This window comes from Brassica napus, chromosome A4 (assembly GCF_020379485.1).
Source record: "Brassica napus cultivar Da-Ae chromosome A4, Da-Ae, whole genome shotgun sequence".
Lineage (NCBI taxonomy): Eukaryota > Viridiplantae > Streptophyta > Magnoliopsida > Brassicales > Brassicaceae > Brassica > Brassica napus.
The window spans coordinates 8,799,771-8,870,062 of NC_063437.1; the positions used below are offsets into that span (position 1 = coordinate 8,799,771).

Consider the following 70,292-nt stretch of genomic DNA (forward strand, 5'->3'; position numbering starts at 1 on the left):
TGTTGTACAATGACTGTCATAAGGTGCTCATTTATATTTATACAGAAAACCAAGTGTAAAATAAACAAACCATTTACATTTTTTGATGTAAACAAACCTAACGATAATAAGATAATTCATGATGTACACTGCAAGAAATATAGGTACTAATTTTTATCTCTGTAACACTTATGAGCGCCAAATACTTGGTGAAAATATTTGGTTTTTTTTTTTACGTATGTGTTGCTAACGTGATTTGGGTTCTCAAATTAAGATTGAAGAGTATTAGTGGAGGAGAAGACGAAGCCACGAAGGAGCTTCTGTCGGAGTTGCAGTGACGGTAACATCGTCGCTCGTCACCACCACCACGATTGCCATCTCTCCCATCTGCCATAGCTTGTCACCACCTCCACCACCATTGCTTCTCAAATCCGTCTTCGCCTATCTCAGTCTTCATCGGAGTCGTGACCACCACCGTCATGCTCGCAACAATCATCTCTTTCTTCGATTCAACCCTTCAGTCGTGATAATTCATAAGATCTACATACAGAGCTTGACTCAAATCAACCTATGTTACGATTCAACCTCTCTGGATTCAACCCCCTCTATGTCTCTCAATCTCTTTCTCTTTCGGCCATGATGAAAGCTCTCGATTCAGCCCTTGATTTTTTTTTGTGCTCCTGTTACGGGAAGCTTTTTCGTGAGGTTGTTTCTGTTCTGTTCGGATTCTTATTTTTATGGAGATATTTTTATTTGAAGAGGGGGATGTGTGAGTAATGAAGGTAATTTGAAGAGACATAGCTATTGTCGATTGAGAGAGAGAGGATGCGGAGAGGTGCTCCAAGTTTTGTCTGGATGATTAATTAAGGAGCTTTGAAGATGCATTGTTAATTGGATTCTAACAAAATATGAATTATATTGTGGACTGTCGTATATGTAAAATGGGTATAGCTGAAAAGAAATCTGGGAAGAGGCTGACATGTAAACTTGATTGGTCGGGAATATTTTAGCTGACGTGGCACCCTTTAGAAGCTCCAAAAATAGCTTCTATTATATAATAGGATTAATGGTTTAATAGCTTATATAGAGGTTGTAACATTGACTTTGATTGGTAACCTTCGAAATATGAGTAAATCTATGATTCAATCAAAACAAAATTAATAGAATATAAGAAAAGCGCAAAAATATAATTCTTTGTTTTGTTAATAAATACAAAGAACAGTCATTAAGCAAAAATGAATATTCAGTAGATTATTTACAAAATTAAGATTTTTATATTATTTAATTATACAGTAATAATATTTGAACATTTAAATAAATACCGATAACTTTTAAATAAGAGATAGTTATGCATTAAATAAAATTACACTATAATTTGGTTTTACAATATTATAAAATATTTATCTATCACTACTTTTTTTTTGTCATCAACTTTACAGACTCATATTGACTCTGTGAACCACATTGGGAGATCTTGATCCATGTGAACTATAAAAGACGTTTCCTTCCTAGCACTACGGGCTAAGCTATCCGCCTTCTTGTTCTACGTTCTTGGTACATAGATAATCTCTGCTCGGAAAAAACTCTCTTTCAGACTGTTTATATCTTCTAAATAACTTGCAAACGCTGATCATTCTTCTGGTTCTGAAACCATCTTCATCAATTGAGAACAATCCGTTGCAAACCTAACCTGAAATTATCGTAAGTTTTTTATGCATTTCATTGCCCATAGTAACATTTCCATCTCTGCATAAAGAGGAAAAAGGGAAGTCCGGACATTCTTTGCCCCCATCAAACCCTCAAATCCTTCTAAGGTACTATACCATCCTTGACCTGAAAAATATCATTCTCTTTCCAGGAACCATCCGTATAACACCATCTTGACCTGAAAAAATATCATTCTCTTTCTAGGAACCATTCGTAAAACACCATCTTCCTGGAATTGACGGGAGAATCGATCACTACAGTAGTACAATTATTGAAAAAGTAAAGTCATTTTTGTAAATTTTATTTGATTTCATATCTTGTAATAATCAATTTAGTTATTAATATTTTGCAATAAATAGTATAGAAAATATTTTATATAATTAGTACTCCCCAGTTTACATCATTTTATTTAATAGTACAAAAAATCATCTCGCAGTTTTATTCTACAGAAATTTCTTTTCTGTAACTTAATTATTTTATGTTATTCTGCAATTCAATAAATTGCAATTGTTTACAGTTTTATTTGCAATTGTTTTACAATGTCTTCGTCTTTTGATAATTCGTAAAAGACAAACGAGCAGCTAGATACTATTATTGGCCACAGATCTGCTATTTTGGATTTTGGTGGTTGAGTTTTAAATGAACATTAATGCCGCAATATCATCAACATCACGAAGAGGGTAAATATTGAACCGTAATAGGAGTATCTTACTACCAAAATAAAGTAAACTGTTTTATGGAAGCTTTTTCAAAAATTGGTTTTCTGAATTTAGTAAAGGAAAAGAGAAGAATTACAGGAGAAGAAAGAAGACTATATGAAGAAGAAAGTACGTGTTCTCGTTCAAAGAGATGAATGTTCAACCGGGGTGATCTGATAAACTTTCTACCAGCCGTGCTGTAGTTTTCTTTCCTAAAGTTACAGCAGACCAACGAATATCATTAACAGATATATTTGGCTATAAAATCTGTGATTGAGAATGTCACACCAATATTAAATAAACTTTGTTTTTTTAGAGAAATTGCAATGTATAACCATAAAAAAATATAATTCAACATATACCCATAGCAAGCACATGGCTAGAATATGCAATGTATATTTGTGTAATATTATTCATTTTATCCGTCTTGTTTTAATACTGCGAAAGATAATAAGAACAAGAAAATCAAAAAAGAGAATAAGGAAGAAGAGATATAACAGGAAAATGTAGAAAAAAAAAGAAATAGAAAGAGAATGGAAAGGAGAAAAAAAAAAGAAAAAAAAAAGAGGATAAAGTGAATAAATAAACGGGAAGATGGCGAGAGGGTAAGAGGAAGAAGTATGAGGAGGAGAAAGAGGGAAAAAAAAAAGAAGAAGATGAAATCAAAGAGAAGAAAAAAAATGTTATAATATACTATACTATTTTTATAAAAAAATAGTATACAATACACATCTCTATAATATTATTTGAGAAATCAGTTTTTATGTGTCGTATTCACGTTAATTTTCATAGTGGTTTATTACACAAATATTCTTAATGAACTAAAAAAAATTATTTCCGATTGCCATTAATAACAATTATTTATGTTTCTTTTTTTCTTAATAAAAATTATAATTAACTTTTTAATATAATTTCCTTTTCTACTAAAGCACATAAATAATAAAAAGAAAAGATTTGTAAGATATTAACATATATTTTATATAAAACGAATTTACTTTTATTATCCTTTATATGTTTCCTACAACAACAAAAATAAAAAAATATCTCTAAATTTTTAAAATATATACCTATTAATATACATAAATTGAAACTTCACAAAACAAACATTAAAATGGAATAATTCAGATATCTTTTTCTACAAGATAATATCCCTTTTGATCGAATAATTAATAAGAAAATAATCTAAATAACATAAATGATTATTTGATATCTTATTTTTCAAAAAATGATTATATCTTATGATCATTTTAAAACCAAATAAATATTTAAAACTATGAGGCTTCAACAAAATAAATAATATTTCTATCTATCAATATATTTTTGATTGAATGATTACAATTTTTATACAAAATTTATCAACACTTTAGTTTTTTTTTATTTTATCCAAAACAGCATATATCAAATTATACATAATCTTACAAAATATATTTTCATCCTAAGATAAAAGTAAACAAAAACTAACTTAACAAGTATTTATTTTAGTATAATTATGGCAAAAGAAAATTGTGATAAAAAATTTGATAAATCCAGTATATTAAAATATTAATATCCAACCATTCTTAATATGAAAATCAAATAAAAAAATATTGTGAATTAGTGTGTAAGTGTTCAAAAAAATGTGCATTAATTTTCAAAATATTACAAGTTATGTTTATTAATGCAACTCAGATTTAATATTTATGTTTCCTATTTTTTCTACAACAATATATACTAATTTATACAAAAATTTACAAATATAAGAGGATGAACTGGACTACATGAAATTAAGAAAATTATAGTCCAATTTAAACATAATTAGAAATAACATATATAATTTAACAGATCAAAAATAAATATTTGAAATAATACAAAATACTATATGTGAAATCACATATCCAATTAAGATGGAAAATAACATTTTTATTATACATATAAATTAAAAAATAGTTTAAAATTTATAAAAAAATATTTTTTTATTAATTATTACATAAGTATTTGTATCTGTGCATGAGCACGGGAAAGTCTCCTAGTGTGTAATAAAGAAGATGATAAACAAACAAAAATAGTATTACAAATACAAATAGACAAAATAGTGTAATATATAGATGAAATATTGTGCAAATTTAGACCCAAAAAAATTGGTGCAAATTCTTTAGCAACAATATAGTTCTGAAAATACAATTACACATGTCCAAGACTATTAGATCACTATCCTCTACCCAAAATAATATTAGACACACATAAGAAAACTATACTATTCTATAACACAAATAGTATAAAATTTCTTTTCATTTAAGTGATGTCAAAACAAAACAAAAAAAACCAAAGTAAAGAAAAAGATGTAAAAGACAAAAGAAGATGAAACAAATTAGTATTCTTTTTTTTTTTTGAGCAACAACAAATTAGTATTCAAATAGTGAGATGTAGTTGGGTGCCGGGAAGTCTTCTTTAAATGCCCCACCGTTCTATGAAATTTTCTCTCACTCTCATAGTCTTCACAGCTCAAGATTTTCTTTCTTTTCTTTTGAAACTGATAAGAGTTGCAAGAAATGGCCGCTCAATTGCTTCTGCCTCCAAACCCATTCACCAAGTCAGCCTCAGCTAAACTTTTCTTCACAGGTAATTGTACATTTGTACGTTTAATATGAACTCGTTTGTCAAAAGGATTTCTTGTTGTTTTTATGGGACTAGATTGTTGTTGAATCTCAACTTCAAAGTTCATCTTCTGATATATAGAGATATTTTGATTTGATTTGATTAGGTGATGACTCAACTCTGAAAAGAAAGTCAAAACACCCAACAAGAGTTTCAAATGGATTTAGCTTAAGAGCAAACGCAGCTTTGAGATCTAACCATAGCTCATCTGTTGAAATTCCAAGTCGATGGTACAATATTGTTGCTGATCTCTCTGTTAAGCCTCCTCCACCATTGCACCCCAAGACTTACGAACCCATCAAACCCGAAGATTTAGCTCATCTTTTCCCTAATGAGATAATAAAACAAGAAGCAACACTAGAGAGGTTTATCGATATTCCTGAGGAAGTTCTTGAAATCTATAAGCTTTGGCGCCCAACTCCTTTAATCAGGTTCTTGATCCCTTTTTCTTCTTCTTTTGTTTATGATTGTACTTGAATGTCATGAAAGAATAAATTAGAATAGTATAAGGATGAAAACAAATACAGAGGATTTATTCCTCTTTTTTTATAATTTAAAAAATCTGAGTCTATCAGTTTAGATGACGTTACTTGCTTTGATTTTAGAGCAAAGAGATTGGAGAAGCTTCTTCAGACACCTGCAAGGATTTACTTCAAGTATGAAGGTGGTAGCCCAGCTGGTTCACACAAACCAAACTCAGCAGTTCCACAAGCTTATTACAATGCTAAAGAAGGTGTCAAGAACCTTGTAACGGAAACCGGTGCTGGCCAATGGGGCAGTTCTTTAGCCTTTGCTTCTAGTCTATTTGGACTTAATTGTGAAGTTAGAAAAATATTTGATTCTTGCCGTGATATCTTGAAAATTTAGTCCTTCTTGTTAAGTACTTGTTTCTTTTACGCTATAGGTGTGGCAAGTGGCCAATTCATACCATCAAAAGCCATATCGCAGGCTAATGATGCAAACTTGGGGGGCAAAGGTTCATCCGTCACCATCGGATCTCACTGAAGCAGGTAGAAGAATCCTTCAGGTCGATCCATCAAGCCCGGGAAGTTTAGGCATTGCAATATCAGAAGCTGTTGAAGTGGCAGCAAGAAACGAGGATACAAAATACTGCTTAGGGAGTGTATTGAACCATGTGTTGTTACACCAGACGGTTATTGGAGAAGAATGCATAAAGCAGATGGAAGCTTTTGGCGAAACGCCTGATGTGATCATAGGATGTACTGGTGGAGGATCAAATTTTGCTGGTTTGAGTTTTCCTTATATCCGGGAGAAACTCAAAGGCAAAATCAACCCTGTTATAAGAGCTGTTGAGCCCTCGGCCTGTCCTTCCCTGACCAAAGGAGTTTATGCTTATGATTTTGGCGATACTGCTGGATTGACTCCTTTGATGAAGATGCATACTTTAGGGCATGACTTCATTCCTGATCCTATCCATTCTGGTAACAAATAAACCTTAAAATCCAAAAACTTAGACATACTGAAGTGGAAGGCTTCTCCATCTCACTGATTCTTGATTTCTTGAATTCTAGATTCTTGATTTCTTGAATTCTTGATTCTTGATTTCTTGGGTTTTACTTTCGGCTAATTTGTTATCTATGGTTTTTAACAGGTGGATTACGGTACCATGGGATGGCCCCATTGATCTCACATGTTTATGAACAAGGTTTCATGGAAGCAATCTCAATTCCCCAAACTGAGTGTTTCCAAGGTAGTTCTTAGTCTAACCACAATTTCTCAATTTAGGTTTACTAACTTACTCCCTTTTATATTTTGCAATGAAATGTAAATCCCAACTTTACCGTTGAATTTTCTTGCAGGGGCTATTCAGTTCGCGAGAACAGAAGGGATAATACCTGCGCCAGAACCGACTCATGCCATTGCTGCAACCATAAGAGAAGCTCTCCGATGCAAAGAAACAGGAGAAGCAAAAGTGATACTAATGGCGATGTGTGGACATGGCCACTTTGACCTTTCCTCTTACGACAAGTATTTAAGAGGCGAATTGATAGATTTATCATTTAGTGAAGAGAGGATTCGAGAGTCTTTGTCTAAGGTTCCTCATGTTGTTTAGCTCCAAATTATGCCCCATGTTCCAAAACAGACGTGAAATAAGTTGGGCCAATTTCATGGCCTTTCGAATAAAGAGGAAACATGAATTTAAATAATGAACACAATGTCTTTTCTTTTCTTTTTCATCACCTGACATACGGCAAATTAGACACATTCCACTTGCCATACACTTTTAAGATGATGATTGTGCAATATACCTTTGAGTCACTACACTTTTGATGAAGATTTTGGAGCACCATGGCTTGTTTTCAGGCTGGTCTTAATAGAGACATTCAAGATCGTCTAGAAATGCAGGATTATGATGACATGGATGAATTGCTACACAAAAATATCCTTATTGATCAGCAGAACAAGAGAAAAATGTTTCCTAGAAACCCATACATTCATCTTCTAAGCCATCCTACGCAAAAGAAGAAAGTAACTTTGCCAAACCGAAAGAAGAACCAAAAACTCATGGAGTTGGCAGAGATGAAAAAGGCTAGGACCAGTGAATCGGTCTAGAGATATGAAGTGTTTTGAGTGTCACAGAATTGGCCGCTATGCCAATGTATGTTCGAACAAGAAGGTGATGATCTTGCTTGAGAATTTGGAGATAGAATCAGAAGAAGAACGGCCATTAGCAGAAACATATAAGGAAGATATGGACAATCCGGTTCATGGAGAGTTACTTGTTGCTAGGAGGTTGTTAAGTTTTCAATCCAAACCAGAGGAGCAAGATCATCGTGTGAATCTATTCCACACATGATGTCAAATGCATGATAAGTTTTGTAGTTTGATTATTAATGGAGGGAGTTGTACCAATATGGCGAGTATGTCATTGGTCGAAAAACTCAACCTTAAGGTCCTGAAACACCTAAAGCCATATTCTCTTCAGTGGAGGAGAAATAAGAATCAATGATCAAGTAAGGGTTCCTATCACGATTGGAAGATACAATGATGAAGTCTTTTGTGATGTTCTATCCAGGGGCGGATCTAGAAATGTATTTTATATGGGGCACAAATATATATTTTATTTAAAATAATTTGACAGTTTTATGAAATTATAAAATATTATATTTTTACAGTAAATATTTTAACTAATTAAATATTCATTATTTTCCAAAATTGTTTACAAAAGTTAGAAAGTTATTTTTAAAAGATATATAATTTTAAGCTTTCAATACATTTTATATGAGTTAATAATAGCAAATTATAAACTCTTAGATAATTAATTGTATCACTGAATAGTTAATCAAATATAATAATATATTTATTATCAGATTTTAATGTTTTTAATATGTATAAACCAGAAAATATTTATCTTCTAGAAATAGAAGGAGTGCAAAATAAGTAATTGGAAATTCAAAATTGATATTTACAGTGCAAAGCTGAAAAAATTAGACACATAAAACTACTTTAATAAAATTTAAGAAACAAACGAGAAAAGTTGAAATATGAAATTAAACATTTGACAAAGAAAGAGTAACTGCACACGCTAAATTTGACAACAACAAATAAATAAGATAAAAGATGGGTGAAAAATATGGTCAAGCGTGAAGTGTGTGGCACCATTTACCTCATTTAACCAAATATGCTAGTTTTAAGTACTCAAAATTATGTTACAAACAAAATTTAAAAAATTTAGTATGGGACACGTGCCCCACCTTCTATACAACTAGATCCGCCCCTGGTTCTACCAATGGAAGTTGGAAACATTATGTTGGGTCGACATTGGCAATTGGACCGTAAGCTGATATATGATAGGTTTACAAACAAACACTAGTTTGAGCACCAAGGAAAGAAGATCACTCTCATACCTTTGTCTCCACATGAGGTACATCTCGACCAGGTTCACCACATGAGGTACACCTCAATTTTGGTCGAAGTCTAACGATGCAACCGTGGTCGAACCAGATGATTATACAACCTTGGATGAGCCATTCAATGTCTTGTTTGAACTAGCCGTTAATGCCAACATGGACGATCCACTTGGCGATGGAGCATTGGACGAGATGGGCAAGCCCTGATGGACGAAAGAAGGAGTTGGACAAGGGACAAGTGGATACAATTTTAAAATGGACATAAATAGACCTAATGCTCAAGCAAACATGCATAAGGAACATTTCAAACAAGTTGGAAGTGATGTGGATCGGGTCAAAAACAAAGATGGTCGATTCAACCCAATATCAGCCCCAAAAAAATCATTGATCAGATTGAAAAACCATTTGTTTTCTCTAATGGGCCAATGACAAGAGAAAAGATCAAATAGGTTAAGGAAGCTATTTTATGACTGATCTATTCGGTTGAAGGCGAGGAGATGTTCTTTGGTCGAAATAAAGAAACCAAGTCAATCTTCAACATCTCGGTCTACTAACTTGTCTAGTTTTTAGCTTAAGTCTTTGCCTAGTTTTCTACAATTCTTCTAAGCGTTTGCATGTGTTTTTTTTCTTCTACATATACTTTTGTACGAATTCAGTTTAAATATAATCATCACTTTTATCAATCTTTCTCTTAACCAATTTGGTGATTCATTTTTTCTTTTTGCGAACAACTTGACTGTGAACATATATGAATCCGGAAAAATCAACAATCACTCAAGTCGGCTTGGTGTGTCATATCCAGGGACAAGAAAGTTGGTGAAACAAGGACAATCCACAATCTTTGTGTGACCTAATCGATCAATCTATAAACCCAGAAGCTAGTAGCTATCCGGCCATATATCTATAATCATTCGACCATCAGTCTATCAGACCATTTATCTATTTTGAATTAACCAAAAATAGAATAGCCTTTTCTAGAGAGGACTGCATCAGTGGTAGGGCTGGTAAAAAAAATTTGAATCCTAAGAACCGAACAAAACCAGATCCTAAAAAATAGTATCGAATCCGAACCAAAATTGATTAAATATCCGAGTGGGTTCAAAATTTTGGTATCTAGAGAACTGAAACCAAACCCGACCCGTACCGAAATATATCGGATATCCGAATGTATACGAAATAGATTTATATACCTAAATATTTTAATTACTTTTTAGATTTAATGTATATTAAAAACATCCAAAATATATAAAATACTTTTAAGTTATCCAAAATACTTGAAAATATATATAAATAGACAAAATAAATGTGTAAAATAGCTAAAATATACTCAAAATACCAAAAATACTTGAAATATCTATTGATTCTCTATCCAAATATTCAAACCAAACTGATTTATATGTTAATTTTAGGTATTTTGACATATGTTATTCAGATTTATATGTAATACTCCCTTTGTTTTATATTAAATGTCATTTTAACATTTTGTTTTTGTTACAAAAAGAGTGTCATTTTAGAATTTCAATGCAATTTTCAGCTTAATGTTAATTACAAATGCATTGATTTTATAAATAGTTTCATTTATCTCAAATACTATTGGTTGAATATGTGTAATTAATAATAATTTAAATGCATTTCAATCATTTTCTTAATTTGTGTGAAAAATGTTAAAGTGATATTATTTATGAAACAGAGGAAATATATTATTTTGTTTATAAATTTTTAAAATTTTAAAGTATATAATGAATTTTAAAATTTTAAAAATAATTTAAATGGATTATCCAATAAATATCAATAAAAAAATGTAAGAACCAATACTGATGCGCAGACCAATTTTTAGTTTTTAATTAAAACTAGATTTTCTACCGTACTTCAAAACCTTATAGTTGTCTAACTAAAAATAAAATAAAATCAATCATCATCGAAACTTTTGATTTGGAAAATGAATACCGTTCTTTCATTAGAAGAGCCGTGTGCCACGTCATTGTTATCCAGTAAAAAATACAGTATATCAAGAATTATAAACAGAGAGCAAATTTAGGAGCAAACATGCGCACAAAGTTTCAAATATCACCCTGATTAGCGTGCAGAGCACATGTACACCACCATTCACAGTATTAGAACTTTACCATGATTTTTTCACCTTTTTATAACAATATAAAAATTGTTAAAGAGTTCGGATAACTGATCTGGTAATTCAGAATCTATACAAATAAAATATAATAATTATATATAAGCATTTCTTATCAGTTCATATTGCTCTTACATTGTTTTTTTTTTTTTTTTGCATAGAACCAAGAAGATATTTTTTTAGTTTATTGTTCCTTTTCTACCCAACTACTTTTCTAGACTTCTACTGTTGAAGTTATTCTTCTCGAAAATAGTAACTCTTTTATTCAAACTTTGTTCTTTTTTCAAAATAAACTTTCTTCTTTTAAATACTGTAAACTTTTTCTAGGAAATAAAAATTTAAAATAAGAGAATGTAATACGCGTCATATTTAGTGGCTATGATGTGGGAATAATTTGGTTAAATGAGATTTGGAGGAAAAATATCTAAAGTCAATGAGGAAAAAGACGAACAAAAAATGCTATGATGAGATGAAAGAAAAGCCCTTAAAGAAAAAAAAAACACCTATTACGCACATGTCAGGCCCTCTCTCTCTGACCACTCTGTCAAAATAAACGGAGCGGAGACAGAGTTGCCTCCACGTTTGTCCAGCCAAGAATCACGCTCCTTCGCTTTCACCACATTCCTTTCTGTCTTGCCCACATTCTTCACTACCTTTCCTTTCCTTTCTTCTTCTCGATTCGTCCTCCACTGTTTGCTCTGAATTTTGCTTTTAGCTTCGTCTGGATGGATGCCTTTGGGCTCATTTTTTGTTCGAATATCTAGGGCAAATCAAGGGTTCCACTGCTCTGAATTACCATTCATCTGGGATCAAAATTTGGTTCAAAGCTTGGTTGTGAAATTCTAGGGCAGATCATTGTAGATTGGGATTTTATAGATTTATTTTTAGCAGGTTGACTTGAAGTAGATCAAAAATGATTGGGTAAGAAAGAAAGTTAATTGTTTTCCGATTCGTATTGGGAGCGTGTGAGAATGAGTTTGGTTCCTCCTTTGCCGATTCTAACTCCTCCACCCTCCTCAAACTCTTCAACCACATCATCACCTCCTCCCTCATCCTCCCCTCCCACTACTCCCTTAGTTCCACCTCCCGTCACTCCACCTCCTTCTCCGCCTGTACCATCATCATCACCACCACCACCTGTTATCTCCTCCCCTCCACCGTCTTCTTCTCCTCCACCACCAGTCGTCTCCTCCCCTCCTCCCGCCGCAGCTTCTTCTCCTCCTCCACCTCCTGTGGTGGTTGCTTCCCCTCCTCCCTCAACACCACCACCAGCTCCTCCTCAAGATTCCTCTCCCCCTCCGCCTCCCGAATCTTCTCCTTCACCTCCTGCACCAACAACAACAACAACCTCCCCTCCTCCGCCGCCATCAAACACACCTTCTCCCCCTAAACCATCTCCTTCTCCGCCTTCAGATACACGTTCTCCTCCACCACCTCCGCCGTCAGACAAACCATCCCCGCCTCCTCCTCCGGGATCCACCTCTACTCCTCCTCCGGCTTCACATCCCACAGATCCGGCTGCTTTAGCTCCTCCTCCAACTCCATTACCTCTTGTTCCAAGAGAGAAACCAACTCCACCAGCTTCCCCCAATGCAAACGGAAACAACACTTCCTCCTCCTCTCCCTCTCCCAGTGGTGTTGGCGCTGGAGGTATCGCAGCTATTGGAGTGATCGTTGGATTGCTTCTCCTCAGCCTCTTTGTCTTGGCTCTGTGGCTCACTCGTAAACGCAAGCGAAAGGACCCTGGAGCCTTTGTTGGTTACACTATGCCTCCTTCCGGTTACTCCTCCCCTCAAGGCTCCGACGCAGTTCTCTTCAACACCAATTCTTCTGCTCCTAATAATAAGATGAGAAGCCACTCTGGTAACGACTACATGTACGCCTCCTCTGATTCAGGGATGGTCAGCAACCAGAGATCATGGTTTTCCTACGATGAGTTAGCTCAAGTCACCAACGGCTTCTCCCAAAAGAATCTCCTCGGCGAAGGAGGCTTTGGCTGTGTTTACAAAGGCGTTCTTTCCGACGGCAGAGAAATTGCGGTTAAACAGTTGAAGATCGGTGGAAGCCAAGGAGAAAGAGAGTTCAAAGCTGAGGTTGAAATCATCTCCCGTGTTCATCACCGACATTTGGTTACGCTTGTTGGTTATTGCATCTCGGAGCAGCATAGGCTGCTTGTGTATGATTATGTTCCAAACAACACTCTCCATTTCCATCTCCATGGTACGTTTACATTCTTTAAAACCATTAAGTTATCCCTTTTTATGACTACGTAAGCTTCAAACCATTGTGTCTTTGCAGCTCCGGGAAGACCGGTTATGACGTGGGAAACTCGGGTTAAGGTTGCTGCTGGTGCAGCTCGTGGAATTGCCTACTTACATGAAGACTGTAAGTTAACTGCTGCTTTGTTGGTTTCGTTTACGACAATGTAGCTTCCTTCTTATGTTATGTTTGTGCAGGTCATCCCCGGATTATTCACCGTGACATTAAATCTTCAAACATACTCTTAGACAACAGCTTTGAAGCCTTGGTAACATCATATTAACTTTACTCCTAGTCATTGTAATGGTTATTGATTCAACAACACTGAACTCTTTAAGAAAGTTGTTTCCATAGGTTGCGGATTTCGGGCTAGCTAAAATTGCGCAGGAACTGGATTTGAACACACACGTCTCGACCCGTGTGATGGGAACCTTTGGGTATAAGCTCTTTGCTGTAATTGTGTGCCTTACAGAAGGAGGAATCGATTATTAACTGTCATCTTTTGGTTAGGTACATGGCTCCTGAGTATGCAACTAGTGGAAAGCTGTCTGAAAAAGCAGATGTTTATTCGTATGGTGTAATACTCTTGGAGCTTATAACTGGTCGGAAACCTGTAGATACGTCTCAGCCACTTGGGGACGAAAGCCTTGTTGAATGGGTAAGTGCGAGTAGTTTGCGTTAAAATTGGTTTCTTGAAAGTCGTCGAGTGTTCTTTGACCTCCTTTGATTTTAAACTCTTTTCAGGCAAAGCCCTTGTTGAGTCAAGCAATCGAAAATGAAGAGTTCGGCGAGCTAGTTGATCCGAGGTTAGGGGTCAACTTCGTCGCTGCGGAGATGTTTCGAATGGTAGAAGCTGCGGCTGCATGCGTGCGCCACTCAGCTGCAAGAAGACCAAAGATGAGCCAAGTGGTGAGAGCACTGGACACGCTTGAAGAAGCTTCGGATATTACAAACGGAATGAGACCAGGACAGAGCCAAGTGTACGACTCGAGACAACAATCTGCTCAGATAAGGATGTTTCAGAGAATGGCGTTTGGGAGTCAAGATTATAGTTCTGACTTCTTTGATCGGTCACAGTCACATAGTAGCTGGGGAAGTCGTGACACTCGTGACCAGTCCAAATTTGTACCTTAGTAGTTTTTTTTTTACTACCTTAGTAGTTAATACTGTTTTTTGCCACTCTCTTCTTTCCCTTAAACATATTTATTTTGTATATTGTTTGCATGATTTTAAAGTTTACATACTTATAAATTGGGAAAATCGCATTTTAAATCCTGAAGGTGACACATTCTAGCAGTTTAAACACTCAACCTTTTTCACTAGCATTTTAATACCTCAAACTAGAAAAATTGTCGAAACAAACCCCGAAGTCGTATCCCGCGTTTTTCGCGTAACCCTACTTAACGGCTTAATTAAAGACATTGACCTGGGCTAATTGCATGTTGTTTTGTTGATTAAAAACGACACGTTTAAAAAACACAACATTAATTTTATCTCCAAATCGATTTGGGGATTAGGGTTATAACTAAAACGAGAAAGACGATTCTCGTCGAGAAGAACCCAAAAATGGCGTAAGTTTGTATTGATTCTTCACTTTCTCTATCTCGTTCTTGTCTCTTAGAAAGTTTTAAAGACTTAATTTTTATAACAGTGAATCGCAGGAAATCGAATTGAAGATTCATTTTGGTGGTTCAGTGAAGAAGATTGGAAAGGAAGATTATGAGTACTTAGGTGAATTAGGGAGCAAAAATGTGGAATGGAAGATCGATGAGATAGTGTGGGATAGGTTTGTCGATTTTTGCAAAGAAGAAGCGCTAATTATAGCACCAGTTGGCTTGATTTGGTTTAAATCAGAAAAAGAGGAGATGAAGCAACTGTGGTATGTATATGATAGGTACGATGAGGAGATGTTGATGCTACGATCTGTGAGCAAGCTAGGGATAGATGTTGTAGAAGTGTTTGTTGAACACGATTGCTCAGAACACATACCCGGTGTGATTCAGCTTCCAGATGGAGAACACATTGAAGACGAAGAACACAGTGAGAATGATGAGGTCGATAGACCTAAAGAAGATGATGAGCCAGAAGGATCAGAAGATGAGAATCCGGCTGAAAAAGAAGATAACTCGACTGTGAATCCGGCTGAAAAGGAAGACAATGAAGATGGTGGTAATGAAGTTGTCGCTTATCTAACAGATGGTACTAGCGATGTAAGGTTTCAGACTGTCTTTGAGGAAGGAGAAAAAGCTGTACCAGATAAAGAAGCATATGGAAATGATATAGAGTTGGAAGACAAAGACGATGACAGTGAAGATGAGAGGGCGCCAGTAGATGTTGAATATCCAGACACACCAGTAGAGTCAGAAGGAAAAAGGGAAGAATGGAATCGAGAGCGTAAAGGAAAAGGGAAGGTCAAAGGGAGTGATAAATACCATGGTGACTATGAAAAACCACCTTACATTTGGTTATTTCAAAAGTTTAACAGTGGGTTAGAGTTTAAAGACCAGCTCTTGAAGTATTCCATGAATACTCAATACGATGTGAAGATGGCAAGGTCGGAGTCATTCAGGATTGGTGTGATTTGTTGCAAAGCGAAATGTCCTTTCCGAGTTTATTGTTCAGTGGAGAAGCCGATTAACAAGTGGATGGTGAAAGTGTGTCACATGAAGCACAACCATGGTAAATCAAGCAGGATCTCAATGTTGAAGCAAGGTGTGATTGCTGGCCTTTTTAGAGAAGAATTACGCAGAAATGTCAACCTACAAGCTTCAGCGATCAAAGATGCTATAAAGGTAAGGTATGACATTGTTGTACCTATATCTAAATGCTACAGAGGAAGACACATTGCATTGGGGACGATTCTTGAAGCTCAAACAACACAGTTTGGGAAACTATGGGATTATGAAGAAGAGTTGCGTAGATCAAACCAGGGTATAAGCACTGATTTATGCACAAGAGAGGTTAATGGTGTTCAGATGTTTGACTGCTTCTACATTTGCTTTAAAGAATTGCGGACTGCTTGGAAGAGTTGTTGTAGACCTGTTATCGGACTTGATGGATGCTTTTTGAAGTGGGATTTAAACGGAGATTTGCTTGCAGCAGTTGGGAGAGATGCCGATAACAGGATGTACCCTATTGCTTGGGCAGTTGTGAGAGGAGAAAACAAAGATACTTAGGGGATGGTTTGTGAGAAAGCTGAAGCATGATCTCGGCTTGGAATTTGGGAAGGATCTTACTGTAATCTCGGATAAACAAAAAGGACTTGTTCACGCTATCGAGTTAGAACTTCCTGAGGCAGAACATCGCATGTGTGCTAGGCACATTTATGCTAATTGGAAGAAGCTTGGTTTCTCAAGGTCAGAGTTTAAGTCATTGTTTTGGGGAGTCGCATACAGCTACACCGAGGGAGAGTACAAAGAGAAGATGTGTTTGGTAGAGGCTTACGATGTCGTGGCACACAATGAATTACTCAAAACAGACCCAGAGCGCTGGTGTAGAGCATTCTTCAATGTGGAGTCTCATTGTCCTGATGTGCACAATAATTTATCAGAAAGTTTCAACCGAACCATAAAGATGGCGAGGGCAAAACCAGTGATCAACATGTTGGAGGACATACGCAGACAAGCAATGAAAAGGATATCAAGGCGCTTCTTTATGGCAGATAGGTGGGGAACCATTGTAACACCTATTACAATGGCTTTGTTGGAGAAAGCGAGATGTGCAAAAAAACATTGTTCAACTATACGCAGCGGTTTCAGCTTGTACGAGGTGAATGGGTGGACTTGGCTACACATCAGTGTGCTTGCAGGCGATGGGATCTCACAGGTATTCCTTGTAAACATGCTGTGTGTGTGCTTGATGACAACCAGGAGGATCCTGTGAAGTATACTGCAGAATATTACTACACACATGTGATGAAAAGAACTTACTCCGACAACATCAAACCTGTCAATGGCGAAAACTTGTGGAAGATGACAGGCAAGCCACCTATTGGGATACCAGAGATAAGGAAACCAAGAGGGAGACCAAGGACACGGGAGAGGAAGAAAGAGCCATTTGAAGCGCTTGAAACTGCTGGAAAATCGTCAAGGCATGGACGCATACCCACGTGTAGCAACTGTCATCAGTCTGGACACATTAAAACTGGATGCAAAAACCAAACTGTGGTTTATGAGGGACCAAAAAATAAGCGTGGTCGACCTCGTAAAAATCTAGAAGAGGTAATTTTTTAATTATAAATATACAATGTTTCTTTCTTAATTGTATCTAACTCATTTCTTTACACAGGGCGCTCCTAAGCCTCCATCTACAATAAGAAAAAAAACTCAAAATACTGGGTCTTCTTCTCAGCCAGTTCACGCCACTGGATCATCCTCTCAGCCTGTTCACGCCACTGGATCATCATCTCAGCCTGTTCACGTCACTGGATCATCCTCTCAGCCTGTGGAAGCCACTGGATCCTCATCTGACCCCAAGCCTCATGCTAAGAAACCTTCACGAGGACCTTTGAAGGTAAGGAAGACAGCCAACATTCCTCATGGTGTTGGGACTTTATGGAGTCCATTCACAAATCGTCCTTTTGAAGTGTTTGGAGATCGAGTATAGGATAGGTCTGATCTTAATCCACAGCCTCCACAAGAGTGATCTCATGTCTTTGTTTTGTTTTTGTTGGTTCAATGACTTGATGTAGTTTGTCTTTATTTCTTCAAAACGTTATGAAGCTTGTCTTTTGTTGTTTCAAAATCTGATTTGGAGTTTCTTTAGCACCTTTGAACTGTGTCTTTTATTTTTCTATTATTTTCAGTGTCATATATGGGTATTAGATCATGAGACAAAGCTAAATAGTCTTAAATATTAATAAGAAAACATGAAAGAAGCTTACATAGACAATACATAAACTGAAAAGGTCTTAACAACATCAAATACATAACCTAAACTGTCTTAGCAAGCTTACATAAAGTCTTAACAAGATGAAAGAAGCTTAACCAGTCTTAACAATAGTCTTCTACCACTTCAAGATACCCATGAACACACAAATGACCACAGTAAATCCAATTGCCAGCGTGATAAGAACATTACGATACACCATGCTCCTCTCGTTTAGAACCAATATTTCTCCTCTAAGCGCTTCACATGCTTCACAGTTGAGGTCTGAATCAGGTGGAGTTTGGCCACTGCTTTCATTCTCAAGCCTAACTGCTCCGCCATTTCTTACATTCTCAAGGATAAGTTCTCTTACTTGGTTTTGCAGGTTACTAATCTCTTCTCTCTGTTGGCGCATAACATTTCTAGCACCCAACAATGCAGTATATTGCCACCCGTGTGGCTTCTCAACATCATACCATCGAAAGAAGTTGCAGGTTTGGTATCCATTAGAAACTCTACGCCCTTCGCAGGTATAAAACCTCCTTCCAGGGTTGTCAACAGTCCAAGCTTGAAGCACCTTTGCTTCAATGTTACAGTTACAAACCACAACTTTTGCCTTCTTTTTGTCAATGGTAGAGGAACTTGAACTTTCAGCCATCTACAAGATATATAACACCAAGTACAGACATGAATCTCTAACTAATACCGCTAACATTAGCTTCACAAACACACTTTGAGCCATCTTAAGAGTTTATGATATCAAAAGTTCTAGAATTTAGATACTTTACAAGATTACAGAAACGACTTACTGTTTTGGAGTTGAGACTGAATCAAGGCAGAGAATCGTCTTTCACTTCTTCTGGTTTCGTAAATTTATGAAACCCTAGATCCCCAATTCGATTTGTATCATAAGAAGACTTATTAAAATCTTTTACGGTTCCCGTTTTTTTAATCAACAAAACGGCACAGCGTTTTAAACAGTAAACGTCGTGAACAGTGCCGTCAAGTAAGGTAACGCGAAAAACACGGAGATACGACTTCAGGGTTTGTTTCGCCAATTTTTCTAGTTTGAGGTATTAAAATGCTAGTGAAAAAGGTTGAGTGTTTAAACTGCTAGAATGTGTCACCTTCAGGGTTTAAAATGCGATTTTCCCCTTATAAATTTGGTAGCTTTTGGGAGAAAAAAATACACAAAATTGTTCCTAGGTATATATGGTAAACTAAGTAATGATTCCATAAGACCTGCACCATTATCATAAAAATTATATAATTTATTCTATATTGTTGTGCATATGTTGCCTAATCGAACATTGAAAACATGGTAATTATCATATGTGATAATAAAAAAATACAAATATAAAATTGGCTGATCAACAAAGACTTAAATTAGTAAGACCCTAAATTTTAATCTTGCGGATTCCAGGATCAAATATAAGTGTTATTGATCATGAGAGCTGAGACTACAACATGTTGGTTATGAAACTCTTGTTCTAGCCGTCTAACTCTATAATCGAAACTTTGAATACTCGATCTCTTGTTATAGGGTATGGACCCCTTTTTTAGGTTATTGTGTTTAGTCCAGAGTTAGATTAGATCATCCAATATCTTGAAATATAGAAAGATCCCCTTTTATTATAAATTATCTATTTTACCCGGGTATATAAGGAAAACTAGCCCTTAAAGCTGAAAATCGTCTAGGTAAAAGAAGCATCCTGCTCATAAGCAGGAGGAATAACTTTTTAGATTAATTATCCCCAGCAATCTTAGTACCTAAAATTAAAAAAAAATACTCATTATTTTGTGTATTTATAGATAAAATTGGATAGTTTGGATACAATTTACCAAACCAAATTGGATATAAAATACCGAACCCAGTTGGGTAGTTTAGTTACTTGATAAAAATACCTGAACCAGCATCAGATGTAACGGTTATCCTGTTAATGTCTGATTTCTATACATCAAACTCGAACCCCACCTAGACATATATTTGACTCTAATGTTGATCCGAATTTTTGTAATATTCGAATGATACCTATTTTTAAAGATCAAAAAACCGATACCTAAAAGAATCGATCCAGATCCGAACTGTTACTCGAATGCCCCAACTTATTACTAAAGATGTATTCAAGAGAGGTCAATAGAATTAACATCTGTTAAAGAGGATATATCTTTTATTAATAGAGAATTGGTTCATAAGAGGATCAACATCCATGAGATACTATATAACTCTCTTAACCATATTATTTTAATCTATTAATTACATTTTATTTATTTTTGATAATTTGAATCATTATAAAAAAAAGACATGTCTCATTTGTGTTTCTTAAAAATTGGGTAGAGTTTCTTCTTTGAGATACCATTTCTCACCTCTCTTTTTCTTATATTTTTCTTAATTTGTTTTATTAGTAAGAGATTCTATGAGAAGCTCTCACAAAGTAGAATTTGAGCTTGAAAGAAAAAATTTGGAGATTAATTTTGTTAATTGATAATGAAAGATGGATAAGTCGGAAACTTGTGTAACCATCCTATTATATATTAATTGAGAAATCACTTTAATGACTTTTCTTACGTGTTGATCATAGGTGAACTCTTACAAAATTGTTAGAATTTGATTGGTCGATGATTTTTAATTTTTTTTATTTTATTTAGATCTAAAAAGAATGGTAAGTCTATAATCATTTAATATCACTTGCCAAATAATTTACATAATATTGCAAATAATGATTTATGGTAACTAATTGTTTAAATTATAGAAAGAAAAATAAATTTATTTTTTATATTTATAAAATACATAAAATAAAAGACGACAAACAATTTATATAAATCGATATAATAATTTTATATTCTTATTTAAAAGCATTATATTTTGTATATTTTATCATAATAACTATTAAATCTTCTAAACTTCATATTACATGTTTTATAAATAATCTATAAAGACATTTATCAAATTATTTATCTTCGCTTATTGTATATTTTAAATTATTATAAGAGTTTGTATGTCATCTATGAGAGCTTATAAATTAATCTATGAAATTTATTTTAAAATCTCATCCTACTATCCTACTATATATTAATTGAGAATTGACTTAAGAGACTTTTGCTTATGTGTCGATCATATATGAAATTCTAAAAAATTGTTATAAATGGATTGGTCAATATTATTTAATATAGATCATTTTTTTTATATTTATAAACTACATAAATTAATAAACGACAAACCGTTTATATAAATCAATATAATGATTTTGTATTCTTATTAAAAGCATTATAATTTACATAAATTATCATAATAACTATTAACATCTTTTAAAGTTCATATTATATGCTTTATAAAACATATATAAAACCATTTATAAAATTATTTATATTGGCTTATTGTATATTTTAAATTATCATAAGAGTTTGTAAGTCATCTATAAGAGCTAAAATTAATTTATAACATCCTACTATATATTAATTGATAAGTCACTTTAGTGACTTTGTCGATCATAGGAACTCTTACAAAATTGTTATCATTTGATTGGTCGAGATTTTTATTTTTTTTATTTTTTTTAGATCTTAAAAGAATGGTAAGTCTATAACCAATTAATATCACTTGCCAAATAATTTATATAATATTACAAATAATGATTTATGGTAAATAATTGTTTAAATTATAAAAAAAAATTGATAATTTTTATATTTATAAAATACATACAAAAATAAATGACAAACAGTTTATATAAATCAATATAATGATTTTATATTCTTATTTAAAGCATTATATTTTGTATAAATTATCATAATAACTATTAACATCTTCTAAAGTTCATATTATATGCTTTATAAATAATTTATAAAAACATTTATCAAATTATTTATCTTCGCTTATTGTATATTTTAAATTATTATAAAAGTTTGTATGTCATCTATGAGAGCTTATAAATTACTTTAAAAATTTTAAATTAAAATCTCATCCTACTATCCTACTATATATTAACTGAGAAGTGACTTAAGAGACATTTTTTATGTGTCGATCATATATGAAATCCTAAATATTGTTATAAATTGATTGGCCGATAATATTTATTATATATCAATTTTTTATATTTATAAAATACATAAAATAATAAACGATAAACAACTTATATAAATCAATATAATGATTTTGTATTCTTATTTAAAAGCATTATATTTTTTATAAATTATTATAATAGCTATTAACATCTTCTAAAGTTCATATTAAATGATTTACTAAACATATATAAAACCATTTATCAATTTATTTATATTGGCTTATTGTATATTTTAAATTATCATAAAAGTTTGTAAGTCATCTATAAGAGCTTATAAATTAATTTATAAAATTTTTTTTTTTAAATCTCATCCTACTATGCTACTATATATTAATTAAGAAGTCACTTAAGAGTTGATTTTTTTTTTTTTTTGACAGCAAACATTCACAGACTCATATTGACTCTGTAAACCAAGGTGGTAACTTTGCATCCATATGTAAGACGAAAGACGATTGTTTCCGAGCACTGCGTGCTAAGCTATCTGCCTTAAGGTTCGCCGTCCTAGGAACATGAATGATTTCTGAGTTGAGAAAACTTCTTCTGAGAAGCTTAATGTCTTCCAGGTAGCTTTCAAATGCTGGCCATTCTTCTGGTTCCGAAACCATCTTCACCAATTGAGAACAATCCGTTGCAAACGTAACCTGAAATTGTCTTAAATTTTTCATACATTCCATTGCCCATATTAATGCCTCCATCTCCGAATGAAGAGGGGAGAGTTGATTTTTTAATGATTTTCAATATCTTTTTATTTATGAGTAAGAACATCAGTTCTAGAACTAGTTTTATAATTATCCAAACGACTTTAATATATTTCACACAATAATTTATGGTAATTAAATATGTGATTTTTATAATATATATAATACTTCATAAAATAAATTTTAAGAATCAAGTATTTCTAAACTATATAAAATATTTCAAAAGTTTCAGTATTATATACGTTCAAAACTTAAGTAATTTTATTAAAAACTGAATCCTGAATATTATATATAACTAATTTCAGTACAATTATCAATACAAAATATCAAAAAGTATTTAAAATAGTCATATTTATCTTTTTTTAAAAAATTATTTTAAGAAAAATATTTAACAAAAAACTACATAATGATAAAAACATATTTAAATTTGAAAAGTTACAATAAATATATTGTTACAAAACATTCAAATCCGCGAAATCGCGGGTATCCACCCAGTACACTTTTAGATTCAAAACCTCTCATGATTAACTTTTATAAAAATGTTAGGCATAATGACACAATTTGTTTTTACTGTTGTAATGATTAGTAGTTATCTAGCTTTATAACTGTAGTTTTCTTTTAACCAAAGAAATGGAATATGCGGATAATGATAATAGTTACAAGTGCGTAATCATACATGTTGCGTGAAAGATTAAGTGTACTTAGCGTATGGATATGCGGACAAGGAAATAAACTAAAAACTATAGAAAGTGGAAGATCCGGCGGTTTAGGATCTCTCCTCCTCTCAATTTATATATCTCATTTTCCAAGGTAACATCAGTTTCTATAGGCAAATCAGATCTGATCTGAAAGCTACTCTTTAACCATGGACAAAGGCATAGGTCTTTACCCACTTCATCGTTGCAAAACCATTCACCTGGTTAGTATAAACTTATCCACATAAGATTTGTGTGGTTCATGTTCTCTCGCCAAGTTTCTGATGCATTTTTGTTTATATATAGGTGAGACATGCTCAGGGGGTTCATAATGTTGCTGGTGAAAAAGACCATAGTGCTTACTCGTCTGAGGACTATTTTGATGCTCAGGTCACCCCTCTTGGTTGGCAACAGGTATATCTCTGTTCTGGTCTGGATTTAATGCTCTAGCGACGTTGCTGATCTATATATCTATGGCAGGTGGATCATCTACGGAACCATGTTCTAGAAACTCAACTCTTAAACAAAGTTGAACTTGTCATTGTCTCTCCCTTGCTTAGGTAAAAGTAAAACGTTTATTATGCCTCACATGTTCAACCACAACCACCTTTTTAATATTTTAATTGCTAATTGTTAATTTTAACCACCAAAAGCAAATGAACTGAAGGAGAATATCCATTCCATTTACATTATGCTAACATACTATATGAAAATAAAACAAATGTTTTCTTGTTGGTTCTTTTAAAATGTGATTTCTTTCTTGTAAGTTTTCACGAATCTAGCCTTTGAAACAATTGTATTTTAAAATCATTAAATGCAGAACTATACAAACTGCTGTTGGTGCTTTTGGAGGTGGAGAAGATTCTAATGGAACAGATGCAACACCGCTAATGGTGGCCAACGCAGGGAGCAGCGACCGTCCAGCCATTTCAGGCTTAAATAGCCCACCTTTCCTTGCCGTTGAGCTATGCAGAGAAACTATGGTACACAACTAGTTTAGGAGTTAGTAGTAAGCTAAGATTAATCAAATATTTGAAGGCTTTTTTTTATGAACGCAGGGTGATCATCCCTGTGACAGGCGAAGAAGCGTTACAGAGTACAAGGCTATGTTTCCTGCAATCGATTTTTCAATTGTAAGAACATCATATTGGTTATTGGTCAACATCTCTACTTAATGATTTTTTTGTCGCCTAAATATTGTTGGAATGATTCTTATGCTTATGCTTATAGATTGAAAGCGACAAGGATGTTTTGTGGAAGCCTAGTCCAAGAGAGACCCCAGAGGAAGTTGCAGCTAGAGGTGTAGAGTTTATTAAGTGGTGAGCTCCATGGATACTGAATACATTCTTGTTTTTTTTAGTTACTAATTATTTTCCTGTTGATTTGAATATATATATATATATATATATATATATATATATATATATATATATATATATGCCATTCTCTTTGTGAAGGCTATGGACGAGGAAAGAAAAGGAGATTGCAATTGTATCTCACAGTGGCTTCTTGCACGGTCTCTTGAGCTCTTTCGGGAAGGATTGTGTTGAAGACATAAAGAAAGAGTTGTCTATACAGTAAGAGATCTTAACGCACAAAACCTCAAGAAATTCATAAACTGTTTACTAATGAAACTCTGTAACATTTCTCAGCTTCAAGAACTGTGAGCTTCGTTCAATGGTTATCGTGGATCAAGGGTAAGCAAAGTGGTAATAAGTTATGGTAGAGTAGAGAATCAATATTATAGACATAATATTTGGGACTTAAAGAGTGTATGTGGTTTGCAGGAACTTGGGGACTGATTCTACAGAGACCACAAACTATTCTGGCAAGGTTCCTCGAGGACTTGATCATCCAAGCGACTAATCGATCGAGAGTAAGAGGGATAAATAACAAGGGAACACATGATGGCTCCATTGGAATATTATTTTGGTATTTTCAGCTCGTATTGTATTTGATAAACATAAGTTAAATTTTAGTATTTATGTCAGCTACTACATGATTTACTGATTATGCTGGTTGTTTGAGGAAAATGAATAAATTTCAGAAGGTTCATTCATCAATGTTGTGGCTAAACAAATTTGGTGGAAGATGTGTAAAATATTCTCGTAAATTAGGGGGATTTTTCGTTACATGTTCCTCATGAATGCACTAGAATTTGGGTATTATAAAGTATTTTGACATATTAGTGATTGCATTAAACTTGAAAAGAATGGAATCACCAATTGTAGATTTTGGAATAGTCATTGATTCTATTGACTGCAAGTGAGAGATATATATATACATACAAATACTTACATCAGATCTTTGTAAAAGCTAGAATTTTCCCAATAGATGTAAGCCAAACAACCATACAAGCAAACCACAAAGCAGAGTCAAAGATATCCATTTAAATACATTTCTTGTTCGTACTTCTCAATCGAACATTTCATAAGGACACTCAACAAATACAAGTTCGCATGTGCTTGAAGCTCGGGAGGAAAACGCCAACTCCTTGATCATCTTAAGGTGTGGAACAGAATATTGTACTATATCAGCAAAGATTGTTACCTTGTTTAAGACGCAAGCGTTTTTCAAGATGTGAACCGCAATATCTCTTTCTTGTTGTCTCCCAAAGTATCCTGACCAGTTGAAAATTTGTAGACTCGACAACAGACATTGAGGAACTAGGCTAGGTTGATTCCAGCAAACCATATCAGTATCCTCAACAAACCCATGAATCTGAGACCAAGCCAAACACTTAGATAGAGAGACTATACTGGACACTAATAAAAAAAATTAAAAAAAAGGTTAACTGGAAGAAACTTACTCCCTTGTGATAGATGTCTAGTACTCGTAAGTTTGGAGAATCTTTGAGTAATTGGCCAAGAAGATCCGATGAATTATCTTTGCACACACATAGCTCCAGATGTTCAAGCTGGTTGAAAACAAAGCCACCACCATACACATCATCCTCCCAACCTCTTTTTGGGATCTGGATCCATAAACGACATCAAAATCATTAGTAAAGAATTCTACAGATGAGATTGAAGACTTGCAGTGAAAACTAATTACCTCTGAACATATTGTAAGATGCTTGAGAGATGTAATGGATCCAATAACACTCTTGAGAACAAAGAACACAACATCCACATACGCTTCCCTCAGCTCAGGCATGTCCCTAATCTCAACGTCGTGTGCCGAATTGTTCCAGTCCTCGAGTTTCAAATACTTCAAAGAAGGAGTATCTATCACATACCCATCTAAATAACAAGAACAGCTAACAGAGAGTGATAACCTCTGTAAAGTTGGGACGATAACACTGATCTCTCCCATACTGCATTCACCACGTAATAGCACCGATAGGTCTTCAAGAACAGGACATATATCAAGAAGCCCTTGAAGGGACTCATCATCTTCGAATATAAGAGCTTTCAGACCCAAAGTTTTCAGAGAGGGAAGACAAGCCATAGAGGGAACATCCATGAGAATCATGCAACTGAGTTTCAAGACCACAAACGAATTGCAGGTGTAAAAGCTGCTGGGAAATATATTTTGATCCTTTGTACTATGATAAATATCAAGTCACGTACACAGCGAGAAACTGCAATATCAACCCAACGTTTGATATCTTCAGGTTGAATGGGTTCAACGCTTAACTTGAGGCGTTCGATAACTGGAGATCTATGTAACGGCAGATACTTGTCAATAAATTCTCCAATTGCAGAACAGTAACGCAAACTACTATACTCAAGTTTAGGCAACCACATCCAAAGGAACTGCCATTGCTTGGACAAGATGCTTGTAGAGACAGCAACTTTTGTCGGAAGAAAGGACAATATCTTAATCAGCAATTCGTTAGACAGGTCACTGATTCTGCTCACATCATCATTACAAACCCGAACCTGTCCTCGGCAAAGGTTGGATCTTTTTGCCTTCCTTTTTCTGGTCCAAGATATAGGACTATCACCAAGATAAAATACATGACCTGTTGTACTCTTTCCATCATCATCATCCACATTGTAAGAAGCATCACTATAACATTCAAGCTTTAGACCTTTACCACACGCAAAGTATAACTCAAGAGAACATGTACCTCGCAAGTATCTTAAGACTTGTTTTAATGCAGCGCCATGCGATTCTTTGGGCTCTTGCATATAGCTACAGAGTAGTCCAACGGAGAAAGACAAGTCCAGACGTGTATGTAACAAGTAACGGAGAAAGCCGATGCTCCGAGAGTACCTCGTTTCGTCGATCCTCTTCTCATTAGTTGCCTTGGACATCTTTGCATTCATCTCCAATGGTACATGTCTAAGGTTACATGTACTCATCTCGGTTTCTTAAAGGATTTTCTTTGCATATCTGTCTTGTACCATAACAATGCCATCCTCTCGTTGATGAACTTCGATTCCTAAGTAATAGGTCAAATTTATCAAGGCCACTCATCTCAAATTGTTTTGCCATCCCACGTTTGAAAGTTAATATCATCTCAAGTGAAGAGCCGGTGACAAGTAAGTCATCTCAAAACTTTCTTGTTTAACAGGAGAAAAGCTTAACGACGATGACAATTAAGTTAAAGAGCATGAGAGGAAGCCTCATGTACTGGCAGTCTGGCAGGCATGGATGAGACCAACGATTTGGTCTTTGAGGGAGTCTCCTCTTGTCTCACTAACTCCAGCCCACCTGGAAAACGATAGGTTGCGTGAGATCCAATCCAGAAACATAGAAAAAACTCACAACAAGCCAAGGAGAAAGCTAACTTTCTTTCAGGAAGTTTTGAACATATTTGATCATCGGCAATATTAAACATGTTTGATGTTTGCTAACTGTATCTGCAGCAGGATGGTTCCAATACTCTTCAAGCTCTTTGGTTATTAATTGGCCAGCTCTGCATGATGTGAACCATTATCTAAAACATAATGGTTTTGTTTATTTTGATATAGTTGAGGAAAGAATCAAGGAGGTTGCTGAGATCAAGCAACAAAATCTAGCAAATGAAAATCAAAAGCCGTTGAGTTTTAAACGATGGGAACCAAGTTTATGTTCCTTTCAAAAATCTTCTCCGCAGATTACGGTTGAGTCAACATGTATTTCAAACCATTCTATTTAATTCCACTTCTTAACTACCAAATGAATCTACGTGCATTTTAGTGGAATCATCTAATTCCATCGAAGTATACTCAAACTTTAATTAATTGCCTTGATTCTAATTTCATTGAAATTTTGTATTCAATACCAGTCCCTTAGTTAAATATGACACGTGTGACTCTCTCCTCCCTCTATTTGATGACATGGCAAGAGAAGAAGAGAGTGAAACTCTTCTTTATATTATCTAATCTATTAAAACTGAAGTACAAATAGAAATTGATCCTAATTTTTCCTAAAAAGTTACAATAGAATAACATTAATCTTTTAATCAATAACAATTTCTATATTTAAGCAAACACATTAATTAATACACTATCAATATTTAAAATATTAAGAATTAAAATGTATATTCGACATAAAAATGAATTATTATAATAAGTAAATGATATCTGAATAAGCAAATAAATGATAATTCACATTATTGTTGTATATATTTATAAAAAAATAAAACAAATGGTAATTTTAAACAATTAGAAAATTTATATTAAAAATTATTAAATATTGGTAAGTGATAAAAATAATAGAATCAATCATATATGAAAAAATTTGAACAACCACTTTAAAATATATCCGCACAGAATATAGTAAGATTTAAAGAAAATGTCCAAACTTGTGATAGACCGGAACATTTTCTTGGTAAAGAATCAATTAATTGAGTGTCAATTGAATTCAGAAAAATCAATCAAAGACAATAAAAAGCAAAGTATCTAAAGGACCTATTAGACAATTAAAAATAAAAGCAAAGTATCTAAAGGACCTTATGTTACGTATCGTTTTCTGACGAAATCACTTGGGTTGACCCCAACATCGCCGATCTAAAAACAGAGACGGTGGTTTCGATTTTAATTTGGTCGTAATATGGTGGTTCCGATGCTCGGTGGGTTTCCGATCTTCTTGGTGGTGAGAGTTCTGGGTTTCACCATTGCGGTTTTGGTTCTGACGTGGACTGTTCACTACAGAGGAGGATTAGCTCTTTCCTCCGATAACAAAGATCTCATCTTCAATGTAAATCTCTCTCTCTCTCTTTTAGTTTTTCCTTCAAGTCCTAATCATTATCACACATTGTTGGTTTTGTAGTTGACCCTTTTTGTTGGATTCTAGAAAAATAGCGTTCTTGGTGGTGAATGGTAATGTAATATGATGAGATTCATATGTGTGCAGGTTCATCCAGTGTTGATGGTGATTGGGCTCGTACTCTTCAATGGTGAAGGTAAAACAATCTCCTTCACATTGTTTCCTTCTGCTTTGGATATTTTTGTTCCTTGTAATCACGTTGACATCACTGGTATATGTTTCTTTCATTTTGATGTTTGGTTTGTGTTTATAGAAGGTTGATGTCTTTAGCTTCATAGGTTCAGTGAACAAGACTTGAACCTTTTTTTTGTGTTTCATTCATTGTGCATGTATGGAACCATTAATGTCAAGAGAGGTTTAGGATTAATAGTATCGTTTTACATGTTCGATTACTACATTCATAGACAATCTTGTCTTTTCTCACATATGGGTACATGGACGTTACGCAACAATGTCAAGAAGTTTAGGATTTGTAGTCTGTTACCACTATACTTCATGTGTCGAAGAGACTGAGAACATGTTAACGGTTTCTTAACATTTTGTGTTAATAATGCAGCTATGTTAGCATACAAGTCAGTTCAAGGTACAAAGAACTTCAAGAAACTGGTTCATCTTACACTGCAATTTGCAGCTTTTATACTAAGTTTAGTCGGAGTATGGGCTGCTCTTAAGTTCCATATCGACAAAGGGATCGAAAATTTCTACAGTCTGCATTCATGGCTTGGCTTAGCTTGTCTCTTTCTCTTCGCTTTCCAGGTACATTACACACACTTCTCTTAAAACAAACTATCCAAGAGAACTCATCAAACCTATCACTATTATTGCAAACAGTGGGCTTCAGGGTTTGTGACTTACTGGTACCCGGGTGGTTCAAGAAACAGCCGAGCCAGCTTAATGCCTTGGCACGTGTTCTTAGGGGTTGCCATCTATGCGTTGGCTTTGGTGACTGTAACCACAGGGATACTGGAGAAGCTGACGTTCCTGCAAGTGAACCAGGTGATAACTCGGTATTCAACAGAGGCCATGTTAGTTAACACGATGGGTGTTCTGATTCTTGTTCTTGGCGGTTTCGTGGTGCTCGGTGTGGTTACTCCACTCAACGCCAAAGACCAAGTCCTTACTCAATAGAGAACCAATACTTTTCTTACAATCGTAATTCTTCTTTCAACATTTGGACCTTTTTGAAACTTCTGCCATAAAATCTTGTTACATATATTTTAATCAGAGACCTTATTAAGAACCAATTAGTGCAACTTTCTTACAATCATAAGCATTTGTGATGAAATGAGTTTATATGAAATGGTTGTAAGAGTGAGTGACAATATGAGAACCAGACAAACATTGGTCAACCTTCATGAGAAGGGCAGAATAAGATAAGCTTTCACTCAATACATCACACGAACAAACAAACAAAAAAGCATCACTGATATGGATAAAATCTTTCCCGGAGAGGCGGTTGATGAATCGCACTCTTCACAGAGTCAAAAGTTTCTAACAAGAAAAACATGTCAAAGGCCAACAAAAATGAGTCCACTACTCAACGATAAAGAAGCCGGTGCGGGAAAGCTCTATGCGGGTTTGTGACGAGAAGAGCCTGAGCTAGAGGAAGAGAAGAAGAGCTTTCACCTTTGATGAGGGGCAAAACTTTATAAAGCAGCGCTTAGACAAGCGAGTGTTCTTTCTGATACTCTCTCACAATGACAGGCACACTCGTGGGAGGTACCTGAAAAAAAAGATGTTGGCCAATGTTTGAGATGGAAAAAGTGTGATGCATAAATTATGTTCAGAGATGAGATTTGTGGACCCGATGAGAGTGAGCGATCCATCTTACCATGCCATAGTCTGTGATTATCATGGATATGTAATCTGACGGAGTAGCATCATACCTGCCATTAGAACCATGATTTAGTAGCAGATTAAGAACAGTAATGCCAGAACATAAGTATCATTTGTTTTGGGGTTAACGTCGCTTACATTAAGTTCAGAAACTGCAAGTTTGCGTTATTGGTCAGACCATCTAAGTAGTTTATGTCTTCTCTTCCATGAACTTTCGAAATAGCATTTGGATCACCTGAAGGAAAAAAAGAAAACCAATTCAAAATAGGCAGTATAAAAAGATAAAAGAGATTTTGCATACCGAGCTCATTGGAGCATATGGAATCCAGTTGCACCCTCTCATGAAACTTGTAAGCTTCGCAACACACAAGCACAGGAACACGGAACGCACTTGCAACCATTGCAACACAAGCAGTCCCGACCCTTGAGTAAACCGTTCCGTTTGACAAAACTGACGAAGCCCCCAAAAACACTTTGGTGACTTCGTGCATGATGTACGAAACGGCGTTTATATGAGTGTATGTACAGTTGATGCCACGTTTGATCAACCTACGAAGCAGTAGCTGTCCTTCGAGCTTCGGACGAGAATCCACCACCAAGACACGGAACTTCTTCTTGAGTTCATGCGCGTGTAACAACACCATCTCAACAGCAGTTGGAGATCCATAGGTCAGAAGCACATCACCGTCTCTTATCTTAGTGACAGCGTGTTTGACTATCACCGTATCTGCCATTATGATCTTCTCGTTGATGAACCGTTCGATATCTGACTGAAGAGCAGCTTTTGCTTCAGATTCAGAGAGTGTTATAGGCAGCTTCGCGATCCTGTTCTTCACGAATCGGATAGCGTTTCCCATACTAACCGAAAGCGGACGACACTCTATGAGGAAAGAGACGTAGCTACTTATCTTCGCCGTCATGTCTCTGTTAAGAGTCTTCTCAGAGGGTGTCGAATAATCTTTGACGACCTCTTGGAATGCTTGAAGCATCGCAATACATCTGGCATTGCCACCAGATATATCCCCGGAGAGATATTGAAGACCAACCTGATGATAACCACAACAACTAATTCTCATTCAGTAGCAAAAGGGACACAACCATATGAAGAGAGAACATTTATACCTTGTAGACAGCAGGATGCATAGGGTCAAGCTGGAAGAACTTGGTCTCGAGATCAGGAAGTTGAGTGCCATGCTCGTACTGAGGCAAATGCCTAAACAGCTCAACCCTGTTCTTAGCTTCGGTCTGTTTGACAACAGCACGTCTTTTCGCCTTGACGACTCTGCTCTCGTCATCGTATTGCATGCGGGGATGGGGAGCATCTTTCTTTCTATCTTTCTCAGTTTGGCCTCCCTTCTTCTCAGATGGTCCAGGAGCAGCAACAGCGACGTCGTTCTTCTGAGAAGAGGGCTTTGCTGGTTTAGCAGCTTTAACATTTGTGGAAGCCACAGAGCCTGAGCTCACTAGTGGCGCCTTCCCACCTTCAGCTGATATAAGCAAGTTCAGTTCATCATAGTTGTACATGCAATTTCATCAAGAAACGATGTTAAAGATTAAAAAAAAGGCACACCTTTTGCAGCAGCTTTGGCAGCTCTTTGAGCTTCCTGAAGAGCGCGTCTCTCAGCTTTGGTGGTTTTCTCTTTCAAAGGCTTAGAGTTCTTCTTCTGGTCACTCTCCTTCTCTGCAATTTGATAAACGAAACATTGTGAATCAAGAAGAACCAAATCAAGAACTTAAAAGCAAGTGACAGTACCAGAGAGCCCAGGAGGCATATTCACGACGGAGACAGTGGTCAATCCGCTAGCTGGAACGCTGCTGGATTTAGCCGCCGCCATAGAATCCATCCCGACGCCGGGAAGCGAGGAAGACGGCTTCGAGAAACTCGCCCTGGAAACGCGTCCAGGAGACGCCGTCATCGAGCCGTCGGGGAAATCGCGGCGGGTGGAGTAGGAGAAGGAGGAAGGAGAGACGGCTGATGCGGCGGCGGCGGCGGCGCGAAGGGGGAAAGTATCGGAGGAGTTGTGGCGAGGCGGGGGAATCATGACGGGGGAGAGGGAGTTGCCGGAGGGAGAAATGCTGGAGGCGACGGGATGAGATTCGGAGGCGATCGGGTCGGGTTGGTGAGTCGAATCGGGTTGGGAAGATGTGAAGAAACCGACTTGCCGGACCTTCGGATCGACAACGGCGCGAGGGTTCCGACGAGACTCCATTGCTGAGTGAAGGTTAGGCTCTATCGCTTTTTCTCGGAGCAAAACGGAATATCAGGAAACTTTCTCGGGATTTTGGTTTTGGGATCGAATTTTATTTATTTTAATTTTGCCCCAGACGAATAATAGTGTTTTTTTATTATCTTTTTTTTGTTTTACAATTTTTTTTTATGTCAGACTAATCCGAACGGCTTGAGCTGATCTTGACAGTCCAGTCACTAAACACTGAGGTCGCTGTTTCTCTTGCTGGAAACGGCAAGTATGAACGAAAAACGACACGTCTTTCTCTTTCTCGTGCATTAGCTGAGGTGGGCTAGGCCCATTGTTACTATCCGTGAGTGTTTTGTGCGTGGACACACGGCTCTTGTTTTGACACATCAACAAAGCCCAAAACGTCTCGCAGTATAAAAGTGGAATGATGTTTGGAAGTTTGAAGCGACAAACGGGGTTACAAAAGCTTGTGGTACCTTTTGCCATAATCATAAGCTATTTAGGGAAAGATAGATCAAACACTGATTAAATAGATACTCCATTATAAGAACAGAAGATGACAAAATGTTTTTCTTTTGCTTAATATAGAAATTATAAAGAGATGTTAAAGGAATAAGCTAGGTTCATTTATAAAACTTATTTATTTATTTTTTGGTAAACCGTAAATGTCATCACTGAATGACCGTTTAGTTACAAAGTTAATTGTATCCAGAATCCCTTTTTTTAACACCTTATCCACAATCTCCTTATACATCCATTTTGCATCTCAGAGGCCGCAAAAGTTCAAGAAAACAACCTCTAAAAAACTAAGGGATGAAGTCCAAGCTTCTATTAAGAGAAAGCTTTTAACTGTATGACTTCTCTGGTAGCCACTGAGAGAGCCATATATTCAGTTTTCAGTCATGGATAAAGCAACCACAGACTGAAGGTTCTCCAACTCATTGTATTGCTTCAACCTTGAACAAATAATGCAACATACTTTCTTATGTCTAAATCTGTCACATAATCAGAACCACTAAAACCCTCAACACAATAATATGATCCTTTAGTGAAAGTTAAACTGCTTGATAATGCACATTTAAAATATATGAGAATCCAACTTAACTGCAGCCCAATGTTCTCTTCATGGACTTGACACAAACAGGCTCATCATTACCACTGCAAAAGCTAAGTCAGGTCTTGAGCCTGTCGTTGCGTACATCAAGCCCATAACACTTGCATATGGAACATTTTCCATTAATTTTATTTCTTCTAACTTTTCGGTCTTAGTTAAGTTCTCCAACCTGAGCTGTGAAGCCACTGTAGTTGTCATTTCCTTTGCCTAGAGACATTCCAAACGGACTCAAAACCTTTTCAACGTATTTTTCTTGAGACAATGTCAAAACTCTTTTCTTTTTATCCCGAGTATTATCCATCCTAAATATATGTGAAGCTTTTCACAGATCTTTCATTTCAAACTCATCTTCTTAAGAAAATATACATGATATTTTTTAATTACATTATTTTATAAATATATTTTCCAAATTATTTAATCAAAAGTATATTCACTAAAAAATATTTTTACTTTCATTCTTTTAATATCTATCATATCACTTGAAAATAGCTCTGGTTAAACATAAAATAAAAACTTTGATTAAAAAATATTTAAATATTTTTAATTATTGACTATTAAAAATATTTAATTATTTTAAACAAATATATGAAATGTTATTAATCATATCGGTATATATTTTTAAAGCAAGACATTTAAAATAAATCTATGTATACTCGATTAGATTTCTTTAAAAATATCCAAAATATTTTATATCTAAATAATATTTAAATAATTCTAATGGATTAAATAAACTTATATTACTTATTTTAGGAAAATAACTTAACTGTTATTTATAAAAACAAATATCTCAAATAGTAAAGATTTAAAGATGCTTTTTCAGGTTTGTTATTTCTAAAAATATAAAAGAAGGATTGTTATTTAAAAACATAAAAATATTATTAATTGATGTCCATTAGTTAAAAACTTTTATTTATAAAAATACATACATAATTAAGTATTTTTATTATTAAAGTGAATGGAATGGAATGCGGAGTATTTTATGCGGAATAACTAAAAATATTAAGTATTTTCATGCGGAGTTAGAGGCATTAATTTGGGCAATGGAATACATGAAGAATTTAAGATAATTTTGGGTGACATTTGCAACGGATTGTTCTACAGTGGTGAAGATGGTTTCGGAACCAGAAGAATGGCCAGCATTTGAAGGCTACCTAGAAGATATTATGCTTTTGAGAAGAAGCTTCAACAACTCAGATATCGTTCAAGGACGGAAAACACAAAGGCGGATCGTTTGGCACGCAGTTCTCGGATTCAGCCGTCTTTCGTCATACACATAGATGCAGAGTTGCCACTTTGGTTTACAGAGTCTGCATGAGTCTGTGAATGTTTGCTGTCAAAAAAAAAAGTGAATGTGATACATATAAAAGTGACTTATCATTTAATATTAAAGAGGTATTTTTGTTAACTAGGAAGAGTTAGGATCATACTTTAATCATCCTAGACTCGAGACCACACAGGTGCTAATATCTGGTGACATTGTGTAATGTATTCTTCCTAAGGCCATCCTCAACGGTTAAAAAACACTGGTTTCTTTAACAAAATAAACAATAACTAGACCCTGATCCGCGCGCCAGCGCGGGTATGAATTTTTGGTTTTTAGTTATTTTTTAACTAAATGATGTATTTCTAATATTTAATGTATTATATTCAATTTTATTTATTTTAGTTTTTTTTTTAATTTTGCCCCAGACGAATAATATAGTGTTTTTATTATCTTTTTGTTTTACATTTTTTTTGTGTCAGATTAATCCGAACGGCTTGAGCTGATCTTGACAGTCCAGTCACTAAACACTGAGGTCGCTGTTTCTCTTGCTGGAAACGGCAAGTATGAACGACAAACGACACGTCTTTCTCTTTTTGGTGCATTAGCTGAGGTGGGCTAGGCCCATTGTTACTATCCGTGAGTGTTTTGTGCATGGACCAACGGCTCTTGTTTTGACACATCAACAAAGCCCAAAACGCCTCGCTGTATAAAAGTGGGCTAGGCCCATTGTTACTATCCGTGAGTGTTTTGTGCGTGGACACACGGCTCTTGTTTTGACACATCAACAAAGCCCAAAACGCCTCGCAGTATAAAAGTGGAATGATGTTTGGAAGTTTGAAGCGACAAACGGGGTTACAAGAGCTTGTGGTACCTTTTGCCAGAATCATAAGCTATTTAGGGAAAGATAGATCAAACACTGATTAAATAGATACTCCATTATAAGAACAGAAGATGACAAAATGTTTTTCTTTTGCTTAATATAGAAATTATAAAGAGATGTTAAAGGAAGAAGCTAGGTTCATATATAAAACTTATTCCTTTTTTTTTGGTACATTGTAAATGTCATTACTGAATTACAAAGTTAATTGTATCCAGAATCCCCTTTTTTTTAACACCTTATCCACAATCTCCTTATACAGCCATTTTGCTTCTAAGAGACTGCAAAAGTTGAAAAAAAAAACCTGACTAAGGGATGAAGTCCAAGCTTCTATCAAGAGAAAGCTTGAAGTTAATAAGACAATAAGATCAAGAAAACAAAAATTTAAGAACCCTGTCCATAAAGCTTCTTGATGTATCGGAACAAACCAGAAGAAACAAGAATATAACCAAGGTGAAGTACAATTGAGAATTCACCAAAGTGGCTCCAAGCAGGGTGGCTGGCTCACACCCCAGAGCTCCGCTGGAGAAGGACTTCGACAACAATGTCTAGTATGAATCTTGAATAGAGTAACCACTCCATCTGCAACAGTGTCTTTCACAAAATGATATTTAATAGCAACATGTTTAGTTCGTTCATGAGGCATTGTATTCTTTGCAAGTGTCAATGCACATTTGGGACTCATAGAGTATCCCCACACTGTCTTCTCAAAACTCCAATTCAACATATATACCTTTTAACTGTATGACTTCTCTGGTAGCCACTGAGAGAGCCATATATTCAGTTTTCAGTCATGGATAAAGCAACCACAGACTGAAGGTTCTCCAACTCGTATTGCTTCAAACCTTGAACACAAATAATGCAACATACTTTCTTATGTCTAAATCTGTCACATAATTAGAACCACTAAAACCCTCAACACTATAATATGATCCTCTAGTGAAAGTTAAACTGCTTGATAATGCACATTTAAAATATATGAGAATCCAACTTAACTGCAGCCGAATGTTCTCTTCATGGACTTGACACAAACATGCTCATCATTACCACTGCAAAAGCTAAGTCAGGTCTTGAGCCTATCGTTGCATATGGAACATTTTCCATAAACTTTGTTTCTTCTAACTTTTCGGTCTTAGTTAAGTTTTCCAACCTGAGATGTGAAGCCACTGTAGTTGTCATTTCCTTTGCCTAGAAACATTCCAAACGGACTCAAAACTTTTTCAACGTATTTTTCTTGAGACAATGTCAAAACTCTTTTCTCTTTATCCCGAGTATTATCCATCCTAAATATATGTGAAGCTTTTCACAGATTTTTCATTTCAAACTCATCTTCTTAAGAAAATATACATGATATTTTTTAATTACAATATTTTATAAATATATTTTCCAAATTATTTAATCAAAAGTATATTCACTGAAAAATATTTTTACTTTCATTCTTTTAATATCTATCATATCACTTGAAAATAGCTCTGATTAAACATAAAATAAGAACTTTGATTACAAAATATTTAATTATTTTAAGTATTGACTATTAGAAATATTTAATTATTTTAAGCAAATATATGAAATATTAATCATATCGGTACATATTTTTTTAAAGCAAGACATTTAAAATAAATGTATGTATAATCGATTAGATTTCTTTAAAAATATCCAAAATATTTTATATCTAAATAATATTTAAATATTTCTAATGGATTAAATAAACTTATATTACTTATTTTAGGAAAATAGCTTAACTGTTATTTATAAAAAAACAAATATCTCAAATAGTAAAGATTTAAAGATGCTTTTTCATGTTTGTTATTTCTAAAAATATAAAAGAAGGATTGTTATTTAAAAACATAAAAATATTATTAATTGATGTCCATTAGTTAAGAACTTTTATTTAATAAAATATACATACATAATTAAGTATTTTTATAATTAAAGTGAACACGATACATATAAAAGTGACTTATCATTTAATATTAAAGAGGTATTTTTGTTAACTAGGAAGAGTTAGGATCAGACTTTAATCATCATAAACTCGAGCCCACACAGGTGCTAATATCTGGTGACATTGTGTAAAGTATTCTTCCTAAGGCCATCCTCAACGGTTAAAAAAACACTGGTTTCTTTAACAAAATAAACAATAATATTTTATTACTTAATTATGTTTTATTTTTGAAAATCAGTATTAACTACTAAAAAGGTGACACATGTAAACTAAGTATATAAAAACATCAACATCGTTCTTTTGTCAAGGACTGTGTCTTCCTTTGCTCTTAACATTCTCTCGCTTTCTTAATCTACTTTTAACAATACCAGTGGGGCGTCCGCGCTTCGTACCGAATATTATTTTATTATTATTAAATTAAATATGATGTTTTTGGATGATGTAACTATGTGGTCACTATTTATTTGTGAAGAGCATAGTTTAGTATTTTATTGTGTTATGTAGTATTAGGTTATAAGTTAATATATTATGTGTGTGTTTTTTCAATAATGTATTGTTGTGTGTATAGTAGTATTTGTTAGTGGTGAATTGAGCTCCTGTGTAAAGCATATTAAATTTCAATAACTTTACATTTAAGCACTTGTTAATTTTAACATAACGGTTTCAGCGTCAAGATTGTATATCATATTTTCATATTTTGAACATTATTCTTTTTTTAACAACGTCGAACATTATTCTCCTAAGATGTTTTTTCGTCTCCGCATATTTTGACTTGAGCCGTTACCATCTATGTATTTTGTTTACATTTCCGGTGTGGGTTTTTCTTACCATCACAGGAAAAAGACTTACCTTCGTTTCTCTTGTTTTTTCTCGTCTTCTTCTCTTGTGAGATTATCTAATATTTGTTGTAGATAAGGTTTATGAGTTCGCAGTTGTGCGGTTGTTTCTCATGATGTTGTACGCTGTTCTGGTCAATATTTGTCCTCTTCTTCTTTAGATTTGTCTAATGTTAGGAACTACATCTCCTTGGGTTGGATCAGAGTTTAGTTGTCTTTTATGTTTCTTCCTCGCAGTTGGCTTGCCGTTGATAGTCCATGCTCGTCTTGGTTTTCAAGATCTATTTTTTAGTGATCTGACTTTTATGTTCTCTTAATAACTCGAGGATGACTCCACAATTTACCGATTTTGTGTTGTAGTCTCCTTTTCTCTCTTTGTTCTCTCATATTGTTGCACTTTTCATTGTTGGTTGCATCTTTGGTGGCTCTCCATTTCGCCATGTTTGCCACTCCAGGTTTGGATAGTGTTTTCCCTCATGTATGTTTTGTGGGCTTGGAAGATTATTTCTTGTCTTAAACTTGAGCTTTTATTTCTCTGTGGTTGGCTTTCATCCTCCCTCCTTTAGGTTGTTTTTCTTGTTCTCATGCTTCCCTTGGTATAAGTTTGTGAAGTTAGTCTCTTAGAGCTTTTGTCTCTTACCTCGTAGCTGCTGGTTATGCTTTAGGCATGTGTTTTCCTTCTTCGTGGTAACTTTGGTCTTCCGATGATTATTTTTCTTCTGATTCGCTTTTTTTGGTTTCTTGGGTTGGTGTTTGATCGCGTTCATTTGTGTTCTACAGTTTGCTGATTTTGTGTAGTCTATTTTTCTCTCTTTGTTATCTCATCTCGTTATACTTTTCATCGCTGGTTGCGTCTCTGGTGGCTTTCCATTTCGCCATATTTGACACTCTAGATTTGGATAGTGTTTTCTTTCGTGTATGTTTTATGGGCTTGGAATATTATTTATTGTCTCAAACTTGAGCTTTGGTTTCTTTGTGGTTGGCTTCCATTTTCTCTTTCTTAGGTTGTTTTCTTCTTCTCATGCTTCCTTTGGTATAGGTGTGTGGAGTTAGTCTCTTAGATCTTTGGTCTCTTCTATTCGGAGTTTTGTGGTTTTTCATTGGTACGGGCGCCTTGTATGTGGTTGTTTTGTTTATGAGGTGCTTTTTACCTCTTAGCTTTTGGTTATGTTTTAGGCATGTGTTTTTCTGCTTTGTGGTTACTTTGGTTTTCCGTTGATTATTCTTCCTCTGATCTGGTTTTTGGATTGGTGCTTGATCGTTTACATTTATGTTCCAAGCCTTTATTGAGTTAGTGGTACTATAATATTTTTCTTTTTTTTGGTGATGCAGAGATTTAGGTTTAGATTATGCGTCGTATTCTAATTTTTTTCAGTTTAGTTATTTTATAATTTTAATAGTCAGATAAATTTATAATTTGTAATAAAATAATAGAAAATGGTAAAAAAATAGTAAAAGTTTATGTTATTTTTTAGTTATGAATAAATAAAATATTTAAAATATGTATATATTATTTTATTTTTCTTTTATTTATCTTAAATTTTACTGACCAATAAAATATATTATGAAACTTCATATAATAATGGTTAGTGTGAAAAAGATTATAGTGTATAATTAAAAAATATTAAGTCAAATTGCAATAGTGTAAAAGAAAACATAAAATATAAAAACAAAAATATATGGAGAACACATGTCATCGAATCTCTCTACCGCTTGTGATAAGAAGAGAAAATAACAACTTTATATATAAATATTTTTATTAATAAAAATCCCCTAAATAATTATTGTTGGAACTGTCCTAAGAGCATCATTATTGATGATCTCTTAAGGCAGTCTCTCAACAAAAAAAAATAAATTAAAAAAAAAGTTGGAGAGGGATTGTAGAAAATATCACCATCATTTCTCTCTAAAAGAGATTTTGAAATGTTCTGTAGCGACTTTATCTACACTTGTGCATTTTCTATTGACTTAATTATATTTAAAAAATGAAAATTAATTATGTCACTTAATGCTTTAAAATGTCAACAAAAAATAGTCTACATGAATTGATTGTGGATGCAATAGAGCTAACTGCCCTAAATCACAAGTCCAGTGCACCAGTTGATAATACTGAAGAGATTTGCCAAGTTATGAAGTAAACTTAATCGATTGTGGATGCTCTTACCAGTAATTTTTCCTTGATATTGTGTTGGGGAAGGATATTCTCCATGCCCATATATTGTTCTTTTCTCTCTAATGCGTGAATTGTAATTTTTTCTAGTAAACGTGAATAGTAGTTTGGAAGACGTACCTTGTGAGCAGAAAAGTATGATGACCGAAAGTTGTTTATAATTATTTTAAGTTTTACGAAGCAGGTCAGATCAATACCTGAACTTTTGATAAGTGCTGAGCATGGTCCATGGATACCACAAAATTTGAGGATATTCATTCTAAGATCATTAATTAATCATTCTTACTTGTATATACAAAACCTTTAGAGCAAAAAAGGTGGAACAGGGTTATAGTTTTAATTCAATTTGTGACAGCTACCCGGTACAGTTACTGATCGGAAGGTCTCAAAAAGCCTCAAGTCTATAAGGTCAGTGCAAGATTAAAGTAAAACAAAAACAAAAACGGAGCAAATACCATATGAGATCAATGGTGATAATGATGCAAACAAACCAAGGAAATATAAATAGTAGCTTCAGTCGAATGCAAGCTGGCAGGTAGGTGAACATCTGATGGACCATGTCAACTCCTTAATCATCTCAAGTTTCTTGTTGCAGTCATTCGATTTGGAGGATATAGTCACCTTCTTCAAACAGCTTCCGTTTCTGAACATAAATCCCACCACTTCTTTCTCTTCTTCTGTTCCTTCATAGTTTACCCATTCAAGGGTTTCAAGACTCGATAACAAACATACAGGAACTGAACTCGGTTCGTTCCAGTAAGCACGCAGGTGATGAGCCGGAAGGCCATGATACTGACGTAAAACGTACATAAGACAATGAGTGAATAGGATGCATTTATGGCCAAAGAGTCAAAGACACTTAATGAACTGGGGTTACCTGCTCAAGTTTGAGAGCTCGTAAGCTAGGAGAATCTCTGAGCATGCTCACAAGTAGATTCAACCACTCTGTGTCACATGTGCATAGCGTTAGATGTACAAGACGGTGGACTAAAGTATCATCAGGATACAAGTCCTGCACACAAGACCGATCAATTAGTACAGATTGTTCTAGTCACTCTTTAAAAACTGATTGTGAAAACAGAAGCATGAGTATGGCATGATGATGAAAAAAACAAGAAACTACCTTGGAGGTTGATAAACATAAATAGAGACGCTTGACTGAAGTAATAGAGCCCAAAATCATCCTAGGATGACTATGCGTAACGTCAACATATGCCTCAACAACATTAGGCATGTCATTCTCAATGAGACAATGACACAAAACCCACCCTTATGATCAATAATGTTGAAGTATTCCAAACAAGGAGCGTTTATCACAAACCCATCTGAGTCATCCCTATCTCTGTTCTCTGAGGTATGCAAGACTAGCCTCTTTAGAGAAGGCACTCTCACGGTGAATAAAGTCACATTGTCGTCTCTACATTTTTCAACTTCCAAGCTTTCAAGAACATGGCAATAAGATAAAAGACTGCTGGCAAATTCTTCATCAGGATACCTAACGGATAAGAGGCTCAACGTTTTGAGAGATGGGAAAAACATGGGTGATGAGAAGTCGGCAAGAATCACGCTGTTGAGATTCAGTGTCACAAGCATTGTACATTCTGTGTATAAAAATTTTGGAAGTATGACCGGAGATGCGCAAGAAGAGCTGTCGATTTCGATAATCATCTCATCCACAGTGAAGTTATTTGCAGCTCTCATCCAAACTATAATATCTTGAGCAGCATATCTTCTACTAAGTTTGAAATGCAGAGTTTCAATCTCCGGAGCGTCATTCACAATCAAGTACCTGTCTACGAACCGCGAGAACTTCCCAAACTCAACAATGTCTTGATCATCAAACACGAGTCTTGGCACAGACAACCAAAGAAACTCCCATCTTTTTGACAAAACCATTGTGGCCACGACATCTTTAGCACTAGGCAGTAAAGACAATACTCTCAAGAGTAGAGTATCAGGCAGATCACTTATCCTATCCATAAGAGACATCTCCTCTAAAAAAAACAACATCATTGTAAGTGACCGTAAAAGCAACAAGGGTCAAAACCCTAAACCACCCTAGCAAAGAGAAACATAAGCAAAAAGAAATCCAAACTTGAGAAGAATAAAGAGAACTCATGAACTAACTTAAACAACAATCGAAACAAAGTAAGATAGAGAGAATCAGAAGATATTGGCAGTAAATACCTGAAACCCCCTCTGATAATTCTTCTTCATCATCATCCCAATTATCTTTAGAGAAGAACTTTGATCCATAAAACCTAGACATAAGATAGAGAGAGGATCAATCAGTAATTGGGACTCTTTAAGTAAGGCCTTCCCGCTGCTTCTGCAGGTGAGTGAGATGATAGCTTTGTATATATTAGGGTTTGTTTGAATATTGCTTTTCTTTTTTTTCTTTTCTTTTCGGCCATCTGATATTTTTGTCATAAGGCTAAAATACAAAGCCCAATCCAGATAGTGAAGCAGACACTCCAAGGCCTAGGACCACCAAAAAGTACATCCTATATACAGCACTAAAATTATGACCCGGTTTGAGAAAATAAAGTGACAGTAACAACAAAGGTTTGCCATTGTACGATGGCATACATCCACAATGTTGCAGATGAATTTCATGTTTGTGTCCAACTATCTAGCCAAAATAAAGTGACAGTAACAACAAAGCTGGACCATTCCAGTTCGACGAACGGCCGAGCTGGATCGAACAGAATCCGTCTTCCCCTCGTCCTCGTAGCTCCTATCAAACTCGCTCTAGACTATCGAAGGTACCGTAGGAACTTTTTGGTTTAAAAACTGCAAGAACTCGTTTTCTCGAAAAAAAAATCAGATTAATCGTATAAAATGGCAACGGTTAGCTGAAAACCTAGAATTGCATATGCTATATGAGGAATTTGAATGTTCTTCGGAATCGACATCGTTTCGAAAACACTTTTTTTATAAAATCGTAAAAACGCCTAGGTCGGAAAACGGCCCGAAAGGGCCCAGAACGCAGCAAAGAGCCCACTTACGATTTTATGCGAAATCAAGCTCAGTTGTTACGACGGTTTATCCTTTATTTTGCAGGAAAAGATAAATGTCAAGTTCGGAAGATAAATGCTAAGTTTCCAAGGATAAACACAAAAGATCGAAGGAAAATGGAATATTTCTGCGAAACGATAAACTCGACCAAGGGCAGAAAGAGAAGGAACAAACCGCCTTAGAAGGTGTATATAAGAGGATCGAAGTTGAAGGGCCAGAAGGACGTAAATTTTTTACTCAGAGCAATACTTAGAGCAATTTAGGCAACTTTCTGTTTTTGTTATTCGAGCTGCGACTCAATTAGGTTTTTGCAGTCTTAGGTATTAGAATTAGAAATCTCGCCGACAGCTTTTGTAGCCAAGACTCTTACCTTATTGTAACCCTCAACAGAGATTCGGAATAAAAATCTTTCTTGCTCTCTTTTCGATTCTTATACTTGCTTTTCGTTTATACTTTTGTGTTCTGATTGTTTGGTGTGTGGTTTAGCAGATATCCGAGACCTCTGGAAAATTTAGGGTTTTCTATCTTTCCTAAATCAACGGAAATCGACAGTGCAAATTTCGGTGCCCATATTCATCATTTTGAAAACTGCAGCAGCTACACCAGCTTTAAATAAAGTATTTTGTTCCACATTGTCAGGTCTCGCAGGCCAAGTCCTCCATTGTCAGGTCTTGGTTTCTTTGTTCTCTGGAGGGATTTTAAATATCCGCTTACTGAAATGGTTGTGTGATTAGCTCATATGCACATGTTAAAAATATGCCACATGACGATTGTCATTACTGAAAGAGATTGCAAGGGTATTCGTTGGTTGATTTAGTTTAATTTATTGTCAAAGTGTTTTTACTTCTCTGAAACGCTTGCATGCATGGTTTTGCAGAAATACAAAAGACGTGTGACAATGTAGGTAGTTATGTTTTGAGACTGAAAAGTATCTACTCTATTAAAAAGAAAAGAATCCTAAAAAAATCTACTTGAACAAGGTCGTTGGATTTTTATTTGCATATAGAACTACTTACATGACACATAAATTTTAGATCGTCTTTGCTTCTTCACTAAACACTTTTATTTTAAGTATGTGCATCATGAATTTTAAGAAGCTGGCGTAAAGTTGGAAAAACTCTTATCATATTCGTTAGCTATCAGAAATCAGGTTGATGATATAGGAATGGAATTTGGGTGATGAGTACGTGTGCTTGCTGAAATGATAAGTTGATGTTTTGTGATAATGATGTATGACGAAGGATACAGAATATTATACACTCACTTATATTGAATTCCTCATCTCTCCCTCAATGATAAATTTTTGTTTGTTATTAAATAGTTATCTTTAGGCTTCTTAGATCTGTCTATTTCAAATATGGTCAATGTAAATATTGCAAATACCAACTACTCGTACAAAATCTTCAAAGATTTAAAGAGAGTAACAAAACCAAAAGAATTAAAAAAAAAAAGGAATAATCATCATTTATACTGAAAATTTTACCTAGTAATTAAACTTAAAAGAGTAATGAAACAACTGAATGGCAAAAACATGAATGGTAAGTATATAGATGCAGGTACCATAAATGAGATATAATCTCAGTGCAAACAATTATCACATTCGCATTATCTTCTGTCAACGGGTCTATTGGCCTATTATTTGATTTTGAACCATTTGACTACTATTTTTTTTGAAAGAAAAAATTTGGACCATTTCTCGATTTGTGCGTGTCATCCTTGCGCAGGGGCCATGCTAATCTTCTCTGTACCGTTCCAATTTTATCGGATGTCCCTGAAGAGAACCATTTGACTACTATTGATACTTTCTTGTACGTTTATCATTGTCTTCGTATGCTCGCTTGATTAATTTGTGTGTGTTAGTATCGTAATGTCAACCTATATTCAAATCCACGTATATTTAAGTGTTATTGAGACCATTAAAAGTGTTATTGAGATCATTTTCAATGTATTTTGCTATTTTCACATTTAAAATACAGAAACTCTATAATAGAGATGATATATGTTTCAATATATTTATTTAAAACAGCAATGTTCCAATATATTTTTCTAAAATATTAATTTCCAAAAAAAAGAAAAAAGGAAAATCTCTATTACAGAAAAAAATGAATTGGAAAATTTTCATCTTTAAATACTATTATAGAGATGAAAATAATAATGGATTGAAAATGCCTGATAAAAATGAATATAAAAAGCTATGAAAGCAGAAAACGAGGCTTATTGATCAAAACATATATCACATGATTTATAGCTTCACTAAAGACAAACATGAAACACTTACACATAGTAAATAACAGAATTCATCATATATATATATATATATATATATATATACTTTTAAACACTTTTTTAGTTATTAAATTTTCAAAGACTGAAATCGAAATGCTCAACCGCACATACAAGTACTGATAGGATTTTTACACGAGGGGTACTCTCCTCTATTCCTCAGACAAGAGATGTTCGTCGATCTCTTTGGAGACTTCAACACAGAACTGGAGGAGAGTCTCGGGATGAGCAACCTCCTCGCTAATCTTCTCGTACTCAAGGTGCCAGTGCACAATACTCCCCGGCCCTCCATGCTTAGGGGTCACCTGGATCGTGAGCAAGAAGCTTTTGTACTCTTTCATCAGATCACCTTCTATAACCCTGAACGTGATCAAGTTCTTCTCCGGCTCCACTGCCTCGATCCTCTCCTTTGCCACCTTGGCCTCCCCGTCTGCACCAATTATTTAATACTTTTCATTTGTTTGACTTTGAGAATACCTTGAATGTTAGTTCAAAATCTTATTATATGTACATGTATTCAAGTGATAGTATTATTAAGTATATATATACATATATTGGTCATCGCCTCGTGGGTATATGAGATCCACATATAGCGGTAATATTAATAAAAATGGGATTTCTTAGATTCCTCCTATTATTATAAAGTAAGTGATAGTAGTTTAATGGGAGTTCAAAATCAATTTACGCTAGACAGAACGCTTTATATATTGCACTACATGATATAGACAGTGGCATACCGCATACGTGGTAAATTAGACTTAAGAAATTGCGGTTTAATAAGAATCCAATGATAATAAGAAAAAAGTGTATGAAGTTGACTTGCCATGAACGTAGTTCCAGTAGACGATAGAGCCGACTTTGCCCCAGTCCCCTTCATGCAGGTCACAACCTTGAATGTTACCTGGAGATGCTTTGGAGACATGATGTGGTCTTCCTGCAAACATGTGATGAAACTTTCCAGCCGAAGCTTTGATCTCCACTTCTGTCTCAAGCTTTCCGACCAAACTAGACGCCTCAGTTGGTGCCGCCTCAGCCATTCTTTCTACCTCTGATAATTAATGCTTATCTTGAGAAAATAGGGGTTTGAGAGAGGAGTGAGTTCCCCTGTGACCTCTTTAGCCCTATTTGTAGAGAAAATGGTTGATTATCTGTTGAAGAAGACAGCGTTTGATCATTAAACTAATCTCATTATTTGTTGTATAATTTCCATGTGAACCTCATCCCCGTCATTATGATTTAGTAGATTATTTTGTTTTATTTATACAGTCATCTATTCATCAATCACACGATGGCCGTCGCTTATTTCGTTTTCCCAGTTGCTAAAAGTCGCTGCTCAGATATTTATGTATAAATATATAGTTATTAACATAATTATTGGCAGCAGGTTGCTTTGTTAAATAATTTCGAATGATCCGTAAGAGATCACGGCCATTGTTAATCAATGAAGACACCTTAGTTTAAAAATAGAAAAATAAATAAATTAAAATTATTTCAGATTTTGTCATAATAAAAGGCCATACTCGAGGATTTTTCTGTCGTTAAAATTAACTATTTTCTTCATAACGTTTTGCTAGAAAATACCCTCAGGAACAATTTGTTTGAAAAACAACATAAACTGGCCATAAGAAAATATTTATCTATTTTCCAAGAACAAAAATATTTATCTACTTCAAAACCTGTATTTCACACATTCTCTACAAAAAAAACCTATATTTCACATTTCAGAAAACGTGAGATTCCAAAAACACCGCTAGCCAATTTGGATTAGAAAAAAAACAGACTTTTTCAAAGAAAGCAAGGAAACAAAAGAGCGTCAGACAGACAATAATTTTCTAATGCTAATTGATTGATCTTTTTCTAGTTCTTAGCTATTTGTTAGCATATAAATCTAGAAACAAAAAGTAATTATAACCTTATAAATAATGGGTCTGATTGGTAATAGCTGTAGCTTTAAAAATTTTGCTGTAGAAAAAAATCTGTAGATTTTTTGCTGTGGCTTTAGATTTTATTGCTGTAGAATTTTATATAAAGCACTAAAAATTACTTTGGATATTTGACTCTACAGAACACTTGTACAGCTGTAGGTTATTTCAAGAGCTGTGGTTTCAAAAAAAAATTTAAAGCTTGATTGCTCTGAATTTGGTGCTGTAAAAATAAATAGGGCTGTGGACAGCACCTACAGCAACTACCAATCACCTCCAATATAAGTGAAAGATAACACACAAGGCTAAACTGAAAGCCTTTGGTATTTTTTATATTTTATTTTTTATTTTTGAACATAAAAGCCTTTGGTAAAAAAGACGTCATAGAAGTGAAAGATAAAGAACAAAACATGGCTAAATTTAAGTGATGAACTAGATACAGATCCGCGCTTTGTGCAGATATTGTTTTGTCGAATTTTTATATATATTTAGTAATAAATTATATATGTCTAGAGTATTTTTATGTATTTCTGTATAATAACTTCTTACATATATAATGAATTGTGATATTGTTACAAAATATCGTGTACATGTTGATTTTTCTATGTTTAAATTTTTAATGTTGTATATAGTGCTTCTTTTTAATGTTAGATGTTGCGTTTGTAATTTAATATTTTGATATAGAAATGTAATTTCGAATTTCTTTTCTTAAAATTATTATTTTTATTTAAAGTATTTTATTAAATTATTTTAACAAATTAATATGATTGTCTTTGTAACTATTTTTGTTGTTAAAAAGATCTGACATATTTGAGTATGGAATTACTTTTAAGATATAGCCATATGAGTAAGTTTTTGTACCTGACGTGTAGGGTCGTATTAGGTACTGGAATATTATTTATAGTGACTTGATTAGGGTAGGGTTCGGGTAACCATTTGGGTTCGGTTCGGATCTATTCGAGTTCGGGTTTCTGGAGTCAAAGATTTCAGTTCCGTTTAAGTATTTTTAAATTTTGGTTCGGGTTCAGTTCGGATCTTTTCGGGTTTTGTTCGGGGTCGGATAATCCATTTAGATTATTTTTAAAAATTTTAAAATTTATTATATATTTTAAATTACTCAAAATCTATTAAAAAATAATATATTACATATAAATTTTAATAACATATATCAAAATACCTAAATTTAACATATAAATTGGTTTAGTTTGAATATTTGGATAGAAAATAAATCAATAAATATTTTAAGTATTATTTGGGTTTTGAGTATAGTTTAACTATTTTAAATAATTACTTTTGACTATTTATATATAATTTCAAGTATTTTGGATAACTTAAAAGTATAATATATATTTTTTATGTCTTAAATTACATTAAATCTAAAAATAATTAATATATAGATTTATAAATCTATTTCGCATACATCTGGGTACTCGAAATATTTCGTTTCGGATCTGGTTTGGTTTTGATTCTTCAAATACCAAAATTTTGAACCCGTTCGAATATTTAATCAATTTTGGTTCGGATTTGATACTATTTTTTCAGATCGGGTTCGGTTCGGTTCTTCGGATCCGGGTTTTTTTAGTGTCGTTAGGATATTCTGATTTACATATTTGAAAGATCGATGGTATATTCTGATTTCCATATTTTATAGTTGTTATAAAAAAAGTTAAAATATATATGATCGATGGCATATTCTGATCGATGGAAATTAATAAATTGATAGCTCGGAATTTAAGGAAAAAAATCTTGAAAATTATATATTTTCTTTTCAAATATAACAGAATAAGAAAATAAAGAAATCTAATTAATCTGTTTGCGGTTTTTTTGTTTGGATGACACGTTAGAAAAGATTTGATGAAATCTATTTTAATAACCTGTGTCTAATATTTTTTTATTTGTTACGGAAAAACTAATCTAACATAAAAGACACGTGTATAAATCGTATGTTGTGGTTTATGATAAACAAAAAAACTTATGTAACGTAAAAGATGATCATGCTATAATCTCTATATGATTGAATCTTATAAACCGTAACCATTGTGCTCATATTGGCTGGTTTCTCTAAGTTAAACAGAAAAGAAAGTGATCTCATACTAAATGTGCGTCATTGTAAGAAAGAACCAAGCAGTAAGCATTGTTTGCTATCAATTGGACAAATTATAGTGTACTCTTTTTTCTGAACATGTACTATGATGAAAGATGTACAAAAATATTAAGTAATCTGGTGTATTATGTTGCAGTTTATGATCTCCAGAGAAGTAAATATGATCATCTATACGAAGATGAGGACTACTTATAGTCTCGTATTGTTAATGTAATAGTACATAACCGTGGATTTTGTTTTTGTATTGTTAATTTCGGATAATGAAATTGGTTAGTTTTAATAGATTTAGTGTTGGTTTTGTTTTAGTTATCTGGTTAGTATAATCTCCCTATATATTAAAAGAGAAGTCATTTTAGTAATTTATGCTGACATGACATTAATATAGAACTTCTTAGAAAAATTGTTATAATTTTATTGGTCGATTTTTTTGAATTTTATTTTTCATTTTTTTTAATCAATCGCTTATGTAGACAAGCCCAAAACTATTGTTGATTTTGTTAAGCCCATATATAGCTAGGGGGATAATAATTATCGATTTAGTTTAGTCTTGGGTAAGATTTAGAACTAAGATAAATATTAAAAACTTTCCTTATTATTCAAACAGTAAACTTGCGCATGTTGATATCATATTAATTACATTTGCTTAGAAAATATTTTAATGTTTCTAATTAGGTTGTTTGTTTTAATAACTTACCTTTCTAATATGGATTACTTGCGCAAGTTGAAATCATTAAATATGTAAATCACTTATTCACAATAAACATTTAATATCTTTCTTTAAGCGATTGATTTATTTATTATGCAAATTATTGTGCGTCGTTAATATGAGAAATAAACCGACTGTATATATATAGAAAACAACCAAGGTCTTATAATGCAAATTCTTGAATGGCTCTACCGATCATGCGTCTCTCTTCTCCCAACAGGGCAAGAAAGGTCCTAACCAGGACGCCATGATTGTCTGGGAGGTGCGTTTGTTCTGTTAAAACCAATTTTGTTAATTAGTATGTGTACATTCTCATTAAATGTATTACTTCAATATAGTTCTTGTTGCTGTAAGTTCTATATAACTATCTTCATTTACTTTCTAAAAGTATGCCATCAAATGTTTTACTCCAAAGACCATTGGTTTAATTGTCAAATATATAACTTTTTGAAGTTTTATCTTTTTAATAAGTTGCATAGGCTTAGTGTCACTCAGCTGAATATTTGATTTTTTTTTTGAAATGTTTCAGAATTTTGGGTCAATGGAGGACACTGTCTTTTGTGGTGTATTTGATGGACATGGTCCTTACGGTCACGTTATCGCAAAGAGTGTCAGGGATTTGCTTCCGCTCAAATTAGGCTCTCACTTGGAGTCCTATCTCTCATGCGAGGAGGTTCTTAAAGAGATCAGCCTCAACACTGCTAACAGAATGACCTCTGACAACCTTGTGCACATATCTGCTAATGGTGAATCCCGAGTCTACAACAAGGATCAGGATATGGTTCAGACGCTGTTGACCTCGATTGTTAAAGCCTACAGATTCATGGACAAGGAATTGAAGATGCAAGTGGATGTTGATTGCTTTTGTAGTGGTACTACTGCAGTTACTATGGTTAAGCAGGTAGATAGTTGGACCAAATATTCTCATGTTGTGTCTGAGTTTTGTTGCGAAAAGTCCTTTTCATTTGTATTTTTTTTTGTTCTTTGGGTTATTTGGTTTAGGGTCAACATCTTGTTGTTGGAAACATTGGGGATTCAAGAGCAGTATTTGATATGAGGAATAAAGAGAATAAACTTGTTCTTTTTCAGTTAACTGAAGATCTCAAACCAGATGTTCCAAGTTATTTTACTGCTACATCTTCCTCTTCACAAAGGTTTTTATAACCAGTTCCATCATCCTTAAGTTCTTCTTACGGAACTACTGTGAGGAAACTTTAGTTTTAGCTTTTAGGCATTTGAGAAGATAATTTGGTTTTTATCAATTAAAGTTGGGAGTTTTGATGTTACCAGCTGAAGCAGCAAGGATAAAGAGATGCAGAGCACGTATATTTGCTCTCCGGGATGAACCAGGAGTTGCCCGCCTCTGGCTTCCTAACCACAACTCACCTGGTCTGGCCATGGCGTGTGCTTTTGGAGATTTTTGCCTTAAGGACTTTGGTCTCATTTCTGTGCCTGACGTGTCCTACCGACGCCTCACTGAGAAAGATGAATTTGTTGTCTTGGCAACTGATGGGGTAAGAGATATCACACTGTCAATGAAATAGTATTAGTAAAAAGTCCAATAGTTCTGAATAAATGCATATAATAGAGGTACAAAACTATTTGGTCCCTTAAGTGTGTTCTTGAAACTTTGCTAGATATGGGATGTATTGACGAATGAAGAAGTTGTGGAGATTGTAGCGAAAACACCAACACGTTGCACAGCTGGTCGAGCCTTAGTGGAAGCTGCAGTGAGGAATTGGAGATGGAAATTCTCCACTTCAAAAGTTGATGACTGCGCTGTGGTTTGCCTCTTCCTTGACTCGAAACCAGACAAATTATCAACTGCTTCTTTCTCAGTGGATAAACACATCAGTAATGGCCTTACTGAACTTGACACAGCATCAACGTCAATTCCAGGCTCGGGAACCGAATCACCTGAGCTCAATGGAGTCGACAGAATCGACACACTCGTGACAACCAAAGAGTAGGGAGATAGAACAAAGGCAGGAGGTGAAAATGTGAGATTAGACTTTGTCTATCTCTCTCTCCCTTTCAGGTTATTTAGTCTCTAAATGTCTCTTATGCTCTATGTTCCCGTCAAAAGTCACTGTTTGTATATATAACAATGCCAATACTTTTGCTACGGTCTCTCATTTTTTTTCCTTTTTTTTTGTAAATAAATTTCTGAAGCCGCATTTCTGTTTGTTTGAGCAATTTTTATATGTTAGAAACCGCATCTTCTTTTTAGACCCAAAGTGTTGTTCATAGTGTTTACCCTGCTTTTGTGCCTTTAAGGCTTTATTTTGGTTTGGATGCTGAGAGGAACATAAATCCAAGGCAAGAGTCCTTGAATCTTGATCCTTCCTCAGATAACATCAGCGTTTCAGAAGAACTGATAAATAGTGAATCTAGAATGTGGCATGCCAAGGTTTGGATCCCTAGAATTGTAACACCCGTATTTTCCAAAATAAAATAAACAAATAAAATTCTGAAATCTCCATTTATTACTTCTCAAAAGTTCAACTCCAAAGTCGTAAATCCAATAAATAGCCATAAATCCAAATAACATAATAAATCTCGAGAATATCGATAAAAACATAAAATCCGCAAGTTTGAAAAAGAAAGAAATAAAACTCCCAAAGCACCAATCCGATAGTAATCACTCCTGCCCGTCGGTCTCACCTGAAAGGGGGAAGAAAGAGGGGTGAGTAACAGGGGAGTTACTCCGTGAGGTATGGGATGCTAAACCACAAACCACTGACTCAGTACATAGCACTACGACTATGTAGGCCTAGCTCTAGCATGAAACAAACACGGTGTCTAATACACCACATAAAACATCAAATGCGCTGATAGTGCATAACTAGATCACACACCCCGCATTCTCCTTATACGGATATAAATATATAACTCTATGCGCCGCTAGTACAAGAGTCCATCCTTGTACCCCGCAATCACCTATGCGCCGCTAGTACAAACGTCTTTGTACCCCGCAATCCCTCATACAATGCGCCGCTAGCATAGACGTCCATATGCCCCGCAATCTCCATACAATGCGCCGCTAACACAAACGTCTCTGTGTCCCGCAATCTCCACACAATGCGCCGTTAGCACAACATCTTTGTGCCCCGCAATCTCATAACAGACTTATGTATATACATATATAAATAACAGTTCTTAATTCATTCAATTCAATCAACCGTTGAATCCTCTATTATCCTATTTCCGGTTTAACAATCAATAATAGTAATAAACAAACAAGACTCTCAAACAGACTCAATTCACAGAGACGGATCATGTTTCGAAACTAAACTTTCCATAATAGTAGTACTAAACTAGCTCAGGATTTAATGGGATAGCCCTCACCTTAGCCAATATCGGAGAACCGGAAACATAAAAGAAACCAATGATTGGAAAGGCTTAGACCGGCTTCACCTTAGCGCATAAAGGAAACGATCGGAAAAATAAACAAAAAGAGACAGTTAGGGCTAGGGTTTACAGTAACTTCCTGCTCAAGAAATAAACAAAGTCACTTAAACCTTTACGCATGGGTTCACGGCTCATGACGTTGGCTCAGAAATTGGTACAAGTGAACAATCAAACTTAAGAAACTTGGTGGGCAAGCAAGTGATGAGATCATGATTTACTTGCACGGGTCTTGACGGCGGTGACTTGCGGCGACTAAGTCAATGACGGCATGTCTCTCCGGTGGGCTGCAACAACCCAACGTCAAGAGGTGGTGATGGGACGGTGGCACCAAAGTCACGGTTGTGTGTCCGACGTGACGAGGTGGCTAGGACGACAAGCAAGACAGTGACCTCGAGGCAATGATTCCATCCTTTGATCAACATCAATATCAACATCAAGAGAAGAATAAAATGGAGAGAAGGGAACATGGAGATCATGAATTAGGAAGAAGAAGAAGAAGGTGGTGTGGAGAAGAGTGCTGGCGGCTCACGTTTAGGAAGAATAAGACAATTATATAGTTAGGTAAAATAATTGGTTTACTAAGAGTTTTGTTCAAGAAATAATTAAAACTAAACCAAACCATTATTTATTAAAACCGGATTATCGGGTCACGGTCGTTACAATTCTTCCCCACTTAACCGGAATTCGCCCCGAATTCCTTGAAGAACCGGGAAAGAACTTCAACGGCTATGAAAGAAAGAAGAACACAAGATAAAGCAAACAACAAAACAAATTGAAACTTGGTATTCTCTTGCAAAAATAAAAGAGTTAGTAACGCTAACAACTAACCAAATGATACTGGACAAAAGGGTGTCACCTTTTTTTTTTTTTTTTTTAACTCTCAATCCCAAAACATTGAAAATTGTTGAAATCCGAGTCCCATAAATCGCCATCCCGGGTCAGAGCCGGGACGGAACCCCGCTCTGATACCAAATTGTAACACCCGTATTTTCCAAAATAAAATAAACAAATAAAATTCTGAAATCTCCATTTATTACTTCTCAAAAGTTCAACTCCAAAGTCGTAAATCCAATAAATAGCCATAAATCCAAATAACATAATAAATCTTGAGAATATCGATAAAAACATAAAATCCGCAAGTTTGAAAAAGAAAGAAATAAAACTCCCAAAGCACCAATCCGATAGTAATCACTCCTGCCCGTCGGTCTCACCTGAAAGGGGGAAGAAAGAGGGGTGAGTAACAGGGGAGTTACTCCGTGAGGTATGGGATGCTAAACCACAAACCACTGACTCAGTACATAGCACTACGACTATGTAGGCCTAGCTCTAGCATGAAACAAACACGGTGTCTAATACACCACATAAAACATCAAATGCGCTGATAGTGCATAACTAGATCACACACCCCGCATTCTCCTTATACGGATATAAATATATAACTCTATGCGCCGCTAGTACAAGAGTCCATCCTTGTACCCCGCAATCACCTATGCGCCGCTAGTACAAACGTCTTTGTACCCCGCAATCCCTCATACAATGCGCCGCTAGCATAGACGTCCATATGCCCCGCAATCTCCATACAATGCGCCGCTAACACAAACGTCTCTGTGTCCCGCAATCTCCACACAATGCGCCGTTAGCACAACATCTTTGTGCCCCGCAATCTCATAACAGACTTATGTATATACATATATAAATAACAGTTCTTAATTCATTCAATTCAATCAACCGTTGAATCCTCTATTATCCTATTTCCGGTTTAACAATCAATAATAGTAATAAACAAACAAGACTCTCAAACAGACTCAATTCACAGAGACGGATCATGTTTCGAAACTAAACTTTCCATAATAGTAGTACTAAACTAGCTCAGGATTTAATGGGATAGCCCTCACCTTAGCCAATATCGGAGAACCGGAAACATAAAAGAAACCAATGATTGGAAAGGCTTAGACCGGCTTCACCTTAGCGCATAAAGGAAACGATCGGAAAAATAAACAAAAAGAGACAGTTAGGGCTAGGGTTTACAGTAACTTCCTGCTCAAGAAATAAACAAAGTCACTTAAACCTTTACGCATGGGTTCACGGCTCATGACGTTGGCTCAGAAATTGGTACAAGTGAACAATCAAACTTAAGAAACTTGGTGGGCAAGCAAGTGATGAGATCATGATTTACTTGCACGGGTCTTGACGGCGGTGACTTGCGGCGACTAAGTCAATGACGGCATGTCTCTCCGGTGGGCTGCAACAACCCAACGTCAAGAGGTGGTGATGGGACGGTGGCACCAAAGTCACGGTTGTGTGTCCGACGTGACGAGGTGGCTAGGACGACAAGCAAGACAGTGACCTCGAGGCAATGATTCCATCCTTTGCTCAACATCAATATCAACATCAAGAGAAGAATAAAATGGAGAGAAGGGAACATGGAGATCATGAATTAGGAAGAAGAAGAAGAAGGTGGTGTGGAGAAGAGTGCTGGCGGCTCACGTTTAGGAAGAATAAGACAATTATATAGTTAGGTAAAATAATTGGTTTACTAAGGGTTTTGTTCAAGAAATAATTAAAACTAAACCAAACCATTATTTATTAAAACCGGATTATCGGGTCACGGTCGTTACAAGAATGTTTGTCACGCTCCCTGACACAAAATTTCCTTTCATAATGCGTCGAAGACAGTTTCCAGTTACATTGGCTTTCGCGATGACCATCAACAAAAGTCAAGGTCAAACACTGGAAAGTGTTGGGTTGTTTCTGCCTAGGCCAGTGTTCTCTCATGGTCAGCTCTACGTTGCACTTTCAAGAGTTAAGTCGAGATCTGGATTAAAAATCCTAATAACTGGTCAAGAAGGGAAGCCGCATACAAAAACATTGAATGTTGTCTACAAACAAGTTTTTCAGAATATTCCGTAGTCACGGTACGTAATTTTAATCTGTTTTTTTTTTCAAATAGAAATTTTAAAATATATAAACAGTTACAATTATTTATTTTTTGTATTTGCCAGATGGGTTGTGATGAGTTAGGAGACCGATGACGGTATGTCAATTTAATATTATTTCGTGTTCAATAAAATTTAGAAATTTAGAAATCTATCAAATAATGTTAATCCGTCCAATTGCTAACAAAATTTATTTAATTTTTTGCAGGTTTCTAATTGAATTGTACTTCATAATTTATATTATTTATGGATAATATTTTCAATTTTATTATATTTTCTTTTAATATGTCTACATAAATGTTTTTTTTTATTATTTATGAAAAAATAATATTATTCACCTAAAATAAAGAATTACGACACATATACAATATAATTCTAATTAATGATAATATAAAATCTATTACTTCTAAAACTATACACTATTTATTCCATTTTTTGAATGAAAGTATCTTCTTAAACACACAAAATATTTTGTGATGTTGCAATTATACATAAACACAATATCTGCCTCTTCATACTGACGTTACTTTGTTCCTTTCGTTCATCTCAAATATTAACTACCAGCTTTTTTTCATGGCTGATGAATTCTCCCAAAGACTGTGGTATTATGTTGTAAAATCTGTTACTTCTAAAAACTATATAATATTTATTCCATATTTTGTATTTTTTATACCCGCATAGGGTGCGGACCGGTCACCTAGTAATAATTAGATGTAACAAACTTTTAATGATCCATAAATTAAGTAGCTTTCTAACAAAAATTAAAATGTCCAAAATTGAAATGACAACTTTCAACAGTAGATAAATTTAGGACCCTAAATTAATATTTTTATAAAGTAACATATTAATTAATTTCGTAATTAGTAATATAATATTTTTATAAATCAATGTTAACTAAAAATTTATTAGAAAACAAAAAATAAAAATTATATACTATTTTCTAATAAATTCTATAATTATATTATGTAATATATATAAATAGAAGTGCTATATGAATTAAATTTGAAAATGTATTAGATAGGTACATTAACAAAAAAAATTTAAAATTGTTTTATTTAAATAAATTACCACTCATAACTAAAATGAGTTAAAATTCGTAAAATATATCATATTGTTATACAAAAATAAATTTATTAACATATGTTAAACATGTGTATCTACAAGTACAAATTATATTTTTATTTATTTTGAAACTCACAAAAATATATTGTTTAAAATTTTTATATACAAAATATAATAATATATAATTACTTTTAGTTCATATTCTATTGAAAAATATGTTATTAAGAAACTTTGGTATTTTAGTAATTCATTTAAAATACTAATGGCAAGTCAAATTTTGATTATATTTTTTTATTTTAATTATAAAAAAAATTCTGTTGAGAAAAATATAGAAAATACTACCCAAAATTAAAATATTTTTTATTAAATAATGTATTAATGTATTAACAAAAAAACAAATTCAAAAAATTCATGTAGACTTCGAAACTCAAAAATAGTAGTAGTAATTTTTCAAAGTTTTTTTGACAAAATATAAAAAAATAAATATTCAAACTCAAAATAATATTTAAAATTTTACAAAAGCTAAAATTATAGATAATAAAGAACAACTTTTTGAAATGCTCCACGAAACAAAACTATATATATTGTAAAAACTAAGGAAATCTAATACTTTGAAATCTTAACAAAAAATAAAAAGAAAATTTAATTGGGAAATCACATTCATCGTACCACTTTTCATGTTTACACTAACCACTTTTACCTTTATTTTTAATGAAAGGTAAAAGACAATTATACCCTCAAGATTAACTAATCTAGACTTAGGTTTTAGAGTTGAGGGGTGGGGTATGGTTTTGGAATGTGAAATTTAGGATTCTAATAAATATATAAACAAATACTTAAATTTTTTTTAAAGAAATTTAAATAATAGCTTCAAACATAATTTTCATCTTTCAAAAAAAAATTTGAAAAAAAAAAATTCAAAAAAAAAGATTTCAAAAAAATAACTTTATAAAAAAGTTCGATTTTGAAAAAGTATAAATCGAAAACAAAAAAAGATTTTACTTTTTATTTTTTTTTTTTTAAAATAATAATTTATTATATATATAAATAACAAGGTCATAAGAGTCTTTTGTCACTTAATGAAGAATGTATTTTTGAAAATGTCTTTTTAGTGGTGGTAAAAATGAAAAAGGGTACCGTAAAAGTGGTAAACATGTAATTTTCCCAATTTAATATCATAACAACAAAACATATCTTATATCAATAAAATTTACTAAATTAATATGATAGATACTATTATATATAAAATTTACTAAAATAATAGGACTAAATTATTTAAACAAAACAGTGTTTTATTTATAAAATATGTAAAAAACAAATAATATATGTTAAAATATATTTTCTTAAATACAACATATAAATATAAATTACCTTAAACATATTAATTTTCTATAATATAAATAAATAAATTTTAAAAATGTATTATAGCAAAATGTATAAATTAAAGAAAATAATATTTTGAAAGAGGTTATCTATTTGATTATTTCATATTGTGATTTTACGGTACTTAACTCCAAAATATATTAGTAAGTAATACAAATTAATAACAAAGTAAAATATATTAAACAAATCGTTATATATTAATATTGCCGAATACAGAATATAAATATTATAGAGTTACATAATCTATAATACTAAAATAGAAATTATATATTTAAAACATTTGTAATAATATCAAATACATTTATAAAATAAAAAAATATCCGCACGAACGTACGGGTTAAAATCTAGTCTATACAATTAAAAAGGAAATAATCCGAAAAAATATACTTGAACAAGGTCGTTTGACCATTTCATTAGACTTTACTTAACTATTTATTTGGTATTGACTTATATTTTTCTAACTATATAAATGCTTTACATAGTTTAAATGAACTCATTTATTATTCTCCCATAATCTATTATATAATTATTCTAACAATAAATCCTCATGAATATATGACATATTATTCAAACATGTTTACACATGACGTGATCATTACCACATATAGTTTATTAATAGTATAATTTTTTTTAATAGTTTAGTTATGTTTAATAGGTATATAATTTATATTTTAAAAATTTAAGTACTCATTTGGTCTTTAGTTTAGTTTCTATTTTCGGTTCCAAAAATATAGGATATGTTCGGTTATTTTTGAAATTCAACTTAATTTTAAGTTTATTTTTCCAGTTTGGTACGGTTCAGTGCATCCACGTAAATATACCCAAACCTATACATTATCTTATATAGAAATTTTGTAAGTAGAATTTATTTAATTTCAAAATCTAGTTTGTGATATACGAACCAATGGTGAACTTGCTTCAGTTTCACAATAATGATGACCTGTGCAAACATTTATCTTTTCTGTATAGAGTTCATAGTACGAGTATATGGTTCTCAAAATAGAAGTGATATATAAATTAAATATGCAAAAATATATTAAATAGATAAACTAAGATTTTTTTAATTGTTTCATTTAAATAAATTAACACTCATCGTTAAAATGGGTTAAAGTTCGTAAACTATATAATCTTTTATACAAGAATAAATTTATTAACATAGGTTAAACTTTTATATCTGTAACTAGGAAAATTGTCATAAATACGACATTCATAGTACCAATTTTCATGTATACACTAACCACTTTTATTTTCACTTTTAGTGAAGGGTAAAATACATTTGTACCTCTACGGTTAACTAATCTACGTTTAGGGTTTAAAGTTGAGGGGTCGTGTAAGGTTTTTGGAATGTGAAATTCAAGATTCTAATAAATATATAAATAAATACATAAAAAATTTAAATCAATTTTTTAAAAAAGTTTCAAACATAATTTTCAAAAAGAAAATTTGAAAAAAATATCAAAAAAAAATTTATAAGGAAGTTCAAATTTGAAAAAGTATAAATCGAAAACATGATTTTTTTAATTTAAATAATTGTTTATTATATATATATATATATAAAATAAGAGTATAATAGTCTTTTACCACTTAATGAAAAATGTACTCGAAAATCTTCCTTTAGTGGTGGTAAAGATGAATAATGGTATTATGAAAGTGGTAAACATGAAATTCTCCCTTGTAACTATATATTATCTTTTTTTATTTATTTTGAAACTCTCAACATTATATTGTTTAAAAATGTTTATATTCAAAATATAATAGTATATAATAACATTTAGTTCATATAACATTTTATTAGAAAACTTTGAAATTTTAGTAATTCATTTAAAATATTAATGAAAGTAAAATTTAATTATAAAATAAAATTTACGAAAATAATATGATAGATGCTACTATTTATAAAAATTTACTAAAATAATAGGGCTATATTATTTAAACAAAACAGTATTTTTACCTTTAAATTCCGTGAAATATTAAAATGATAGATCTTAAAAGTATAATATAAATAAATTTAAAATGTATTATATTCAAAATGTATAAATTAAAGAAAAACATATTTTGAAAGAGCTTCTCTATTCGATTATTTAAGATTGTATTTTTATTGTACATAATTTACTTGAAAATATATTAGTAAGTAAAAAAATTAATAACAAAGTAAAATATATTAAACAAATCACTATATACCGAATAAGAAATATAAACAATAATATTGTAGAGTTATACAATATATATACTAAAATAGAAATTATACATTTATAACATTTGTAATATTATCAAATACATTTATAAAATAAAAAATATTTGCACAGATGGATTAAATTCTAGTATATATTTAAAAGGAAAACCTAGACAATAAGCTTACCTCCGCAATTATCACCATCAACAAATCAATTCTACTAGTACCAACCATTTTATATATTTTCTGAAAGCAACAAAAAAATTATGTATTGGTTTGAAAATAAAGATTTGATTAGGATCCTTAGGGCGTGTAACACGTGCCATATGGCGTGTAAAAGAAAACCACTGAGTCTAGACTGTAGTGTCTCATGCATAAAAGTGTAACCGTGTAACAAACACTAATTAGCTAATAAATCATACAAGAGATCTTCATGGCGGAATATTTTGCATGAGAAACTACAGTCTAGGCCCAGTGGTTTTCTTTTACACGCCATATGGCACGTGTTACACGTCCTAAGGATCCTAATCAAATCTTTTTTTTTAAACAAATACATTATTTTTGTGTTGCTTTCACAAAATATCTAAAGTGGTTGGTACTAGTCCAATTGATTCGTTAATGGTGATAATTGCGGAGGTTAGCTCATTGTCTAGGTTTTCCTTTTAAACATGTACTAGATTTTAACTTGCACGTCTATGCAAATATTTTTTATTTTATAAATATATTTGATATTATTAAAAATAATATATAATTTTCATTTTAGTATTATATACCGTGTAACTCTATAATATTATTGTTTATATTTTTATTAGGAAAATTGTCACTAATATCACTTTTTAACTTTATATTAACCACTTATACCTTTAAGATTTTGGTAAGAAAAAAACCATCATATCCCTAATTAATTAAATCTAAACTCATTCTATCTATAGAGAGAAAATAGAAAAACTTACAGATAATCCTTACGCTTCCAGCTTCTCCGGTGGTGGCGAGTAACGCTGGTGCCGGAATCCCTAGTTTTCTCTTTCTTTTTGCCTCTCTTTGTTTCTCTACTCATGAATCAATATATTTTGTTGGGTTTGAGTTTGCTGTGGATCCACTTCTCAAATGTTAGATCTGGTGAAGAATGAGATTTGATGTAGGAGAGAGTAAAGAAGGGTCGGGTATGGCTAACGAAGCGGTTTTCTTTTCCAATCTATTCTCAGAATGGGACTGTACTCCTTCGCCAGCCTCATCCCGTTCTCCACCGTCACCTTGTACTTCGGCAACTCGTCCTCCGTGAAAATCCCTAACACGACGTAATCCAATCCCACGATCCCGATCCTGATCGGCTCGTCGGTGACTATAGCCACCAGATCTAATTGTTCTGTATGATTCTGCAACTCAACCTTAGGTTTTCATGACACTTTACCAATGAATTACTTTGATATTTCCAGGCACAATATTTCAAAAATGGTATCGAAGAGATGGCTGGAAGAACCTTACGATGTTTGGCACTGGCCTTCAGAACCTATGAGCTTGAAAAGGTCCCAACAGGCTAAGAACTCTCAGACTGGGTTCTCCCAGAGAACAGCCTTATTTTACGATCTATAGTAGGCATAAAGGTGAGGATTAGTTTTGTTTATTTATGTTCATTTTTACTTTTATCTTAACATTAGTCAAATATATACATCGTATTTGTTTAGTTTCAGAACAATAACCCACATATCATGGGCTGCAGTATTTTTGTAGTGTTTCTTATCAAATTATTTTCAAATGTGGACTCAGAATGCTGGTGTCAAGGTGCTTCTTTTGTTCGATTTTACCAAAAAGGCCCATTGCACAAATTCTCTTTCTTAGCCTGCTAATAACGCTGCATGATAAAATCAGGGAAAAGTCCGACAACAAAAGCTCTTGAGTATGGTCAGGTGAAAATTACAACGCGATTTTCAGCCTTGATTGATGTTGATGATAAGGGCAACCCGGTTGACAAGGAAAATATCAGTGAGGAGGAAGCTATTGTAGACAGTGAAAATGAAGGTACAGATACCAATGAGGATGAGGTAAATATGGAGGCAAGTGTGGAGGAAGCAAGCAGTACCGGAGTGGAGGTAAATGTGGAGGCAAGTGTGGAGTAACAAGTGGAGGCAAATGTCGCTCAGTTGGAGGAAAGGAGCATAAGTGAGACAGGGGAAAAGGTCACGTTTGTGGACAAGGTAAAGTAAGGCATGAGAGCTGAAGTATCGAATGCATCTGCTGAAGAGAAACCTCTGCAACCTTCTCTGCCAAGGGTGTCAAAGACTAACTACAAAATCTTTCCCCAGAGCTCAGGAAAGGAAGCAGTAAATCCAGACACCCTGGGAAAAAGGCCTCAACAAATAATCAAAACACGCGGTCGTCCGAGATTGGATACAGAATAAAGGGCTTCAATTTGGAGCATTATTGGAAACAAGAGTTAAAGAAAGCAAGTCGGAATGTATAGTTTTCTCGGTGTTCAAGGGCTGGTCTTTTGTAAATAACTACGAACACAACAGAAAAGGTAGAATTTGGGTTATTTGGAGTCCACAAACGAGAGTCGCCCCTGTCTTCAAGTCAGATCAGATGATAATGGTCTCGGTTCTTGCGGAAGGGAAAACAGAGGAGTTCTTGTGTTCTTTTATCTATGTGGACAACACAGCAGAGAAGAGGAAGGAACTGTGGGGAGATCTCAAGGCTCATCAGGACTCTCCCATGTTCAGACATAAGGAGTGGATCATCATGGGGGATTTCAACGAGATACTGGAAGGTGATGAACACTCAAATCATCAAAACGCAAACTCAATCACGACTGGAATGAAAGATTTCGAAGAAGTTATCCAACATTGCAGTTTCACTGATATGGGCTACCACGGGCCAAAATACACGTGGTGCAATAAGCGAGAAGAGGGCCTTATCTGCAAAAAGCTTGACAGGATTTTGGTGAATGAAATATGGCTAAACAAGCGTACTCAAGTGTATGGAGACTTTGAGGCAGGAGGTTGTTCTGATCACCTGAGAGGAAGGTTGCATCTGAAAACTAAGACAGAAAGGAAGCGGAGGCCATTTAAATTCTCAAATGCTCTTGCAGAGATGCCTGAGTTCATAACGACAATGAAAGACTTTTGGAAAGACACGCAGCCGTTGTGTGTCTCGACATCAGCTCTTCACCGTTTCTCAAAGTCCCTGAAAGCTCTAAAACCTTTGCTGAGGAAGTTGAGCAAAGCGAAGTTTGGAGAATTGACAAGAAAGGTCAAAGAAGCTTATCAAGACCTCTTTGAAAAGCAAGAGAAATTGCTGGGGGGCCCAAATCAGACCACTATCCGAGCAGAGCTAATAGCAGCTGAGAGATGGAAGAGAATCTCAGACATAGAACAAAAGCTTTTGAAACAGCGGTCAAAACTCCATTGGCTTCAAGTAGGTGATCACAATAACAAGGCTTTCCACACAGCTGCTAAGGTCCGGGAAGTCCGAAATGCCATTAGGGAAATAAAATGCCCGACTGGTGTTGTGGTATCGACGCAGGAGGAAATTAAAATCGAAGCAGAAAGATTTTTCAAAGACTTCCTTACCTTTGAATCATCTGTGCTACAACACATAACAGTTGCAGACCTGCAAGAGCTGTTTCATTTTAGATGTACTGATGCTGAAAGATCAACACTTACAAAGCCGGTATCAGAGGAGGAGATTCGTGAGATACTCTTCCACATGCCAAACGACAAATCCCCAGGACCAGACGGGTTCACCACAGAAGTCTACAAGGCTTCTTGGAGCATCATTGCGAAAGACTTCACAGTGGCGGTTCAATCCTTCTTCAGCAAGGGTTTCTTACCGAAAGGTCTGAACTCAACTATCTTAGCCCTCATTCCAAAGAAAGATGATGCTACTGAGATGAAGGATTATCGCTCCATATCCTGCTGCAACGTTCTGTACAAGGTGATTTCTAAAATAATAGCGAACAGACTCAAAGCCACTCTCCCTCAATGCATTGCCCACAACCAATCAGCGTTTGTCAAAGACAGGTTGTTAGTGGAAAATTTGCTGCTGGCTACAGAAATAGTAAAGGACTACCATAAAGAAGATGTCTCTCCGAGATGTGCAATGAAAATCGACATTGCGAAAGCTTTTGATTCAGTTCATTGGGAGTTTCTGCTCAACACGCTGAAAGCTATGAACATCCCGGAGGAGTTCATTCACTGAGTGAAGCTATGTGTCTGCACAGCCTCCTTCTTAGTACAAATTAATGGGGAACTGGCTGGGTTTTTTCAAAGCAAGAGAGACTTACGCCAAGGGTGTGCTCTTTCTCCCTACCTTTTCGTCATATGCATCAACGTACTATCACAGATGATTGACAGAGCTGCAGAGAGAAAGCAAATAGGTTATCACCCCCGCTGCCAGAACATCCTCTTAACGCATTTGTGCTTCGCTGACGACCTCATGGTTTTCACGGATGGCTCAAAGCGATCTATAGAAGGTGTCCTCAAGGTTTTTGATGAGTTTGCTGCCATATCAGGGTTGAAGATTAGCCTCGAAAAGTCCACATTGTATATTGCGGGGATCATGGCGACTGATCAAGAGGACATTTTTTCCGTTAGCTTCAGGAAGCTTTCCTGTTAAATATTTGGGGCTCCCCTTGCTTACGAAACGCATGACAGTCCAAGACTACTTACCATTGGTTGAGAAGGTTCGATCGAGAATGAAATCATGGACTGGGCGGTTTCTTTCTCACGCTGGTCGACTGCAGCTCATTAAATCAGTCATTACAAGCCTTACAAACTTCTGGATGCAGGCTTTCAGGCTTCCAAGTAGTTGCCTCAAAGATATTGAGAGACTATGCTCAGCTTTTCTGTGGTCGGGGCCTGACTTGAAAACAAGTAAAGCAAAAGTTAGTTCAGGTGATGTTTGTTCACCAAAGGAAGAGGGGGGGGGGGGGGGGTCTAGGGCTGAGACCTTTGAAGGAAATAAACATGGTCCACAGCCTCAAACTAATATGGAGAATCCATTCGACAAGAGCTTCGCTATGGGTTAAGTGGGTACATCAATACCTGATCAGGGAAGGGTCATTTTGGTCGATCAAAGAGAGCACCGCTTTGGGGTCTTGGACGTGGAGGAAGCTGTTAAGGCTTAGGGACCTTGCAAAGCGTTTCTTCAGAATGGAAGTCAAAAATGGGAAGAACACATCGTTTTGGCATGGAGTGTGGTCAAAGCTTGGCTGTCTCAAGGATGTTTTAGGAGACAGGGGCCGCATTGCTCTGGGAATCTCAGGTAATGCAGTAGTTGCGGATGTGATTGGAAATCACCGACGAAGAATACATAGAGAGAACATTTTAAATGAGGTAGAGGAAGAGATTGCAGCACTGCATTGTGTTATAAGCCAAGAGGAGGATGTTGCTCTTTGGAAACAGAAAGAAGGAGTATACAACAATATGTTCTCTGCAAGGAAAACATGGATCCAGCTTCGTACCGCTTCTCCAAAGTGCGTGTGGAGTAGAGGGATATGGTTTTCACAGTCCACACCGAAGTACTCCTTCCTGCTATGGGTCGCTTTGCGCGAACGGATCCTCACTTGTGATAGGATGCAATCGTGGAACGTTGCGATTGATCCAACATGTGTACTCTGTAATGAAGCTGATGAAACTTGCAGTCACCTCTTCTTCAACTGCAATTATTCCAAACAGATATGGCAGGTTCTAGTGGGAGGTATCTTGCAAAGGGCATTACCACGGACTGGAACGATATTGTGACGATGGTATCAAATAATAGACTGCCATCAACAGAGCAATTCCTACTTCGATATGCATTCCAAGCCACAGTCCATGCTTTATGGAGAGAAAGAAATGGGCGTCGGCATGGAGAGCAAGCAAAGCCTGCGAGTCTGTTGGTGAAAATAGTGGACAAGACAATTCGACTAAAGCTCCTCATGGTTAAAGGAAAGGGCCACAAATACCTTGAAGAAAGCTTGAGCACATGGTTTGGGACTAGAGAGTCAGAACCATAAAGATTTTTTTTTTTTGCCTTATAGGATTTTCTAGAAGTTAAATACTACACCAAAAATTGAAGCACTTAATGTAAAAAGGTTTTGCTTTGAATAAAATTTAACATTTATTCAAAAATAAAAAAAATAACGCTGCATGATGTTTGTTGATGTTCAGGTCCGTATGGTTACTGGTGACAACGTCCAAACTGCCAGGGCTATTGCTTTGGAGTGTGGAATATTGACTTCAGATGCTGATGCCTCAGAGCCTAATCTTGAAATGGGTGCGTGTATCCGTCTGGTTTGTAGATTTTTCGACTTCCTGACATTAGAGTGTATCTAATTGAGATATGCTTTGTCTTCCTGCAGAACATAAAGCCTCATGAAAATTGGAAACAACTGTTTTCCATAAACATACGCAGCAGTAGATCATTTCTTAGAGTAATGCAAGATATGTACCTGAACCTCTTCTTTGGAGATGAAGTGTTCAAATACTTTAGGAGCTATGATAGTTAGAGGTGATCTTGCAGTTGAACGTGGATGGGAGAGACTAGCTAATATACAAGAGATTATAGCTGTTTGTAAAGTTACTAAGGTGATTTTGGCGACTCAGGTTATTTGAATCACTTGTCAATGGTCTTCCAACTCGAGCGGAGATCACAGATGCTTCAAATGGCAGAAGGTCAAAAAATTTCACCAAAAGTAAACATGATCCTGCTAAATATTTATTTGTCTATGGAGTTTGAATATTTTTGCAGGAGAGCTGTGTGATGTTGAACAAAGGCAACTTATTATAAGCCTTTTGTATAAATATTTTATAAGCCCTTATAAAACTCTATTCTATAAATCAACTTATTATTTTTTATAATAAATTAACTTAGAAATCCTTACAAACCAGTTCATAAACTCTTATAAATTAACTTATAAAACTTTATAATCAAAAACCAGTTTATAAATTAGTTTATAATCCCTTATAAGCTAATTTATAAACCCTTAGAAATTAATTTATAAACCATTTAAAAATACTTAAAATTAATAATAGTGATTTACTATCAAAATGACTGATTTATGATTTCGCATAATCAACTATTGTTCTACAAAAACACATAAAGCAATTGCTAATCATCAATTCCGGCTACAAGATTGATGCATACACATGTCCAATTATTTATAAACCATTTAAAAACACTTATAAATGACTTATAAACCCTTATAAAACTTATAATTTTTTTGAATAATTTTATAAATGAAATAAAGACTTTTATAAATGATATATAAAAAACTCTTATAAAGA

At 34.4% G+C, this 70,292-nt stretch overlaps 8 protein-coding genes, 1 long non-coding RNA gene, 1 other non-coding gene and 2 pseudogenes across 11 annotated transcripts; 5 read left to right on the forward strand and 7 right to left on the reverse strand.

Moving 5' to 3' along the window:
* Positions 1-4,782: 4,782 nt before the first annotated feature.
* Positions 4,783-7,186, forward strand: LOC106445895 (tryptophan synthase beta chain 2). The gene is made up of 6 exons (XM_013887538.3): positions 4,783-4,982; positions 5,125-5,449; positions 5,624-5,840; positions 5,923-6,460; positions 6,631-6,729; positions 6,839-7,186. The coding sequence occupies exons 1-6, from the start codon at positions 4,913-4,915 to the stop codon at positions 7,090-7,092; spliced, it is 1,503 nt and encodes a 500-aa protein (XP_013742992.2). The 5' UTR covers positions 4,783-4,912; the 3' UTR covers positions 7,093-7,186.
* Positions 7,187-11,520: 4,334 nt separating this feature from the next.
* Positions 11,521-14,551, forward strand: LOC106445894 (proline-rich receptor-like protein kinase PERK8). Its single transcript, XM_013887537.3, has 6 exons — positions 11,521-13,238; positions 13,317-13,403; positions 13,475-13,545; positions 13,632-13,714; positions 13,788-13,935; positions 14,022-14,551. The coding sequence occupies exons 1-6, from the start codon at positions 11,990-11,992 to the stop codon at positions 14,409-14,411; spliced, it is 2,028 nt and encodes a 675-aa protein (XP_013742991.2). The 5' UTR covers positions 11,521-11,989; the 3' UTR covers positions 14,412-14,551.
* A 3,678-nt stretch (positions 14,552-18,229) lies between these two features.
* LOC106357476 lies at positions 18,230-18,879 on the reverse strand. The gene has a single exon (XM_048777408.1). It carries the CDS (start codon positions 18,799-18,801, stop codon positions 18,283-18,285), a length of 519 nt encoding a protein of 172 aa, XP_048633365.1. The 5' UTR covers positions 18,802-18,879; the 3' UTR covers positions 18,230-18,282.
* Positions 18,880-23,524: 4,645 nt separating this feature from the next.
* Positions 23,525-25,657, forward strand: LOC106445893 (phosphoglycerate mutase-like protein). Its single transcript, XM_013887536.3, has 9 exons — positions 23,525-23,818; positions 23,901-24,008; positions 24,075-24,154; positions 24,415-24,577; positions 24,653-24,727; positions 24,825-24,913; positions 25,052-25,171; positions 25,247-25,291; positions 25,382-25,657. The coding sequence occupies exons 1-9, from the start codon at positions 23,765-23,767 to the stop codon at positions 25,458-25,460; spliced, it is 813 nt and encodes a 270-aa protein (XP_013742990.2). The 5' UTR covers positions 23,525-23,764; the 3' UTR covers positions 25,461-25,657.
* Positions 25,658-25,824: 167 nt separating this feature from the next.
* Positions 25,825-27,871, reverse strand: LOC106448207 (annotated as a pseudogene).
* Positions 27,872-29,447: 1,576 nt separating this feature from the next.
* LOC106445892 (transmembrane ascorbate ferrireductase 2-like) lies at positions 29,448-31,039 on the forward strand. Its single transcript, XM_013887535.3, has 4 exons — positions 29,448-29,726; positions 29,883-29,931; positions 30,352-30,551; positions 30,627-31,039. The coding sequence occupies exons 1-4, from the start codon at positions 29,580-29,582 to the stop codon at positions 30,921-30,923; spliced, it is 693 nt and encodes a 230-aa protein (XP_013742989.2). The 5' UTR covers positions 29,448-29,579; the 3' UTR covers positions 30,924-31,039.
* A 29-nt stretch (positions 31,040-31,068) lies between these two features.
* Positions 31,069-33,943, reverse strand: LOC106445891 (probable translation initiation factor eIF-2B subunit delta). Of its 2 annotated transcripts, none has more exons than XM_048777409.1 (7): positions 33,385-33,943; positions 33,202-33,312; positions 32,754-33,112; positions 31,933-32,677; positions 31,770-31,866; positions 31,627-31,681; positions 31,069-31,518 (listed from the first exon to the last, which is right to left on the reverse strand). In XM_048777409.1, the coding sequence occupies exons 1-7, from the start codon at positions 33,839-33,841 to the stop codon at positions 31,456-31,458; spliced, it is 1,887 nt and encodes a 628-aa protein (XP_048633366.1). In that variant the 5' UTR covers positions 33,842-33,943; the 3' UTR covers positions 31,069-31,455. The 2 variants fall into 2 exon arrangements, with proteins under 2 accessions (XP_048633366.1, XP_013742988.2); XM_013887534.3 differs by having other exon boundaries at positions 32,754-33,118; positions 33,385-33,940.
* Positions 33,944-39,081: 5,138 nt separating this feature from the next.
* On the reverse strand, positions 39,082-46,503 carry LOC106449471 (annotated as a pseudogene).
* Positions 46,504-46,728: 225 nt separating this feature from the next.
* On the reverse strand, positions 46,729-46,832 carry LOC125608477. Its single transcript, XR_007339369.1, has one exon. It is a non-coding gene; the product is annotated as a U6 spliceosomal RNA (small nuclear RNA).
* LOC106448206 (MLP-like protein 34) lies at positions 46,729-48,481 on the reverse strand. The gene is made up of 2 exons (XM_048777410.1): positions 48,157-48,481; positions 46,729-47,763 (listed from the first exon to the last, which is right to left on the reverse strand). The coding sequence occupies exons 1-2, from the start codon at positions 48,368-48,370 to the stop codon at positions 47,486-47,488; spliced, it is 492 nt and encodes a 163-aa protein (XP_048633367.1). The 5' UTR covers positions 48,371-48,481; the 3' UTR covers positions 46,729-47,485.
* Positions 48,482-52,606: 4,125 nt separating this feature from the next.
* LOC106448205 (probable protein phosphatase 2C 74) lies at positions 52,607-54,035 on the forward strand. Its single transcript, XM_013890127.2, has 4 exons — positions 52,607-52,966; positions 53,068-53,185; positions 53,356-53,579; positions 53,703-54,035. Exons 1-4 carry the CDS (start codon positions 52,607-52,609, stop codon positions 54,033-54,035), a joined length of 1,035 nt encoding a protein of 344 aa, XP_013745581.2.
* A 536-nt stretch (positions 54,036-54,571) lies between these two features.
* LOC125607899 lies at positions 54,572-58,110 on the reverse strand. The gene is made up of 3 exons (XR_007338956.1): positions 57,372-58,110; positions 55,414-56,687; positions 54,572-54,729 (listed from the first exon to the last, which is right to left on the reverse strand). It is a non-coding gene; the product is annotated as an uncharacterized LOC125607899 (long non-coding RNA).
* Between the last annotated feature and the right edge of the window lie 12,182 nt (positions 58,111-70,292).

Excerpts from the sequence above, each read along its gene's own strand:
- LOC106445895 (XM_013887538.3), top strand. The coding sequence starts at position 4,913 with ATGGCCGCTCAATTGCTTCTGCCTCCAAACCCATTCACCAAGTCAGCC. Across the intron at positions 5,450-5,623 it reads CGCCCAACTCCTTTAATCAG|AGCAAAGAGATTGGAGAAGC; the intron begins GTTCTTGATCCC and ends CTTTGATTTTAG. Across the intron at positions 6,461-6,630 it reads TCCTGATCCTATCCATTCTG|GTGGATTACGGTACCATGGG; the intron begins GTAACAAATAAA and ends GGTTTTTAACAG.
- LOC106445894 (XM_013887537.3), top strand. The coding sequence starts at position 11,990 with ATGAGTTTGGTTCCTCCTTTGCCGATTCTAACTCCTCCACCCTCCTCA. Across the intron at positions 13,404-13,474 it reads TGCCTACTTACATGAAGACT|GTCATCCCCGGATTATTCAC; the intron begins GTAAGTTAACTG and ends ATGTTTGTGCAG. Across the intron at positions 13,546-13,631 it reads ACAACAGCTTTGAAGCCTTG|GTTGCGGATTTCGGGCTAGC; the intron begins GTAACATCATAT and ends TTGTTTCCATAG.
- LOC106357476 (XM_048777408.1), bottom strand. The coding sequence starts at position 18,801 with ATGGCTGAAAGTTCAAGTTCCTCTACCATTGACAAAAAGAAGGCAAAA.
- LOC106445893 (XM_013887536.3), top strand. The coding sequence starts at position 23,765 with ATGGACAAAGGCATAGGTCTTTACCCACTTCATCGTTGCAAAACCATT. Across the intron at positions 24,728-24,824 it reads CTGCAATCGATTTTTCAATT|ATTGAAAGCGACAAGGATGT; the intron begins GTAAGAACATCA and ends TTATGCTTATAG. Across the intron at positions 25,292-25,381 it reads ATGGTTATCGTGGATCAAGG|GAACTTGGGGACTGATTCTA; the intron begins GTAAGCAAAGTG and ends TGTGGTTTGCAG.
- LOC106445892 (XM_013887535.3), top strand. The coding sequence starts at position 29,580 with ATGGTGGTTCCGATGCTCGGTGGGTTTCCGATCTTCTTGGTGGTGAGA. Across the intron at positions 29,727-29,882 it reads ACAAAGATCTCATCTTCAAT|GTTCATCCAGTGTTGATGGT; the intron begins GTAAATCTCTCT and ends ATATGTGTGCAG. Across the intron at positions 29,932-30,351 it reads CGTACTCTTCAATGGTGAAG|CTATGTTAGCATACAAGTCA; the intron begins GTAAAACAATCT and ends TTAATAATGCAG.
- LOC106445891 (XM_013887534.3), bottom strand. The coding sequence starts at position 33,841 with ATGGAGTCTCGTCGGAACCCTCGCGCCGTTGTCGATCCGAAGGTCCGG. Across the intron at positions 31,867-31,932 it reads CATATGCTCCAATGAGCTCG|GTGATCCAAATGCTATTTCG; the intron begins GTATGCAAAATC and ends TTTTTCCTTCAG. Across the intron at positions 31,682-31,769 it reads TTGCAGTTTCTGAACTTAAT|GTATGATGCTACTCCGTCAG; the intron begins GTAAGCGACGTT and ends TTCTAATGGCAG.
- LOC106448206 (XM_048777410.1), bottom strand. The coding sequence starts at position 48,370 with ATGGCTGAGGCGGCACCAACTGAGGCGTCTAGTTTGGTCGGAAAGCTT. Across the intron at positions 47,764-48,156 it reads CTACTGGAACTACGTTCATG|ACGGGGAGGCCAAGGTGGCA; the intron begins GCAAGTCAACTT and ends TAATTGGTGCAG.
- LOC106448205 (XM_013890127.2), top strand. The coding sequence starts at position 52,607 with ATGGAGGACACTGTCTTTTGTGGTGTATTTGATGGACATGGTCCTTAC. Across the intron at positions 52,967-53,067 it reads CAGTTACTATGGTTAAGCAG|GGTCAACATCTTGTTGTTGG; the intron begins GTAGATAGTTGG and ends TATTTGGTTTAG. Across the intron at positions 53,186-53,355 it reads TCTCAAACCAGATGTTCCAA|CTGAAGCAGCAAGGATAAAG; the intron begins GTTATTTTACTG and ends TGATGTTACCAG.